This window comes from Phyllobates terribilis, unplaced genomic scaffold, assembly GCF_046119375.1.
Source record: "Phyllobates terribilis strain yellow unplaced genomic scaffold, ASM4611937v1 Scaffold_2__4_contigs__length_985480577, whole genome shotgun sequence".
NCBI classification, from domain to species: domain Eukaryota; kingdom Metazoa; phylum Chordata; class Amphibia; order Anura; family Dendrobatidae; genus Phyllobates; species Phyllobates terribilis.
This window is the reverse complement of record NW_027362762.1, coordinates 573,003,589-573,075,677: the sequence shown is the minus strand read 5'-3', so window position 1 is coordinate 573,075,677 and position 72,089 is coordinate 573,003,589.

Below are 72,089 nucleotides of genomic sequence, written 5' to 3'. Positions count from 1 at the left end.
ACATCTTCGTCGCCATGACGACCATTATGACATCATGACATCACCGTTGCCATGACGACCATTATGACATCATCGTCGCCATGACGACCATTATGACATCATTGTCGCCATGACAACCATTAAGACATCACCGTCGCCATGACGACCATTATGACATCATCATCGCCATGATGATCGTTATGACATTATCGTCGCCATGACGACCCTTATGACATCATCGTCCCCATGGCGATCATTATGACATCACCGTCGCCATGACAACCATTATGACATCAACGTCGCCATGACGACCATTATGAAATCATCATTGCCATGATGACCGTTATGACAATATCGTTGCCATGACGACCCTTATGACATCATCGTCACCATGGCGACGATTATGACATCATCATCGCCATGACAACCAATATGATATCATAGTTGCCATGATGACCATTAAGTCTACATCGTCGCCATGACAACCATTATGGCATCACCGTCGCCATGATGACCATCATGACATCATGACATCACCGTTGAAATGACGACCATTATGACATCACCGTTGCCATGACGACCATTATGACATCATCGTCGTCATGACGACCATTATGACATCATTGTCGCCATGACAATCATTATGACATCACAATCGCCATGACGACCATTATGACATCATCGTCGCCATGGCGACCATTATGACAATATCGTCACCATGACGACCCTTATAACATCATCGTCGCCATGGCAACCATTATGACATCATCATCGCCATGACAACCAATATGATATCATCGTCGCCATGATGAACATTATGACATCATCGTCGCCATGACAACCATTATGACATCATCGTCGCCATGGTGACCATTATGACATCACCGTCTCCATGACGACCATTATGACATCATCATATCATCATAGCCATTATGACCATTATTAAATCACAGTCGCCATGACAACCATTATGACATCTTCGTCGCCATGATGACCATTATGACATCATGACATCATCGTTGCCATGACGACCATTATGACATCAACGTTGCCATGACGACCATTATGACATCATCATTGCCATGATGACCGTTATGACAATATCGTTGCCATGACGACCCTTATAACATCATCGTCACCATGGCGACGATTATGACATCATCATCGCCATGACAACCAATATGATATCATAGTTGCCATGATGACCATTAAGTCTACATCGTCGCCATGACAACCATTATGGCATCACCGTCGCCATGATGACCATCATGACATCATGACATCACCGTTGAAATGACGACCATTATGACATCACCGTTGCCATGACGACCATTATGACATCATCGTCGTCATGACGACCATTATGACATCATTGTCGCCATGACAATCATTATGACATCACAATCGCCATGACGACCATTATGACATCATCGTCGCCATGGCGACCATTATGACAATATCGTCACCATGACGACCCTTATAACATCATCGTCGCCATGGCAACCATTATGACATCATCATCGCCATGACAACCAATATGATATCATCGTCGCCATGATGACCATTATGACATCATCGTCGCCATGACAACCATTATGACATCATCGTCGCCATGGTGACCATTATGACATCACCGTCTCCATGACGACCATTATGACATCATCATATCATCATAGCCATTATGACCATTATTAAATCACAGTCGCCATGACAACCATTATGACATCTTCGTCGCCATGATGACCATTATGACATCATGACATCATCGTTGCCATGACGACCATTATGACATCACCGTTGCCATGACGACCATTATGACATCACCATCGCCATGATGACTATTATGACATCAACGTTGCCATGACGACCATTATAACATCATCGTTGCCATGACGACCATTATGACATCACCTTTGCCATGACGACCATTATGACACCACCATTGCCATGACGAACATTATGACATCATCGCCATGAGGACCGTTATGACATTATCGTCGCCATGACGACCCTTATGACATCATCGTCGCCATGGCGACCATTATGACATCATCGTTACAATGACGACAATTATGACATCACCATCGCCATGACTACCATTATGACATCATCGTTGCCATGACGACCATTATGACATAATCGTCGCCTTGACAACCATTATGACATCACTATCGCCATGACGACCATTATGACATCAACGTTGCCATGACTACCATTATGACATCACCGTTGCCATGACGACCAATATGACATCATCGTCGTCATGACGACCATTATGACATCATTGTCGCCATGACAACCATTATGACATCACAATCGCCATGACGACCATTATGACATCATCGTCGCCATGGCGACCATTATGACATAATCATCGCCATGATGACCTTTATGACAATATCGTCACCATGACGACCCTTATAACATCATCGTCGCCATGGCAACCATTATGACATCATCATCGCCATGACAACAATATGATATCATCGTCGCCATGATGACCATTATGACATCATCGTCGCCATGACAACCATTATGACACCATCGTCGCCATGGTGACCATTATGACATCACCGTCTCCATGACGACCATTATGACATCATCATAGCCATTATGACCATTATTAAATCACAGTCGCCATGACAACCATTATGACATCTTCGTCGCCATGACGACCATTATGACATCATGACATCATCGTTGCCATGACGACCATTATGACATCACCGTTGCCATGACGACCATTATGACATCACCATCGCCATGATGACCATTATAACATCAACGTTGCCATGACGACCATTATGACATCATCGTTGCCATGGCGACCATTATGACATAATCGTCGCCATGACAACCATTATGACATCAACATCGCCATGACGACCATTATGACACCACCGTTGCCATGACGAACATTATGACATCATCGCCATGATGATCGTTATGACTTTATCGTCGCCATGACGACCCTTATGACATCATCGTCGCCATGTCGACCATTATGACATCATCCTAACAATGACGACCATTATGACAACACCATCGCCATGACGACCATTATGACATCATCGTTGCCATGACGACCATTATGACATAATCGTCGCCATGACATATATTATGACATCATTATCGCCATGACGACCATTATGACATCATCGTCGCCATGACGACCATTATGACATCATCATCGCCATGATGACCGTTATGGCATTACCGTCGCCATGACGACCCTTATGACATCATCGTCGCCAGGCCGACCATTATGACACCACCGTTGCCATGATGACCATTATGACATCATCGTCGCCATGACGACCATTATGACATCATCATCGCCATGAAGACCGTTATGACATTATCGTTGCCATGACGACCCTTATGACATCATCGTCACCATGGCGACGATTATGACATCATCATCGCCATGACAACCAATATGATATCATCGTTGCCATGATGACCATAATGTCATCATCGTCGCCATGACAACCATTATGGCATCATCGTTGCCATGGCGACCATTATGACATCATCGTCGCCATGATGACCATTATGACATTATGACATCACCATTGCCATGACGACCATTATGACATCACCGTTGCCATGACGACCATTATGACATCACCGTTGCCATGATGACCATTATGACATCATTGTCGCCATGACAACCATTATGACATCACAATCGCCATGACGACCATTATGACATCATCGTCGCCATGGCGACCATTATGACATCATCACCATGATGACCGTTATGACAATATCGTCACCATGACGACCCTTATGACATCATCGTCGCCATGGCAACCATTATGACATCATCGCCATGACAACCAATATGATATCATCGTCGCCATGATGACCATTATGACATCATCGTCGCCATGACAAACATTATGACATCATCGTCGCCATGGTGACCATATTGACATCTTCGTCGCCATGACGACCATTATGACATCATTACATTATCATTGCCATGATGACCATTATGACATCACTGTTGCCATGACGACCATTATGACATCACCATCGCCATGATGACCATTATCACATCAAAGTTGCCATGACGACCACTTTGACATCATCGTTGCCATGACGACCATTATGACATAATCGTCGCCATGACAACCATTATGACATCACCATCGCCATGACGACCATTATGACACCACCGTTGCCATGACGAACATTATGACATCATCGCCATGATGACCGTTATGACATTATCGTCGCCATGACGACCCTTATGACATCATCGTCGCCATGGCGACCATTATGACATCATCGTCACAATGACGACCATTATGACATCACCATCGCTATGACGACCGTTATGACATCATCGTTGCCATGACGACCATTATGACATAATCGTCGCCATGACAACCATTATGACATCACCATCGCCATGACGACAATTATGACATCATCGTCACCATGACGACCATTATGACATCATCATCGCCATGATGACCGTTATGACATTACCGTCGCCATGACGACCCTTATGCCTTCATCGTCGCCATGGTGTCCATTATGACACCACCGCTGCAATGATGACCATTATGACATCATCATCGCCATGATGACCATTATGTTATCATCGTCGCCATGACAACCATTATGACATCATTGTCGCCATGGCAACCATTATGACACCACCGTTGCTTTGATGACCATTATGACATCATCGTCGCCATGACGACCATTATGACATCATCATCGCCATGACGACCATTATGACATCATCATCACCATGATGACCAATATGACATTATCGTCGCCATGACGACCCTTTTGACATCATCATCGCCATGGCAACCATTATGACATCATCGTCGTCATGACAACCATTATGACATCATCGTCGCCATGGTGACCATTATGACATCACCGTCTCCATGACGACCATTATGACATCATCATAGCCATTATGACCATTATTAAATCACAGTCGCCATGACAACCATTATGACGTCTTCGTCGCCATGACGACCATTATGACATCATGACATCATCGTTGCCATGACGACCATTATGACATAATCGTCGCCATGACAACCATTATGACATCACCATCGCCATGACGACCATTATGACACCACCGTTGCCCTGACGGACATTATGACATCATCGCCATGATGACCGTTATGACATTATCGTCGCCATGATGACCCTTATGACATCATCGTCGCCATGGCGACCATTATGACATCATCGTCACAATGACGACCATTATGACATCACCATCGCCATGACGACCATTATGACATCATCGTTGCCATGACGACCATTATGACATAATCGTCGCCATGACAACCATTATGACATCATTATCGCCATGACGACCATTATGACATCACATTCGCCATGACGACCATTATGACATCATTGTCGCCATGGCAACCATTTTGACACCACCGTTGCCATGATGACCATTATGACATCATCGTCGCCATGACTACCATTATGACATCATCATCGCCATGACGACCATTATGACATTACCGTCGCCATGACGACCCTTATGACATCATCGTCGCCATGACTACGCTTATGACATCATCATCGCCATGACGACCATTATGACATCATCATCGCCATGATGACCGATATGACATTATCGTCGCCATGACGACCCTTTTGACATCATCATCGCCATGGCAACCATTATGACATAATCATCGCCATGACAACCAATGTGATATCATCGCCGCCATGATGACCATTATGACATCATCGTCGACATGACAACCATTATGACATCATCGTCGCCATGACGACCATTATGACATCACCGTCGCCATGACGACCATTATGACATCATCGTAGCCATTACGACCATTATTAAATCACAGTCGGTATGACAATCATTATGACATCTTCGTCGCCATGACGACCATTATGACATCATGACATCAACGTTGCCATGATGACCATTATGACATCATCGTCGCCATGACAACCATTATGAAGTCACAATCGCCATGACGACCATTATGACATCATCGTCACCATGGCGACCACTATGACATCACCGTCGCCATGACGAACATTATGACATCATTAGCGCAATGATGACCGTTATGACATTATCGTCGCCATGACGACCCTTATGACATCATCGTCCCCATGGCGACCATTATGACATCACCGTCGCCATGACAACCATTATGACATCACCGTCGCCATGACGACCATTATGACATCATCATCGCCATGATGACCGTTATGACAATATCGTTGCCATGACGACCCATATGACATCATAGTCACCATGGCGACGATTATGACATCATCATCGCCATGACATCCAATATGATATCATCGTTGCCATGATGACCATTAAGTCTTCATCGTCGCCATGACAACCATTATGGCATCATCGTCGCCATGATGACCATTATGACATCACCGTTGCCATGACGACCATTATGACATCACCGTTGCCATGACGACCATTATGACATCATAGTCGTCATGACGACCATTATGACATCACCGTTGCCATGACGGCCATTATGACATCACCGTCGCCATGACGAACATTATGACATCATCATCGCCATGATGAACATTATGACATCATCATCGCCATGACGACCATTATGACATCACCGTCGCCATGGCAACCATTATGACATCATCATCGCCATGGCAACCAATGTGATATCAATGCCGCCATGATGACCATTATGAAATCATCGTCGACATGACAATTATTATGACATCATCGTCGCCATGGCGACCATGATGACATCATCGTCGCCATGACGACCATTATGACATCATCGTAGCCATTACGACCATTATTAAATCACAGTCGCTGTGACAACCATTATGACATCATGACATCAACGTTGCCATGATGACCATTATGACATTACCGTTGCCATGACGACCATTATGACATCATCGTCGCCATGACGACCATTATGACATCATCGTCGCCATGACAACCATTATGACGTCACAATCGCCATGACGACCTTTATGACATCATCGTCACCATGGCGACCATTATGACATCATCGTCGCCATGACGACCATTATGACATCATCATCGACACGACAACCAATATGATATCATCGTCGCCATAATGACCATTATGTCATCATCGTCGCCATGACAACCATTATGAGATCATCGTCGCCATGGCGACCATTATGACATCAACGTCGCCATGGCGACCATTATGACATCACCGTCGCCATGACGACCATTATGACATCATCGTAGCCATTACGACCATTATTAAATCACAGTCGCCATGACAACCATTATGACATCTTCGTCGCCATGACGACCATTATGACATCATGACATCACCGTTGCCCTGACGACCATTATGACATCACCGTCGCCATGACGACCCTTATGACATCATCGTCGCCATGACGACCATTATGACATCATTATCGCCATGACAACCATTATGACATCACCGTCGCCATGACGACCATTATGACATCATCATCGCCATGATGACCGTTATGACATTATCGTCGTCATGACGACCCTTATGACATCATCGTCCCCATGGCGACCATTATGACATCACCGTCGACATGAGAACCATTATGACATCACCGTCGCCATGACGACCATTATGACATCATCATCGCCATGATGACGGTTATGACAATATCGTTGCCATGACGACCCTTATGACATCATCGTCACCATGTCGACGATTATGACATCATCATCGCCATGACAACCAATATGATATCATCGTTGCCATGATGACCATTAAGTCTTCATCGTCGCCATGACAACCATTATGGCATCATCGTCGCCATGATTACCATTATGACATCATGACATCACCGTTGCCATGACGACCATTATGACGTCACCGTTGCCATGACGACCATTATGACATCACCGTTGCCATGACGACCATTATGACATCATCGTCGTCATGACGACCATTATGACATCATTGTCGCCATGACAACCATTATGACATCACAATCGCCATGACGACCATTATGACATCATCGTCGCCATGGCGAACATTATGACATAATCATCGCCATGATGACCTTTATGACAATATCATCACCATGACGACTATTATGACATCATCGTCGCCATGGCAACCATTATGACATCATCATCGCCATGAAAACCAATATGATATCATCGTCGCCATGATGACCATTATGACATCATCGTCGCCATGACAACCATTATGACACCATCGTCGCCATGGTGACCATTATGACATCACCGTCTCCATGACGACCATTATGACATCATCATAGCCATTATGACCATTATTAAATCACAGTCGCCATGACAACCATTATGACATCTTCGTCGCCATGACGACCATTATGACATTATCGTTGCCATGACGACCATTATGACATCACCGTTGCCATGACGACCATTATGACATCACCATCGCCATGATGACCATTATGACATCAACGTTGCCATGACGACCATTATGACATCATCGTTGCCATGACGACCATTATGACATAATCGTCGCCATGACAACCATTATGACATCAACATCGCCATGACGACCATTATGACACCACCGTTGCCATGACGAACATTATGACATCATCGCCATGATGATCGTTATGACATTATCGTCGCCATGTCGACCATTATGACATCATCCTCACAATGACGACCATTATGACATCACCATCGCCATGGCGACCATTATGACATCATCGTTGCCATGACGACCATTATGACATAATCGTCGCCATGACAACCATTATGACATTATTATCGCCATGACGACCATTATGACATCATCGTCGCCATGACGACCATTATGACATCATCATCGCCATGATGACCGTTATGACATTACCGTCGCCATGACGACCCTTATGACATCATCGTCGCCATGACGACCATAATGACACCACCGTTGCCATGATGACCATTATGACATCATCGTCGCCATGACGACCATTATGACATCATCATCGCCATGATGACCATTATGTTATCATCGTCTCCATGACAACCATTATGAAATCATTGTCGCCATGGCAACCATTATGACACCACCGTTGCCATGACGACCATTATGACATCATCGTAGCCATTACGACCATTATTAAATCACAGTCGCCATGACAACCATTATGAAATCTTCGTCGCCATGACGACCATTATGACATCATGACATCAACGTTGCCATGACGACCATTATGACATCATCGTTGCCATGACGACCATTATGACATAATCGTCGCCATGACAACCATTTTGACATCAACATCGCCATGACGACCATTATGACACCACCGTTGCCATGACGAACATTATGACATCATCAGCGCAATGATGACCGTTATGACATTATCGTCGCCATGACGACCCTTATGACATCATCGTCCCCTTGGCGACCATTATGACATCACCGTCGCCATGACAACCATTATGACATCACCGTCGCCATGACGACCATTATGACATCATCATCGCCATGATGACCGTTATGACAATATCGTTGCCATGACGACCCATATGACATCATAGTCACCATGGCGACGATTATGACATCATCATCGCCATGACAACCAATATGATATCATCGTTGCCATGATGACCATTAAGTCTTCATCGTCGCCATGACAACCATTATGGCATCACCGTCGCCATGATGACCATCATGACATCATGACATCACCGTTGAAATGACGACCATTATGACATCACCGTTGCCATGACGACCATTATGACATCATCGTCGTCATGACGACCATTATGACATCATTGTCGCCATGACAATCATTATGACATCACAATCGCCATGACGACCATTATGACATCATCGTCGCCATGGCGACCATTATGACAATATCGTCACCATGACGACCCTTATGACATCATCGTCGCCATGGCAACCATTATGACATCATCATCGCCATGACAACCAATATGATATCATCGTCGCCATGATGACCATTATGACTTCATCGTCGCCATGACAACCATTATGACATCATCGTCGCCATGATGACAATTATGACATCACCGTCTCCATGACGACCATTATGACATCATCATATCATCATAGCCATTATGACCATTATTAAATCACAGTCGCCATGACAACCATTATGACATCTTCGTCGCCATGATGACCATTATGACATCATGACATCATCGTTGCCATGACGACCATTATGACATCACCGTTGCCATGATGACCATTATGACATCACCATCGCCATGATGACCATTATGACATCAACGTTGCCATGATGACCGTTATGACAATATCGTTGCCATGACAACCCTTATGACATCATCGTCACCATGGCGACGATAATGACATCATCATCGCCATGACAACCAATATGATATCATCGTTGCCATGATGAACATTAAGTCTTCATCGTCGCCATGACAACCATTATGGCATCACCGTCGCCATGATGACCATCATGACATCACCATTGAAATGACGACCATTATGACATCACCGTTGCCATGACGACCATTATGACATCATCGTCGTCATGACGACCATTATGACATCATTGTCGCCATGACAATCATTATGACATCACAATCGCCATGACGACCATTATGACATCATCGTCGCCATGGCGACCATTATGACAATATCGTCACCATGACGACCCTTATGACATCATCGTCGCCATGGCAACCATTATGACATCATCATCGCCATGACAACCAATATGATATCATCGTCGCCATGATGACCATTATGACATCATCGTCGCCATGACAACTATTATGACATCATCGTCGCCATGGTGACAATTATGACATCACCGTCTCCATGACGACCATTATGACATCATCATATCATCATAGCCATTATGACCATTATTAAATCACAGTCGCCATGACAACCATTATGACATCTTCGTCGCCATGATGACCATTATGACATCATGACATCATCGTTGCCATGACGACCATTATGACATCACCGTTGCCATGACGACCATTATGACATCACCATCGCCATGATGACCATTATGACATCAACGTTGCCATGACAACCATTATAACATCATCGTTGCCATGACGACCATTATGACATAATCGTCGCCATGACAACCATTATGACATCACCTTCGCCATGACGACCATTATGACACCACCGTTGCCATGACGACCATTATGACACCACCGTTGCCATGACGAACATTATGACATCATCGCCATGAGGACCGTTATGACATTATCGTCGCCATGACGACCCTTATGACATCATCGTTGCCATGGCGACCATTATGACATCATCGTTACAATGACGACAATTATGACATCACCATCGCCATGACTACCATTATGACATCATCGTTGCCATGACGACCATTATGACATAATCGTCGCCTTGACAACCATTATGACATCATTATCGCCATGACGACCATTATGACATCACCGTTGCCATGACGACCATTATGACATCACCGTTGCCATGACGACCATTATGACATCATCGTCGTCATGACGACCATTATGACATCATTGTCGCCATGACAACCATTATGACATCACAATCGCCATGACGACCATTATGACATCATCGTCGCCATGGCGACCATTATGACATCATCATCGCCATGATGACCGTTATGACAATATCGTCACCATGACGACCCTTATGACATCATTGTCGCCATGGCAACCATTATGACATCATCATCACCATGACAACCAATATGATATCATCGTCGCCATGATGACCATTATGACATCATCGTCGCCATGATGACCATTATGACATCATCGTCGCCATGACAACCATTATGACACCATCGTCGCCATAGTGACCTTTATCACATCACCGTCTCCATGACAACCATTATGACATCATCATAGCCATTATGACCATTATTAAATCACAGTCGCCATGACAACCATTATGACATCTTCGTCGCCATGACGACCATTATGACATCATGACATCATCGTTACCATGACGACCATTATGACATCACCGTTGCCATGACGACCATTATGACATCACCATCGCCATGATGACCATTATGACATCAACGTTGCCATGACGACCATTATGACATCATCGTTGCCATGACGACTATTATGACATAATCGTCGCCATGACAACCATTATGACATTATTATCGCCATGACGACCATTATGACATCATCGTCGCCATGACGACCATTATGACATCATCATCGCCATGATGACCGTTATGACATTACCGTCGCCATGACGACCATAATGACACCACCGTTGCCATGATGACCATTATGACATCATCGTCGCCATGACGACCATTATGACATCATCATCGCCATGATGACCATTATGTTATCATCGTCTCCATGACAACCATTATGAAATCATTGTCGCCATGGCAACCATTATGACACCACCGTTGCCATGATGACCATTATGACATCATCGTAGCCATTACGACCATTATTAAATCACAGTCGCCATGACAACCATTATGAAATCTTCGTCGCCATGACGACCATTATGACATCATGACATCAACGTTGCCATGACGACCATTATGACATCATCGTTGCCATGACGACCATTATGACATAATCGTCGCCATGACAACCATTTTGACATCAACATCGCCATGACGACCATTATGACACCACCGTTGCCATGACGAACATTATGACATCATCAGCGCAATGATGACCGTTATGACATTATCGTCGCCATGACGACCCTTATGACATCATCGTCCCCTTGGCGACCATTATGACATCACCGTCGCCATGACAACCATTATGACATCACCGTCGCCATGACGACCATTATGACATCATCATCGCCATGATGACCGTTATGACAATATCGTTGCCATGACGACCCATATGACATCATAGTCACCATGGCGACGATTATGACATCATCATCGCCATGACAACCAATATGATATCATCGTTGCCATGATGACCATTAAGTCTTCATCGTCGCCATGACAACCATTATGGCATCACCGTCGCCATGATGACCATCATGACATCATGACATCACCGTTGAAATGACGACCATTATGACATCACCGTTGCCATGACGACCATTATGACATCATCGTCGTCATGACGACCATTATGACATCATTGTCGCCATGACAATCATTATGACATCACAATCGCCATGACGACCATTATGACATCATCGTCGCCATGGCGACCATTATGACAATATCGTCACCATGACGACCCTTATGACATCATCGTCGCCATGGCAACCATTATGACATCATCATCGCCATGACAACCAATATATCATCGTCGCCATGATGACCATTATGACTTCATCGTCGCCATGACAACCATTATGACATCATCGTCGCCATGATGACAATTATGACATCACCGTCTCCATGACGACCATTATGACATCATCATATCATCATAGCCATTATGACCATTATTAAATCACAGTCGCCATGACAACCATTATGACATCTTCGTCGCCATGATGACCATTATGACATCATGACATCATCGTTGCCATGACGACCATTATGACATCACCGTTGCCATGACGACCATTATGACATCACCATCGCCATGGTGACCATTATGACATCAACGTTGCCATGATGACCGTTATGACAATATCGTTGCCATGACAACCCTTATGACATCATCGTCACCATGGCGACGATTATGACATCATCATCGCCATGACAACCAATATGATATCATCGTTGCCATGATGAACATTAAGTCTTCATCGTCGCCATGACAACCATTATGGCATCACCGTCGCCATGATGACCATCATGACATCACCATTGAAATGACGACCATTATGACATCACCGTTGCCATGACGACCATTATGACATCATCGTCGTCATGACGACCATTATGACATCATTGTCGCCATGACAATCATTATGACATCACAATCGCCATGACGACCATTATGACATCATCGTCGCCATGGCGACCATTATGACAATATCGTCACCATGACGACCCTTATGACATCATCGTCGCCATGGCAACCATTAGGACATCATCATCGCCATGACAACCAATATGATATCATCGTCGCCATGATGACCATTATGACATCATCGTCGCCATGACAACTATTATGACATCATCGTCGCCATGGTGACAATTATGACATCACCGTCTCCATGACGACCATTATGACATCATCATATCATCATAGCCATTATGACCATTATTAAATCACAGTCGCCATGACAACCATTATGACATCTTCGTCGCCATGATGACCATTATGACATCATGACATCATCGTTGCCATGACGACCATTATGACATCACCGTTGCCATGACGACCATTATGACATCACCATCGCCATGATGACCATTATGACATCAACGTTGCCATGACAACCATTATAACATCATCGTTGCCATGACGACCATTATGACATAATCGTCGCCATGACAACCATTATGACATCACCTTCGCCATGACGACCATTATGACACCACCGTTGCCATGACGAACATTATGACATCATCGCCATGAGGACCGTTATGACATTATCGTCGCCATGACGACCCTTATGACATCATCGTTGCCATGGCGACCATTATGACATCATCGTTACAATGACGACAATTATGACATCACCATCGCCATGACTACCATTATGACATCATCGTTGCCATGACGACCATTATGACATAATCGTCGCCTTGACAACCATTATGACATCATTATCGCCATGACGACCATTATGACATCACCGTTGCCATGACGACCATTATGACATCACCGTTGCCATGACGACCATTATGACATCATCGTCGTCATGACGACCATTATGACATCATTGTCGCCATGACAACCATTATGACATCACAATCGCCATGACGACCATTATGACATCATCGTCGCCATGGCGACCATTATGACATCATCATCGCCATGATGACCGTTATGACAATATCGTCACCATGACGACCCTTATGACATCATTGTCGCCATGGCAACCATTATGACATCATCATCACCATGACAACCAATATGATATCATCGTCGCCATGATGACCATTATGACATCATCGTCGCCATGATGACCATTATGACATCATCGTCGCCATGACAACCATTATGACACCATCGTCGCCATAGTGACCTTTATCACATCACCGTCTCCATGACAACCATTATGACATCATCATAGCCATTATGACCATTATTAAATCACAGTCGCCATGACAACCATTATGACATCTTCGTCGCCATGACGACCATTATGACATCATGACATCATCGTTGCCATGACGACCATTATGACATCACCGTTGCCATGACGACCATTATGACATCACCATCGCCATGATGACCATTATGACATCAACGTTGCCATGACGACCATTATGACATCATCGTTGCCATGACGACTATTATGACATAATCGTCGCCATGGCGACCATTATGACATAATCGTCACCATGACAACCATTATGACATCAACATCGCCATGATGACCATTATGACACCACCGTTGCCATGACGAACATTATGACATCATCGCCATGATGATCGTTATGACATTATTGTCGCCATGACGACCTTTATGACATCATCGTCGCCATGTCGACCATTATGACATCATCCTCACAATGACGACCATTATGACATCACCATCGCCATGACGACCATTATGACATCACCGTTGCCATGACGACCATTATGACATAATCGTCGCCATGACAACCATTATGACGTCATTATCGCCATGACGACCATTATGACATCATCGTCGCCATGACGACCATTTTGACATCATCATCGCCATGATGACCGTTATGACATTACCGTCGCCATGACGACCCTTATGACATCATCGTCGCCATGGCGACCATTATGACATCACCGTCGCCATGAAGACCATTATGACATCATCATCGCCATGATGACCATTATGTTATCATCGTCTCCATGACAACCATTATGACATCATTGTCGCCATGGCAACCATTATGACACCACCGTTGCCATGACGACCATTATGACATCATCGTAGCCATTACGACCATTATTAAATCACAGTCCCCATGACAACCATTATGACATCTTCGTCGCCATGACGACCATTATGACATCATGACATCACCGTTGCCATGACGACCATTATGACATCACCGTTGCCATGACGACCCTTATGACATCATCGTCGCCATGACGACCATTATGACATCATAGTCGCCATGACAACCATTAAGACATCACCGTCGCCATGACGACCATTATGACATCATCATTGCCATGATGACCGTTATGACAATATCGTTGCCATGACGACCCTTATGACATCATCGTCACCATGGCGACGATTATGACATCATCATCGCCATGACAACCAATATGATATCATCGTTGCCATGATGACCATTAAGTCTTCATCGTCGCCATGACAACCATTATGGCATCACCGTCGCCATGATGACCATCATGACATCATGACATCACCGTTGAAATGACGACCATTATGACATCACCGTTGCCATGACGACCATTATGACATCATCGTCGTCATGACGACCATTATGACATCATTGTCGCCATGACAACCATTATGACATCACAATCGCCATGACGACCATTATGACATCATCGTCGCCATGGCGACCATTATGACAATATCGTCACCATGAAGACCCTTATGACATCATCGTCGCCATGGCAACCATTATGACATCATCATCGCCATGACAACCAATATGATATCATCGTCGCCATGATGACCATTATGACATCATCGTCGCCATGACAACCATTATGACATCATCGTCGCCATGGCGACCATTATGACAATATCGTCACCATGAAGACCCTTATGACATCAACGTTGCCATGACGACCATTATAACATCATCGTTGCCATGACGACCATTATGACATAATCGTCGCCATGACAACCATTATGACATCACCTTCGCCATGACGACCATTATGACACCACCGTTGCCATGATGAACATTATGACATCATCGCCATGATGACCGTTATGACATTATCGTCGCTATGACGACCCTTATGACATCATCGTCACCATGGCGACCATTATGACATCATCGTCACAATGACGACAATTATGACATCACCATCGCCATAACGACCATTATGACATCATCGTTGCCATGACGACCATTATGACATAATCGTCGCATTGACAACCATTATGACACCACGGTTGCCATGATGACCATTATGACATCTTCGTCGCCATGACGACCATTATGACATCATCATCGCCATGATGACCATTATGTTATCATCGTCGCGATGACAAAAAATATGACATCATTGTCGCCATGGCAACCATTTTGACACCACCGTTGACCTGATGACCATTAAGACATCATCGTCGCCATGACGACCATTATGACATCATCATCGCCATGACGACCATTATGACATCATCATCGCCATGATGACCGATATGACATTATCGTCGCCATGACGACCCTTTTGACATCGTCATCGCCATGGCAACCATTATGACATCATCATCGCCATGACAACCAATGTGATATCATCGCCGCCATGATGACCATTATGACATCATCGTCGACATGACAACCATTATGACATCACCGTCGCCATGACGACCATTATGACATCATCGTAGCCATTACGACCATTATTAAATCACAGTCGCCATGACAACCATTATGACATCTTCGTCGCCATGACGACCATTATGACATCATGACATCAACGTTGCCATGATGACCATTATGACATTACCGTTGCCATGACGACCATTATGACATCATCGTCGCCATGACGACCATTATAACATCATCGTCGCCATGACAGCCATTATGACATCACCGTCGCAATGACGAACATTATGACATCATCATCGCCATGATGACCGTTATGACATTATCGTCGCCATGACGACCCTTAAGACATCATCGTCGCCATGGCGACCATTATGACATCATCATCGCCATGACAACCAATATGATATCATCGTCGCCATGATGACCATTATGTCATCATCGTCGCCATGACAACCATGATGACATCATCGGCGCCATGGCGACCATTATGACATCACCGTCGCCATGACAACCATTATTACATCATCGTAGCCATTACGACCATTATTAAATCATAGTCGCCATGACAACCATTATGACATCTTCGTCGCCATGATGACCATTATTACATCATGACATCACCGTTGCCATGACGACCATTATGACATCACCATTGCCATGATGACCATTATGACATCATCGTCGCCATGACGACCATTATGACATCATCATCGCCATGACAACCATTATGACATCACAATCGCCATGACGACCATTTTGACATCGTCGTCACCATGGCGACCATTATGACATCAGCGTCGCCATGACGACCATTATGAAATCATCATGACCATTATTAAATCACAGTCGCCATGACAACCATTATGACATCTTCGTCGCCATGACGACCATTATGACATCATGACATCATCTTTGCCATGAAGACCATTATGACATTACCGTTGCCATGATGACCATTATGACATCACCGTCGCCATGATGACCATTATGACATCAACGTTGCCATGACGACTATTATGACATCATCATTGCCATGACAACCATTATGACATCACCATCGCCATGACGACCATGATGACCATTATGACACCACCGTTGCCATGACGACCTTTATGACATCATCGTCGCCATGAAGACCATTATGACATCATCATCGCCATGACGACCATTATGACATCATCATCGCCATGATGACCATTTTGACATTATTGTCGCCATGACGACCCTTATGACATCATCGTCGCCATGGCAACCATTATGACATCATCATCGCTATGTTGACCATTATGACATCACCGTCTCCATGACGACCATTATGACATCATCATATCATCATAGCCATTATGACCATTATTAAATCACAGTCGCCATGACAACCATTATGACATCTTCGTCGCCATGATGACCATTATGACATCATGACATCATCGTTGCCATGACGACCATTATGACATCACCGTTGCCATGACGACCATTATGACATCACCATCGCCATGATGACCATTATGACATCAACGTTGCCATGACGACCATTATAACATCATCGTTGCCATGACGACCATTATGACATAATCGTCGCCATGACAACCATTATGACATCACCTTCGCCATGACGACCATTATGACACCACCGTTGCCATGACGAACATTATGACATCATCGCCATGATGACCGTTATGACATTATCGTCGCCATGACGACCCTTATGACATCATCGTCGCCATGGCGACCATTATGACATCATCGTTACAATGACGACAATTATGACATCACCATCGCCATGACGACCATTATGACATCATCGTTGCCATGACGACCATTATGACATAATCGTCGCCTTGACAACCATTATGACATCATTATCGCCATGACGACCATTATGACATCACCGTTGCCATGACGACCATTATGACATCATCGTCGTCATGACGACCATTATGACATCATTGTCGCCATGACAACCATTATGACATCACAATCGCCATGACGACCATTATGACATCATCGTCGCCATGGCGACTATTATGACATCATCATCGCCATGATGACCGTTATGACAATATCGTCACCATGACGACCCTTATGACATCATTGTCGCCATGGCAACCATTATGACATCACCATCGCCATGACAACCAATATGATATCATCGTCGCCATGATGACCATTATGACATCATTGTCGCCATGACAACCATTATGACACCATCGTCGCCATGGTGACCATTATTAAATCACAGTCGCCATGACGACCATTATGACATCACCATCGCCATGATGACCATTATGACATCAACGTTGCCATGACGACCATTATGACATCATCGTTGCCATGACGACCATTATGACATAATCGTCGCCATGACAACCATTATGACATCAACATCGCCATGACGACCATTATGACACCACCGTTGCCATGACGAACATTATGACATCATCGCCATGATGATCGTTATGACATTATCGTCGCCATGACGACCCTTATGACATCATAGTAGCCATGTCGACCATTATGACATCATCCTCACAATGACGACCATTATGACATCACCATCGCCATGACGACCATTATGACATCATCGTTGCCATGACGACCATTATGACATAATCGTCGCCATGACAACCATTGTGACATCATTATCGCCATGACGACCATTATGACATCATCGTCGCCATGACGACCATTATGACATCATCATCGCCATGATGACCGTTATGACATTACCGTCGCCATGACGACCCTTATGACATCATCGTCGCCATGGCGACCATTATGACACCACCGTTGCCATGATGACCATTATGACATCATCGTTGCCATGACGACCATTATGACATCATCATCGCCATGATGACCATTATGTTATCATCGTCTCCATGACAACCATTATGACATCATTGTCGCCATGGCAACCATTATGACACCACCGTTGCCATGACGACCATTATGACATCATCGTAGCCATTACGACCATTATTAAATCACAGTCGCCATGACAACCATTATGACATCTTCGTCGCAATGACGACCATTATGACATCATGACATCACCGTTGCCATGACGACCATTATGACATCACCGTTGCCATGACGACCCTTATGACATCATCGTCGCCATGACGACCATTATGACATCATTGTCGCCATGACAACCATTATGACATCACCGTTGCCATGACGACCATTATGACATCATCGTCGTCATGACGACCATTATGACATCATTGTCGCAATGACAACCATTATGACATCACAATCGCCATGACGACCATAATGACATCACCGTTGCCATGACGACCATTATGACATCACCGTTGCCATGACGACCCTTATGACCTCATCGTCGCCATGATGACCATTATGACATCATAGTTGCCATGACAATCATTATGACATCACCGTCGCCATGACGACCATTATGACATCATCATCGCCATGATGATCGTTATGACATTATCGTCGCCATGACGACCCTTATGACATCATCGTCCCCATGGCGATCATTATGACATCACCGTCGCCATGACAACCATTATGACATCACCGTCGCCATGAAGACCATTATGACATCATCATTGCCATGATGACCATTTAGTCTTCATCGTCGCCATGACAACCTTTATGGCATCACCGTCGCCATGTTGACCATCATAACATCATGACATCACCGTTGAAATGACGACCATTATGACATCACCGTTGCCATGACGACCATTATGACATCATCGTCGTCATGACGACCATTATGACATCATTGTCGCCATGACAACCATTATGACATCACAATCGCCATGACGACCATTATGACATCATCGTCGCCATGGCGACCATTATGACAATATCGTCACCATGAAGACCCTTATGACATCATCGTCGCCATGGCAACCATTATGACATCATCATCGCCATGACAACCAATATGATATCATCGCCGCCATGATGACCATTATGACATCATCGTCGCCATGACAACCATTATGACATCATCGTCGCCATGGTGACCATTATGACATCACCGTCTCCATGACGACCATTATGACATCATCATATCATCATAGCCATTATGACCATTATTAAATCACAGTCGCCATGACGACCATTATGACATCTTCGTCGCCATGACGACCATTATGACATCATGACATCATCGTTGCCATGACGACCATTATGACATCACCGTTGCCATGACGACCATTATGACATCACCATCGCCATGATGACCATTATGACATCAACGTTGCCATGACGACCATTATGACATCATCGTTGCCATGACGACCATTATGACATAATCGTCGCCATGACAACCATTATGACATCAACATCGCCATGACGACCATTATGACACCACCGTTGCCATGACGAACATTATGACATCATCGCCATGATGATCGTTATGACATTATCGTCGCCATGACGACCCTTATGACATCATCGTCGCCATGTCGACCATTATGACATCATCCTCACAATGACGACCATTATGACATCACCATCGCCATGACGACCATTATGACATGATCGTTGCCATGACGACCATTATGACATAATCGTCGCCATGACAACCATTGTGACATCATTATCGCCATGACGACCATTATGACATAATCGTCGCCATGACGACCATTATGACATCATCATCGCCATGATGACCGTTATGACATTACCGTCGCCATGACGACCCTTATGACATCATCGTCGCCATGGCGACCATTATGACACCACCGTTGCCATGATGACCATTATGACATCATCGTCGCCATGACGACCATTATGACATCATCATCGCCATGATGACCATTATGTTATCATCGTCTCCATGACAACCATTATGACATCATTGTCACCATGGCAACCATTATGACACCACCGTTGCCATGACGACCATTATGACATCACAGTAGCCATTACGACCATTATTAAATCACAGTCGCCATGACAACCATTATGACATCTTCGTCGCCATGATGACCATTATGACATCATGACATCACCGTTGCCATGACGACCATTATGACATCACCGTTGCCATGACGACCCTTATGACATCATCGTCGCCATGACGACCATTAAGACATCATTGTCGCCATGATAACCATTATGACATCACCGTCGCCATGACGACCATTATGACATCATCGTTGCCATGACGACCATTATGACATAATCGTCGCCTTGACAACCATTATGACATCATTATCGCCATGACGACCATTATGACATCACCGTTGCCATGATGACCATTATGACATCACCGTTGCCATGACGACCATTATGACATCATCGTCGTCATGACGACCATTATGACACCATCGTCGCCATGGTGACCATTATGACATCACCGTCTCCATGACGACCATTATGACATCATCATAGCCATTATGACCATTATTAAATCACAGTCGCCATGACAACCATTATGACATCTTCGTCGCCATGACGACCATTATGACATCAAGACATCATCGTTGCCATGACGAGCATTATGACATTACCGTTGCCATGACGACCATTATCACATCACCATCGCCATGATGACCATTATGACATCAACGTTGCCATGACGACCATTATGACATCATCGTTGCCATGACGACCATTATGACATAATCGTCGCCATGACAACCATTATGACATCAACATCACCATGACGACCATTATGACACCACCGTTGCCATGACGAACATTATGACATCATCGCCATGATGATCGTTATGACATTATCGTCGCCATGACGACCCTTATGACATCATCCTCACAATGACGACAATTATGACATCACCATCGCCATGGCGACCATTATGACATCATCGTTGCCATGACGACCATTATGACATAATCGTCGCCATGACAACCATTATGACATCATTATCGCCATGACGACCATTATGACATCATCGTCGCCATGACGACCATTATGACATCATCATCGCCATGATGACCGTTATGATATTACCGTCGCCATGACGACCCTTATGACATCATCGTCGCCATGGCGACCATTATGACACCACCGTTGCCATGATGACCATTATGACATCATCGTCACCATGACGACCATTATGACATCATTGTCGCCATGACAACCATTATGACATCACCGTCGCCATGACAACCATTATGGCATCACCGTCGCCATGATGACCATCATAACATCATGACATCACCGTTGAAATGACGACCATTATGACATCACCGTTGCCATGACGACCATTATGACATCATCGTCGTCATGACGACCATTATGACATCATTGTCGCCATGACAACCATTATGACATCACAATCGGCATGACGACCATTATGACATCATCGTCGCCATGGCGACCATTATGACAATATCGTCACCATGAAGACCCTTATGACATCATCGTCGCCATGGCAACCATTATGACATCATCATCGCCATGACAACCAATATGATATCATCGTCGCCATGATAACCATTATGACATCATCGTCGCCATGACAACCATTATGACATCATCGTCGCCATGGTGACCATTATGACATCACCGTCTCCATGACGACCATTATGACATCATCATATCATCATAGCCATTATGACCATTATTAAATCACAGTCGCCATGACGACCATTATGACATCTTCGTCGCCATGATGACCATTATGACATCATGACATCATCGTTGCCATGACGACCATTATGACATCACCGTTGCCATGACGACCATTATGACATCACCATCGCCATGATGACCATTATGACATCAACGTTGCCATGACGACCATTATAACATCATCGTTGCCATGACGACCATTATGACATAATCGTCGCCATGACAACCATTATGACATCACCTTCGCCATGACGACCATTATGACACCACCGTTGTCATGACGAACATTATGACATCATCGCCATGATGTCCGTTATGACATTATCGTCGCCATGACGACCCTTATGACATCATCGTCACCATGGCGACCATTATGACATCATCGTCACAATGACGACAATTATGACATCACCATCGCCATGACGACCATTATGACATCATCGTTGCCATGACGACCATTATGACATAATCGTCGCCTTGACAACCATTATGACATCATTATCGCCATGACGACCATTATGACATCATCGTCGCCATGACGACCATTATGACATCATCATCGCCATGATGACCATTATGACATTACCGTCGCCATGACGACCCTTATGACATCATCGTCGCTATGGCGACCATTATGACACCACGGTTGCCATGATGACCATTATGACATCTTCATCGCCATGACGACCATTATGACATCATCATCGCCATGATGACCATTATGTTATCATCGTCGCCATGACAAAAAATATGACATCATTGTCGCCATGGCAACCATTATGACACCACCGTTGCCATGATGACCATTAAGACATCATCGTTGCCATGACGACCATTATGACATCATCATCGCCATGACGACCATTATGACATCATCATCGCCATGATGACCGATATGACATTATCGTCGCCATGACGACCCTTTTGACATCGTCATCGCCATGGCAACCATTATGACATCATCATCGCCATGACAACCAATGTGATATCATCGCCGCCATGATGACCATTATGACATCATCGTCGACATGACAACCATTATGACATCATCGTCGCCATGGCGACCATTATGACATCACCTTCGCCATGACGACCATTATGACACCATCGTAGCCATTACGACCATTATTAAATCATAGTCGCCATGACAACCATTATGACATCTTTGTCGCCATGATGACCATTATTACATCATGACATCACCGTTGCCATGACGACCATTACGACATCACCATTGCCATGACGACCATTATGACATCATCGTCGTCATGACGACCATTATGACATCATCGTCGCCATGACAACCATTATGACATCACAATCGCCATGACGACCATTTTGACATCGTCGTCACCGTGGCGACCATTATGACATCACCGTCGCCATGACGACCATTATGAAATCATCATGACCATTATTAAATCACAGTCGCCATGACAACCATTATGACATCATGACATCATCTTTGCCATGATGACCATTATGACATTACCGTTGCCATGATGACCATTATGACATCACCGTCGCCATGATGACCATTATGACATCAACGTTGCCATGACGACCATTATGACATCATCATTGCCATGACGACCATTATGACATAATCGTCGCCATGACAACCATTATGACATCACCATCGCCATGACGACCATGATGACCATTATGACACCACCGTTGCCATGACGACCTTTATGACATCATCGTCGCCATGACGACCATTATAACATCATCATCGCCATGACGACAATTATGACATCATCATCGCCATGACAACCAATATGATATCATCGTCGCCATGATGACCATTATGACATCATCGTCGCCATGACAACCATTATGACATCATCGTCGCCATGGCGACCATTATGATATCACCGTCGCCATGACGACCATTATGACATCATCATCGCCATGATGACCGTTATGACATTACCGTCGCCATGACGACCCTTATGACATCATCATCGCCATGACAACCAATATGATATCATCGTCGCCATGATGACCATTATGATATCATCGTCGACATGACAACCATTATGATATCATCGTCGCCATGGCGACCATTATGACATCACCGTCGCCATGATGACCATTATGACATCATCGTAGCCATTACGACTATTATTAAATCTCAGTCGCCATGACAACCATTATGACATCTTAGTCGCCATGATGACCTTTATGACATCATGACATCAACGTTGCCATGATGACCATTATGACATTACCGTTGCCATGACGACCATTATGACATCATCGTCGCCATTACCACCATTATAACATCATCGTCGCCATGACAACCATTATGACATCACCGTCGCAATGACAAACATTATGACCTCATCATCGCCATGATGACCATTATGTCATCATCGTCGCCATGACAACCATTATGACATAATCGTCGCCATGGCGACTATTATGACAACAACGTCACCATGGCGACCATTATAACATCACCGTCGCCATGACGACCATTAGGACATCATCGTAGCCATTACGACCATTATTAAATCACAGTCGCCATGACAACCATTATGACATCTTCGTCGCCATGACGACCATTATGACATCATGACATCACCGTTGCCAAGACGACCATTATGACATCACCGTCGCCATGACCACCCTTATGACATCATCATCACCATGACGTCCATCATGACATCATTGTCGCCATGACAACCATTATGACATCACCGTCGCCATGACGACCATTATGACATCATCATCGCCATGATGACCGTTATGACATTATCGTCGCCATGACGACCCTTATGACTTCATCGTCACCATGACGACCATTATGACATCATTGTCGCCATGAAAACCATTATGACACCACCGTTGCCATGATGACCATTATGACATCATCGTCGCCATGACGACCATTATGACATCATCATCGCTATGACGACCATTATGACATCATCATCGCCATGATGACCGATATGACTTTATCGTCGCCATGACGACAATTTTGACATCATCATCGCCATGGCAACCATTATGACATCAACATCGCCATGACAACCAATTTGATATCATCGCCGCCATGATGACCATTATGACATCATCGTCGCCATGACGACCATTATGACATCATCGTCGCCATGGCGACCATTATGACATCACCGTCGCCATGACGACCATTATGACATCATCGTAGCCATTACGACCATTATTAAATCACAGTCGCCATGACAACCAGTATAACATCTTTGTCGCCATGACGACCATTATGACATCATGACATCAACGTTGCCATGATGACCATTATGACATTACCGTTGCCATGACGACCATTATGACATCATCGTCGCCATGACGACCATTATAGCATCATCGTCGCCATGACAACCATTATGACATCACCGTCGCAATGACGAACATTATGACATCATCATCGCCATGATGACCGTTATGACATTATCATCGCCATGACGACCCTTATGACATCATCGTCCCCATGGCGACCATTATGACATCATCATCACCACGACAACCAATATGATATCATCGTCGCCATGATGACCATTATGTCATCATCGTCGCCATGACGACCATTATGACATCATCGTCGCCATGGCTACCATTATGACATCAACGTCGCCATGGCGACCGTTATGACTTCACCGTCGCCATGACAACCATTATGACATCACCGTCGCCATGACTACCATTATGACATCATCATCGCCATGATGACCGTTATAACATTATCGTTGCCATGACGACCCTTATGACATCATCGTCACCATGGCGACGATTATGACATCATCATCGCCATGACAACCAATATGATATCATCGTTGCCATAATGACCATTATGTCATCATGGTCGCCATGACAACCATTATGGCATCATCGTCGCCATGGCGACCATTATGACATCATCGTCGCCATGATGGCCATTATAACATCATGACATCACCGTTGCCATGACGACCATTATGCCATCACCGCTGCCATGTCGACCATTATGACATCATCGTCGTCATGACGACCATTATGACATCATTGTCGCCATGACAACCATTATGACATCACAATCGCCATGCCGACCATTATGACATCATCGTCGCCATGGCGACCATTATGACATCATCATCGCCATGATGACCGTTATGACAATATCGTCACCATGATGACCCTTATGACATCATCGTCGCCATGGCAACCATTATGACATCATCATCGCCATGACAACCAATATGATATCATCGTCGCCATGATGACCATTATGACATCATCGTCGCCATGACAACCATTATGACATCATCGTCGCCATGGTGACCATTATGACATCACCGTCTCCATGACGACCATTATGACATCATCGTCGCCATGACAACCATTATGACATCATCGTCGCCATGGTGACCATTATGACATCACCGTCTCCATGACGACCATTATGACATCACCATAGCCATTATGACCATTATTAAATCACAGTCGCCATGACAACCATTATGACATCTTCATCACTATGACGACCATTATGACATCATCGTTGCCATGACGACCATTATGACATCGCCGTTGCCATGACGACCATTATGACATCACCATCGCCATGATGACCATTATGACATCAACATTGCCATGACGACCATTATGACATCATCGTTGCCATGACGACCATTATGACATAATCGTCGCCATGACAACCATTATGACATCACCATCGCCATGACGACCATTATGACACCACCGTTGCCATGACGAACATTATGACATCTTCGCCATGATGACCGTTATGACATTATCGTCGCCATGACTACCCTTATGACATCATCGTCGCCATGGCGACCATTATGACATCATCGTCACAGGGACGACCATTATGACATCACCATCGCCATGACGACCATTATGACATCATCGTTGCCATGACGACCATTATGACATAATAGTCGCCATGACAACCATTATGACATCATTATCGCCATGACGACCATTATGACATCATTGTCGCCATGACGACCATTATGACATCATCATCGCCATGATGACCGTTATGACATTACCGTCGCCATGACGACCCTTATGACATCATCGTCGCTATGGCGACCATTATGACACCACCGTCGCCATGACGACCATTATGACATCATCATCGCCATGATGACCATTATGTTATCATTGTCGCCATGACAACCATTATGACATCATCGTCGCCATGACGACCATTATGACATCATCATCGCCATGACGACCATTATGACATCATCATCGCCACGATGACCAATATGACATTATCGTCGCCATGACGACCATTATGACATCACCATCGGCATGACGACCATTATGAAATCATCATCGCCATTACGACCATTATTAAATCATAGTCGCCATGACAACCATTATGACATCTTCGACGCCATGATGAAAATTATTACATCATGACATCACCGTTGCCATGACGACCATTATGACATCACCATTGCCATGACGACCATTATGACATCATCGTCGCCATGACGACCATTATGACATCATCGTCGCCATGACAACCATTATGACATCACAATCGTCATGACGACCATTATGACATCATCGTGACCATGGTGACCATTATGACATCACCATCGCCATGATGACCATTATGACATCAACGTTGCCATGACGACCATTATGACATCATCGTTGCCATGACGACCATTATGACATAATTGTCGCCATGACAACCATTATGTCATCACCATCGCCATGATGACCATTATGACATCACCGTTGCCATGACCAACATTATGACATCATCGCCATGATGACCGTTATGACATTATCGTCGCCATGACGACCCTTATGACATCATCGTCGCCATGGTGACCATTATGACATCATCGTCACAATGACGACCATTATGACATCACCATCGCCATGATGACCATTATGACATCATCGTTGCATTGACGACCATTATGACATAATCGTCGCCATGACAACAATTATGACATCACCATCGCCATGACGACCATTATGACATCATCGTCGCCATGACGACCATTATGACATCATCATCGCCATGATGACCGATATGACATTATCGTCGCCATGACGACCCTTTTGACATCATCATCGCCATGGCAACCATTATGACATCAGTATCGCTATGACAACCAATATGATATCATCGCCGCCATGATGACCATTATGACATCATCGTCGACATGACAACCATTATTACATCATCGTCGCCATGGCGACCATTATAACATCACCGTCGCCATGACGACCATTATGACATCATCGTAGCCTTTACGACCATTATTAAATCACAGTCGCCATGACAAACATCATGACATCTTCGTCGCCATGACGACCATTATGACATCATGACATCAACGTTGCCATGATGACCATTATGACATCATGACATCAACGTTGCCATGATGACCATTATGACATTACCGTTGCCATGACGACCATTATGACATCATCGTCGCCATGACGACCATTATAACATCATCGTCGCCATGACGACCATTATGACATCACCGTCGCAATGACGAAAATTACGACATCATCATCGCCATGATGACCGTTATGACATTATCGTCGCCATGATGACCCTTAAGGCATCATCGTCGCCATGGCGACCATTATGACATCATCATCGCCATGACAACCAATATGATATCATCGTCGCCATGATGACCATTATGTCATCATCGTCGCCATGACAACCATTATGACATCATCGTCGCCATGGCAACCATTATGACATCAATGTCGCCATGGCGACCATTATGACATCACCGTCGCCATGACGACCATTATTAAATCATCATAGCCATTACGACCATTATTAAATCGATAGTCGCCATGACAACCATTATGACATCTTCGTCTCCATGATGACCATTATTACATCATGACATCACCATTGCCATGACGACCATTATGACATAACCATTGCCATGACGACCATTATGACATCATCGTCGCCATGACGACCATTATGACATCATCGTCGCCATGACAACCATTATGACCTCACAATCGCCATGACGACCATTATGACATCATCGTCACCATGGCGACCATTATGACATCACCGTCGCCATGACGAACATTATGACAGCATCATCGCCATGATGACCGTTATGACATCATCGTCGCCATGGCGACCATTATGACATCATCATCGACATGACAACCAATATGATATCATCGTCGCCATGATGACCATTATGTCATCATCGTCGCCATGACAACCATTATGATATAATCGTCGCCATGGCGACCATTATGACATCAACGTCGCCATGGCAACCATTATGACATCACCGTCGCCATGACGACCATTATGACATCATCGTCGCCATGACGACCATTATGACATCATCATCGCCATTTCGACCCTTATGACATCATCATCGCCATGACAACCAATATGATATCATCGCCGCCATGATGACTATTATGACATCATCGTCGACATGACAACCATTATGACATCATCGTCGCCATGGCTACCATTATGACATCACCGTCGCCATGATGATCATTATGACATGATCGTAGCCATTACGATCATTATTAAATCTCAGTCGCCATGACAACCATTATGACATCTTAGTCGCCATGATGACCATTATGACATCATGACATCAACGTTGCCATGATGACCATTATGACATTACCGTTGCCATGATGACCATTATGACATCATCGTCGCCATGACGACCATTATAACATCATCGTCGCCATTACAACAATTATGACATCACCGTCGCAATGACGAACATTATGACCTCATCATCGCCATGATGACCGTTATGACATTATCGTCGCCATGACGACCCTTAAGACATCATCGTCCCCATGGCGACCATTATGACATCATCATCGCCACGACAACCAATATGATATCATCGTCGCCATGATGACCATTATGTCATCATCGTCGCCATGACAACCATTATGACAAAATCGTCGCCATGGCGACCATTATGACATCATCGTCGCCATGGCAACCATTATGACATCACCGTCGCCATGACGACCATTATGACATCATCGTAGCCATTACGACCATTATTAAATCACAGTCTCCATGACAACCATTATGACATCTTCGTCGCCATGACGACCATTATGACATCATGACATCACCTTTGCCATGACGACCATTATGATATCACCGTCGCCATGATGACCCTTCTGACATCATCGTTGCCATGACGACCATTATGACATCATTGTCGCCATGACAACCATTATGACATCAGCGTCGCCATGACGACCATTATGACATCATCATCGCCATGATGACCGTTATGACATTATCGTCGCCATGACGACCCTTATGACATCATCGTCCCCATGGCGACCATTATGACATCATCATCGCCACGACAACCAATATGATATCATCGTCGCCATGATGACCATTATGTCATCATCGTCGCCATGACAACCATTATGACATCATCGTTGCCATGACGACCATTATGACATCACCGTCGCCATGGCGACCATTATGACATCAACGTCGCCATGACAACCATTATGACATCATCGTCGCCATGACGACCATTATGACATCATCATCGCCATGATGACCGATATGACATTATCGTTGCCATGACAACCATTATGGCATCACGGTCGCCATGATGACCATTATGACATCATGACATCACCGTTGCCATGACGACCATTATGACATCACCGTTGCCATGACGACCATTATGACATCACCGTTGCCATGACGACCATTATGACATCATCGTCACCATGACGACCATTATGACATCATTGTCGCCATGATGACCATTATGACATCACAATCGCCATGACGACCATTATGACATCATCGTCGCCATGGCGACCATTATGACATCATCATCGCCATGATGACCGTTATGACAATATCGTCACCATGACGACCCTTATGACATCATCGTCGCCATGGCAACCATTATGACATCATCATCGCCATGACAGACAACCAATATGATATCATCGTCGCCATGATGACCATTATGACATCATCGTCGCCATGACAAACATTATGACATCATCGTCGCCATGGTGACCATTATGACATCACCGTCTCCATGACGACCACTATGACATCATCATAGCCATTATGACCATTATTAAATCACAGTCGCCATGACAACCATTATGACATCTTCGTCGCCATGACGACCATTATGACATCATGACATCATCGTTGCCATGACGACCATTATGACATCTCAGTTGACATGAAGACCATTATGACATCAGCATCGCCATGATGACCATTATGACATCAACGTTGCCATGACGACCATTATGACATAATCGTTGCCATGATGACCATTATGACATCACCATCGCCATGATGACCATTATGACACCACCGTTGCCATGACGAACATTATGACATCATCGCCATGATGACCGTTATGACATTATCGTCGTCATGACGACCCTTATGACATCATCGTCACAATGACGACCAATATGACATCACCATCGCCATGACGACCATTATGACATCATCGTTGCCATGATGACCATTATGACATAATCGTCGCCATGACAACCATTATGACATCAACATCGCCATGACGACCATTATGACATCATCATCGCCATGACGACCATTATGACATCATCATCGCCATGATGACCGTTATGACATTACCGTCTCCATGACGACCCTTATGACATCATCGTCGCCATGGCGACCATTATGGCACCACCGTTGCCATAATGACCATTATAACATCATCGTCGCCATGACGACCATTATGACATCATCATCGCCATGACGACCATTATGACATCATCATCGCCATGATGACCGATATGACATTATCGTCGCCATGACGACCCTTTTGACATCATCATCGCCATGGCAACCATTATGATATCATCATCGCCATGACAACCAATGTGATATCATCGCCGCCATGATGACCATTATGACATCATCGTCGACATGACAACCATTATGACATCATCGTCGCCATGGCGACCATTATGACATCACCGTTGCCATGATGACCATTATGACATCACCATCGCCATAATGACCATTATGACATCAACGTTGCCATGACGACCATTATGACATAATCGTCGCCATGACAACCATTATAACATCACCATCGCCATGACGACCATTATGACATCATCGTCGACATGACAACCATTATGACATCATCGTTGCCATGACGACCATTATGACATAATCGTCGCCATGGCGACCATTATGACATCATCGTTGCCATGACGACCATTATGACATAATCGTCGCCATGACAACCATTATGACATCACCATTGCTATGACGACCATTATGACACCACCGTTGCCATGACGACCATTATGACATCATCGTTGCCATGACGACCATTAGGACATAATCGTCGCCATGACAACCATTATGACATCACCATTGCTATGACGACCATTATGACACCACCGTTGCCATGACGAACATTATGACATAATCGTCGCCATGGCGACCATTATGACATCATCGTTGCCATGACGACCATTATGACATAATCGTCGCCATGACAACCATTATAACATCACCATCGCCATGACGACCATTATAACATCATCGTCGCCATGGTGACCATTATGACATCATCGTTGCCATGACGAAAATTATGACATAATCGTCGCAATGACAACCATTATGACATCACCATTGCTATGACCACCATTATGACACCACCGTTGCCATGACGAATATTATGACATCATCGCCATGATGATCGTTATGACATTATCGTCGCCATGACGACCCTTATGACATCATCGTCGCCATGGCGACCAATATGACATCATCGTCACAATGACGACCATTATGACATCACCATCGCCATGACGACCATTATGACATCATCGTTGCCATGACGACCATTATGACATAATTGTCGCCATGACAACCATTATGACATCACCATCGCCATGATGACTATTATGACATCATCATCGCCATGATGACCGATATGACATTATCGTCGCCATGACGACACTTTTGACATCATCATCGCCATGGCAACCATTATGACATCATCATCGCCATGACAACCAATATGACATCATCGTCGCCATGGCAACCATTATGACATCATCGTCACAATGACGACCATTATGACATCACCATCGCCATGATGACCATTATGACATAATCGTCGCCATGACAACCATTATGACATCACCATCGCCATGACGACCATTATGACATCATCGACGCCATGATGACCATTATGACATCATCATCGCCATGATGACCGATATGACATTATCTTCACCATGACGACCCTTTTGACATCATCATCGCCATGACAACCAATATGATATCATCGCCGCCATGATGACCATTTTGACATCATCGTCGACATGACAACCATTATAACATCATCGTCGCCATGGCGACCATTATGACATCACCGTTGCCATGACGACCATTATGACATCACCATCGCCATGATGACCATTATGACATCAACGTTGCCATGACGACCATTATGACATAATCGTCGCCATGACAACCATTAGGACATCACCATCGCCATGACGACCATTATGACATCATCGTCGACATGACAACCATTATGACATCATCGTCGCCATGGCGACCATTATGACATAATCGTCGCCATGACAACCATTATGACATCACCATCGCCATGACGACCATTATGACACCACCGTTGCCATGACGAACATTATGACATCATCGCCATGATGACCGTTATGACATTATCGTCGCCATGACGACTCTTATGACATCATCGTCGCCATGGCGACCATTATGACATCATCGTCACAATGACGACCATTATCACATTACCATCGCCATGACGACCATTATGACATCATCGTTGCCATGACGACCATTATGACATAATCGTCGCCATGACAACCATTATGACATCACCATCGCCATGACGACCATTATGACATCATCGTAGCCATGACGACCACTATGACATCATCATCGCCATGATGACCGATATGACATTATCGTCGCCATGCTGACCCTTTTGACATCATCATCGCCATGGCAAACATTATGACATCATCATCGCCATGACAACCAATATGATATCATCGCCGCCATGATGACCATTATGACATCATCGTCGCCATGGCGACCTTTATGACATGATCGTCACAATGACGACCATTATGACATCACCATCGCCATGACGACCATTATGACATCATCGTTGCCATGACGACCATTATGACATAATCGTCGCCATGACAACCATTATGACATCACCATCGCCATGACGACCATTATGACATCATCGTCGCCATGACGACCATTATGACATCATCATCGCCGTGATGACCGATATGACATTATCTTCGCCATGAAGACCCTTTTGACATCATCATCGCCATGGCAACCATTATGACATCATCATCGCCATGACAACCAATATGATATCATTATGACCATTATGACCATTACGGACAAAGATCTGCGCTACAATTTAACGGCACATCCATCTATTACGTGGCGCAAATGTAGAACTTTGGGAGATCTTCTATCTAGGAGCCACTACATCCCTCCAGGAAATAAATTTATTTTTAAGAGTAAGAGTCCATCATGGGGAAGTCATTCTTGTGGTAGATGTTCAATTTGTAAATATGTTCCCAGGGTCACAGAATTTTGTGACTCTGGTAACAATTAGCAATATTAAATAGTGCATCACATCTCTTGTGAAACTGAGGCAGTTGTGTACTTTCTAACATGCCCTTGTAAGCTCATCTACATAGGAATGATCCGAGCGTTGTGGGCGTGCCCTTAGTCGCCCGGACAACGGGGAAGTGACGTGTTTCCTCTTCCTGTTCTGCCGGGTGGCGGGGGTATCGTCTGCACGCCGGAGCGGATGGGACGCCGCGACTGGAGGCGCACCTATTGGACGCCTTTGCCTATTATTTTATATAAATATACTCACCTGCCCTGTCTGGCTACGCCTCCTGACGAAGCCATTCAGGTGAAACGTGCGTCGAGGCGCGCTGTTTGTTTCCCGTTCTGCAGACCGTATACCTCTATACCTCAATATGACTCAAGGTAATGTGTGACCATATACTATGTGAACGTCTATGTGATTTTTGTATTTATCTGGTTCTATTAACCAGATTGGTCACACTCTTTACTTGCTTTAACCTAGTCATTGTACTGTTTTGTGTCCTTGTGTAGTCTGAGATCTGGGCATAAGCCCCAGGACTTGCACTTGGACACATTAGACGGATAGCTGTCTGCAGGAGGGAATGAGTCCTCCTTTCTCTTTGTTGGGGTTTGCTTTTGCTCACCCCCGATCGTACCTTTTACCTTAGTCATCTATAATCATATATATTTTCTATATTTATTTATTCTGGAATATTGTCTGTTATTTAATAAAATATTATTATATGTTTCATTCTATACAGTATTCCTTTGTTTTTGTATTAGTGTGAGCAGTGTCCTTCACGATATTTTGTGGATATTGGTTTCACTTCTCCATTCTTGGCCTTCTTTTTGGTTACATTTACTTTGGTTGGTTAGATTCTTTTATAGGTTTACATTATGACATCATCGTCGACATGACAACCATTATGACATCACCGTCGCCATGGCGACCATTATGACATCACCGTTGCCATGACGACCATTATGACATCATCATCGCCATGATGACCTATATGACATTATCGTCGCCATGACGACCAATTTGACATCATCATCGCCATGGCAACCATTATGACATCATCATCGCCATGACAACCAATATGATATCATCGCCGCCATGATGACCATTATGACATCATCGTCGCCATGGCGACCATTATGACATCATCGTCACAATGACGACCATTATGACATCACCATCGCCATGGCGACCATTATGACATCACCGTCGCCATGACGACCTTTATGACATCATCGTAGCCATTACGACCATTATTAAATCACAGTCGCCATGACAACCATTATGACATCTTCGTCGCCATGACGACCATTATGACATCATGATATCACCGTTGCCATGACGACCATTATGACATCAACGTCGCCATGACGACCCTTATGACATCATCGTTGCCATGACGACCATTATGACATCATTGTCGCCATGACAACAATTATGACATCACCGTCGCCATGACGACCATTATGACATCATCATCGCCATGATGACTCTTATGACATTATCGTCGCCATGACGACCCTTTTGAGATCATCGTCCCCATGGCGACCATTATGACATCATCATCGCCACGACAACCAATATGATATCATCGTTGCCATGATGACCATTATGTCATCATCGTCGCCATAACAACCATTATGACATCATCGTCGCCATGATGACCCTTATGACATTATCGTCGCCATGACAACCATTATGACATCACCGTCGCCATGACGACCATTATGACATCATCATCGCCATGACAACCAATATGATATCATCATTGCCATGATGACCATTATGTCATCATCGTCGCCATGACAACCATTATGGCATCATCGTCGCCATGATGACCATTATGACATCATGACATCACCGTTGCCATGACGACCATTATGACATCACCGTTGCCATGACGACCATTATGACATCATCGTCGCCATGACGACCATTATGACATCATTGTCGCCATGACAACCATTATGACATCACAATCGCCATGACGACCATTATGACATCATCGTCGCCATGGCGACCATTATGACATCATCATCGCCATGATGACCGTTATGACAATATCGTCACCATGACGACCATTATGACATCATCATCGCCATGATGACCGATATGACATTATCGTCGCCATGACGACCCTTTTGACATCATCATCGCCATGGCACCCATTATGACATCATCATCGCCATGACAACCAATATGATATCATCGCCGCCATGATGACCATTATGACATCATCGTCGCCATGGCAACCATTATGACATCATCGTCACAATGACGACCATTATGACATCACCATCGCCATGACGACCATTATGACATCATCATTGCCATGACGACCATTATGACATAATCGTCGCCATGACTACCATTATGACATCACCATCGCCATGACGACCATTATGACATCATCGTCGCCATGATGACCATTATGACATCATCATCGCCATGATGACCGATATGACATTATAGTCTCCATGACGACCCTTTTGACATCATCATCGCCATGACAACCAATATGATATCATCGCCGCCATGATGACCATTATGACATCATCGTCAACATGACAACCATAATGACATCATCATCGCCATGGCGACCATTATGACATCACCGTTGCCATGACGAACATTATGACATCACCATCGCCATGGTGACCATTATGACATCAACGTTGCCATGACGACCATTATGACATAATCGTCACCATGACAACCATTATGACATCACCATCGCCATGACGACCATTATGACATCATCGTCGACATGACAACCATTATGACATCATCGTCGCCATGGCGACCATTATGACATCACCGTTGCCATGACGACCATTATGACATCACCATCGCCATGATGATCATTATGACATCAACGTTGCCATGACGACCATTATGACATAACCGTTGCCATGACAACCATTATGACATCACCATCGCCATGACGACCATTATGACATCATCGTCGACATGACAACCATTATGACATCATCGTCGCCATGGCGACCATTATGACATCATCGTCGCCATGGCGACCATTATGACATCATCGTCACAATGACGACCATTATGACATCACCATCGCCATGACGACCATTATGACATCATCGTTGCCATGACGACCATTATGACATAATCGTCACCATGACAACCATTATGACATCACCGTCGCCATGACGACAATTATGACATCATCATCGCCATGATGACCGTTATGACATTATCGTCGCCATGACGACCATTATGACGTCATCATCGCCATGGCAACCAATATATCATCGTTGCCATGATGACCATTATGTCATCATCGTCGCCATGACAACCATTATGGCATCATTGTCGCCATGGCGACCATTATGACATCATCGTCGCCATGACGACCATTATGACATCATCATCGCCATGTCGACCCTTATGACATCATCATCGCCATGACAACCAATATGATATCATCGCCGCCATGATGACTATTATGACATCATCGTCGACATGGCAACCATTATGACATCATCGTCGCCATGGCTACCATTATGACATCACCGTCGCCATGATGATCATTATGACATCATCGTAGCCATTACGATCATTATTAAATCTCAGTCGCCATGACAACCATTATGACATCTTAGTCGCCATGATGACCATTATGACATCATGACATCAACGTTGCCATAATGACCATTATGACATTACCGTTGCCATGACGACCATTATGACATCATCGTCGCCATGACGACCATTATAACATCATCGTCGCCATGACAACAATTATGACATCACCGTCGCAATGACGAACATTATGACCTCATCATCGCCATGATGACCGTTATGACATTATCGTCGCCATGACGACCCTTAAGACATCATCGTCCCCATGGCGACCATTATGACATCATCATCGCCACGACAACCAATATGATATCATTGTCGCCATGATCACCGTTATGACATCATCGTCGCCATAGTCGACCATTATGACATCATCATCGACATGACAACAAATATGATATCATCGTCGCCATGATGACCATTATGTCATCATCGTCGCCATGACAACCATTATGACAAAATCGTCACCATGGCGACCATTATGACATCATCGTCGCCATGGCAACCATTATGACATCACCGTCGCCATGACGACCATTATGACATCATCGTAGCCATTACGACCATTATTAAATCACAGTCGCCATGACAACTATTATGACATCTTCGTCGCCATGACGACCATTGTGACATCATGACATCACCTTTGCCATGACGACCATTATGATATCACCGTCGCCATGATGACCCTTCTGACATCATCGTTGTCATGACGACCATTATGACATCATTGTCGCCATGACAACCATTATGACATCAGCGTCGCCATGACGACCATTATGACATCATCATCGCCATGATGACCGTTATGACATTATCGTCGCCATGACGACCCTTATGACATCATCGTCCCCATGGCGACCATTATGACATCATCATCGCCACGACAACCAATATGATATCATCGTCGCCATGATGACCATTATGTCATCATCGTCGCCATGACAACCATTATGACATCATCGTTGCCATGACGACCATTATGACATCAACGTCGCCATGGCGACCATTATAACATCAGCGTCGCCATGACAACCATTATGACATCATCGTCGCCATGACGACCATTATGACATCATCATCGCCATGATGACCGATATGACATTATCGTTGCCATGACAACCATTATGGCATCACCGTCGCCATGATGACCATTATGACATCATGGCATCACCGTTGCCATGACGACCATTATGACATCACCGTTGCCATGACGACCATTATGACATCATCGTCGCCATGATGACCATTATGACATCATTGTCGCCATGACGACCATTATGACATCACAATCGCCATGACGACCATTATGACATCATCGTCGCCATGGCGACCATTATGACATCATCATCGCCATGATGACCGTTATGACAATATCGTCACCATGACGACCCTTATGACATCATCGTCGCCATGGCAACCATTATGACATCATCATCGCCATGACAGACAACCAATATGATATCATCGTCGCCATGATGACCATTATGACATCATCGTCGCCATGACAAGCATTATGACATCATCGTCGCCATGGTGACCATTATGACATCACCGTCTCCATGACGACCACTATGACATCATCATAGCCATTATGACCATTATTAAATCACAGTCGCCATGACAACCATTATGACATCTTCGTCGCCATGACGACCATTATGACATCATGACATCATCGTTGCCATGACGACCATTATGACATCTCAGTTGCCATGAAGACCATTATGACATCAGCATCGCCATGATGACCATTATGACATCAACGTTGCCATGACGACCATTATGACATAATCGTTGCCATGATGACCATTATGACATCACCATCGCCATGACGACCATTATGACACCACCGTTGCCATGACGAACATTATGACATCATCGCCATGATGACTGTTATGACATTATCGTCGTCATGACGACCCTTATGACATCATCGTCACAATGACGACCATTATGACATCACCATCGCCATGACGACCATTATGACATCATCGTTGCCATGATGACCATTATGACATAATCGTCGCCATGACAACCATTATGACATCACCGTCGCCATGACGACCATTATGACATCATCATCGCCATGACGACCATTATGACATCATCATCGCCATGATGACCGTTATGACATTACCGTCTCCATGACGACCCTTATGACATCATCGTCGCCATGGCGACCATTATGACACCACCGTTGCCATAATGACCATTATAACATCATCGTCGCCATGACGACCATTATGACATCATCATCGCCATGACGACCATTATGACATCATCATCGCCATGATGACCGATATGACATTATCGTCGCCATGACGACCCTTTTGACATCATCATCGCCATGGCAACCATTATGACATCATCATCGCCATGACAACCAATGTGATATCATCGCCGCCATGATGACCATTATGACATCATCGTCGACATGACAACCATTATGACATCATCGTCGCCATGGCGACCATTATGACATCACCATTGCCATGATGACCATTATGACATCACCATCGCCATGATGACCATTATGACATCAACGTTGCCATGACGACCATTATGACATAATCGTCGCCATGACAACCATTATAACATCACCATCGCCATGACGACCATTATGACATCATCGTCGACATGACAACCATTATGACATCATCGTTGCCATGACGACCATTATGACATAATCGTCGCCATGGCGACCATTATGACATCTTCGTTGCCATGACGACCATTATGACAGAATCGTCGCCATGACAACCATTATGACATCACCATTGCTATGACGACCATTATGACACCACCGTTGCCATGACGACCATTATGACATCATCGTTGCCATGACGACCATTAGGACATAATCGTCGCCATGACAACCATTATGACACCACCGTTGCCATGACGAACATTATGACATAATCGTCGCCATGGCGACCATTATGACATCATCGTTGCCATGACGACCATTATGACATAATCGTCGCCATGACAACCATTATAACATCACCATCGCCATGACGACCATTATAACATCATCGTCGCCATGGTGACCATTATGACATCATCGTTGCCATGACGACCATTATGACATAATCGTCGCAATGACAACCATTATGACTTCACCATTGCTATGACGACCATTATGACACCACCGTTGCCATGACGAACATTATGACATCATCGCCATGATGACCGTTATGACATTATCGTCGCCATGACGACCCTTATGACATCATCGTCGCCATGGCGACCATTATGACATCATCGTCACAATGACGACCATTATGACATCACCATCGCCATGACGACCATTATGACATCATCGTTGCCATGACGACCATTATGACATAATTGTCGCCATGACAACCATTATGACATCACCATCGCCATGATGACCATTATGACATCATCATCGCCATGATGACCGATATGACATTATCGTCGCCATGACGACCCTTTTGACATCATCATCGCCATGGCAACCATTATGACATCATCATCGCCATGACAACCAATATGATATCATCGCCGCCATGATGACCATTATGACATCATCGTCGCCATGGCAACCATTATGACATCATCGTCACAATGACGACCATTATGACATCACCATCGCCATGACGACCATTATGACATAATCGTCGCCATGACAACCATTATGACATCCCCATCGCCATGACGACCATTATGACATCATCGACGCCATGATGACCATTATGACATCATCATCGCCATGATGACCGATATGACATTATCTTCGCCATGACGACCCTTTTGACATCATCATCGCCATGACAACCAATATGATATCATCGCCGCCATGATGACCATTTTGACATCATCGTCGACATGACAACCATTATGACATCATCGTCGCCATGGCGACCATTTTTACATCACCGTTGCCATGACGACCATTATGACATCACCATCGCCATGATGACCATTATGACATCAACGTTGCCATGACGACCATTATGACATAATCGTCGCCATGACAACCATTATGACATCACCATCGCCATGATGACCATTATGACATCATCGTCGACATGACAACCATTATGACATCATCGTCGCCATGGCGACCATTATGACATCACCGTTGCCATGACGACCATTATGACATCACCATCGCCATGATGACCATTATGACATCAACGTTGCCATGACGACCATTATGACATAATCGTCGCCATGACAACCATTAGGACATCACCATCGCCATGACGACCATTATGACATCATCGTCGACATGACAATCATTATGACATCATCATCGCCATGGCGACCATTATGACATCATCGCTGCCATGACGACCATTATGACATAATCGTCGCCATGACAACCATTATGACATCACCATCGCCATGACGACCATTATGACACCACCGTTGCCATGACGAACATTATGACATCATCGCCATGATGACCGTTATGACATTATCGTCGCCATGACGACTCTTATGACATCATCGTCGCCATGGCGACCATTATGACATCATCGTCACAATGACGACCATTATGACATTACCATCGACATGACGACCATTATGACATCATCGTTGCCATGACGACCATTATGACATAATCGTCGCCATGACAACCATTATGACATCACCATCGCCATGATGACCATTATGACATCATCGTAGCCATGACGACCATTATGACATCATCATCGCCATGATGACCAATATGACATTATCGTCGCCATGCCGACCCTTTTGACATCATCATCGCCATGGCAAACATTATGACATCATCATCGCCATGACAACCAATATGATATCATCGCCGCCATGATGACCATTATGACATCATCGTCGCCATAGCGACCTTTATGACATGATCGTCACAATGACGACCATTATGACATCACCATCGCCATGACGACCATTATGACATCATCGTTGCCGTGACGACCATTATGACATAATCGTCGCCATGACAACCATTATGACATCACCATCGCCATGACAACCATTATGACATCATCGTCGCCATGACAACCATTATGACATCATCATCGCCGTGATGACCGATATGACATTATCTTCGCCATGAAGACCCTTTTGACATCATCATCGCCATGGCAACCATTATGACATCATCATCGCCATGACAACCAATATGATATCATTATGACCATTATGACCATTACGGACAAAGATCTGCGCTACAATTTAACGGCACATCCATCTATTACGTGGCGCAAATGTAGGACTTTGGGAGATCTTCTATCTAGGAGCCACTACATCCCTCCAGGAAATAAATTTATTTTTAAGAGTAAGAGTCCATCATGGGGAAGTCATTCTTGTGGTAGATGTTCAATTTGTAAATATGTTCCCAGGGTCACAGAATTTTGTGACTCTGGTAACAATTAGCAATATTAAATAGTGCATCACATCTCTTGTGAAACTGATGCAGTTGTGTACTTTCTAACATGCCCTTGTAAACTCATCTACATAGGAATGATCCGAGCGTTGTGGGCGTGCCCTTAGTCGCCCGGACAACGGGGAAGTGACGTGTTTCCTCTTCCTGTTCTGCCGGGTGGTGGGGGTATCGTCTGCACGCCGGAGCGGATGGGACGCCGCGACTGGAGGCGCACCTATTGGACGCCTTTGCCTATTATTTTATATAAATATACTCACCTGCCCTGTCTGGCTACGCCTCCTGACGAAGCCATTCAGGTGAAACGTGCGTCGAGGCGCGCTGTTTGTTTCCCGTTCTGCAGACCGTATACCTCTATACCTCAATATGACTCAAGGTAATGTGTGACCATACACTATGTGAACGTCTATGTGATTTTTGTATTTATCTGGTTCTATTAACCAGATTGGTCACACTCTTTACTTGCTTTAACCTAGTCATTGTACTGTTTTGTGTCCTTGTGTAGTCTGAGATCTGGGCATAAGCCCCAGGACTTGCACTTGGACACATTAGACGGATAGCTGTCTGCAGGAGGGAATGAGTCCTCCTTTCTCTTTGTTGGGGTTTGCTTTTGCTCACCCCCGATCGTACCTTTTACCTTAGTCATCTATAATCATATATATTTTCTATATTTATTTATTCTGGAATATTGTCTGTTATTTAATAAAATATTATTATATGTTTCATTCTATACAGTATTCCTTTGTTTTTGTATTAGTGTGAGCAGTGTCCTTCACGATATTTTGTGGATATTGGTTTCACTTCTCCATTCTTGGCCTTCTTTTTGGTTACATTTACTTTGGTTGGTTAGCTTCTTTTATAGGTTTACATTATGACATCATCGTCGACATGACAAACATTATGACATCACCGTCGCCATGGCGACCATTATGACATCACCGTTGCCATGACGACCATTATGACATCATCATCGCCATGATGACCTATATGACATTATCGTCGCCATGACGACCAATTTGACATCATCATCGCCATGGCAACCATTATGACATCATCATCGCCATGACAACCAATATGATATCATCGCCGCCATGATGACCATTATGACATCATCGTCGCCATGGCGACCATTATGACATCATCGTCACAATGACGACCATTATGACATCATCGTCACAATGACGACCATTATGACATCATCGTTGCCATGACGACCATTATAACATAATCGTCGCCATGACAACCATTATGACATCACCATCGCCATGACGACCATGATGACATCATCGTCGCCATGGCGACCATTATGACATCATTACATCACCGTTGCCATGACGACCATTATGACATCACCATCGCCATGATGACCATTATGACATCAACGTTGCCATGACGACCATTATGACATCATCATTGCCATGACGACCATAATGACATAATCGTCGCCATGACAACCATTATGACATCACCATCGCCATGACGACCATTATGACACCACCGTCGCCATGACGACCCTTTTGACATCATCATCGACATGGCAACCATTATGACATCATCATCGCCATGGCAACCAATATGATATCATCGCCGCCATGATGACCATTATGACATCATCATCGCCATGATGACCGATATGACATTATCGTCGCCATGACGACCATTATGACATCATCATCGCCATGACGACCATTATGACATCATCGTTGCCATGACGTCCATTATGACATCATCATCGCCATGATGACCGATATGACATTATCGTCGCCATGACGACCCTTTTGACATCATCATCGCCATGGCAACCATTATGACATCATCATCGCCATGACAACCAATATGATATCATCGCCACCATGATGACCATTATGACATCATCGTCGCCATGGCGACCATTATGACATCATCGTCACAATGACGACCATTATGACATCACCATCGCCATGACGACCATTATGACATCATCATAGCCATGATGACCGATATGACATTATCGTCGCCATGACGACCCTTTTTACATCATCATCGCCATGGCAACCATTATGACATCATCATCGCCATGACAACCAATTTGATATCATCGCCGCCATGATGAAAATTATGACATCATCGTCGACATGACAACCATTTTGACATCATCGTCGCCATGGCGACCATTATGACATCACCGTTGCCATGACGACCATTATGACATCACCATCGCCATGATGACCATGATGAAATCAACGTTGCCATGACGACCATTATGACATCATCGTTGCCATGACGACCATTATGACATAATCGTCGCCATGACAACCACTATGACATCACCATCGCCATTAAGACCATTATGACACCACCGTTGCCATGACGAACATTATGACAACATCGCCATGATGACCGTTATGACATTATCGGCGCCATGACGACCCTTATGACATCATTGTCGCCATGGCGACCATTATGACATCATCGTCACAATGACGACCATTATGACATCACCATCGACATGACGACCATTATGACATCATCGTTGCCATGACGACCATTATGACATAATCGTCGCCATGACAACCATTATGACATCACCGTCGCCATGACGACAATTATGACATCATCATCATCGCCATGATGATCGTTATGACATTATCGTCGCCATGACGACCCCTATGACATAATTGTCGCCATGGCGACCATTATGACATCACCATCGCCATGACAACCAATATGATATCATCGTTGCCATGACAACCATTATGTCATCATCGTCGCCATGACAACCATTATGGCATCATTGTCGCCATGGCGACCATTATGACATCATCGTCGCCATGACGACCATTATGACATCATCATCGCCATGATGACCGTTATTACTTTACCGTCACCATGATGACCCTTATGACATCATCATCGCCATGACAACCAATATGATATCATCGCCGCCAGGATGACTATTATGACATCATCGTCGACATGACAACCATTATGACATCATCGTCACAATGACGACCATTATGACATCACCATCGACATGACGACCATTATGACATCATCGTTGCCATGAAGACCATTATGACATAATCGTCGCCATGACAACCATTATGACATCACCGTCGCCATGACGACAATTATGACATCATCATCATCGCCATGATGACCGTTATGACATTATCGTCGCCATGACGACCCCTATGACATAATTGTTGCCATGGCGACCATTATGACATCACCATCGCCATGACAACCAATATGATATCATCGTTGCCATGACAACCATTATGTCATCATCGTCGCCATGACAACCATTATGACATCACCGTTGCCATGATGACCATTTTGACATCATCGTAGCCATTACGACCATCATTAAATCGCAGTCGCCATGACAACCATTATGACATCTTAGTCGCCATGATGACCATTATGACATCAACGTTGCCATGATGACCATTATGACATTACCGTTGCCATGACGAACATTATGACATCATCGTCGCCATGACGACCATTATAACATCATCGTCGCCATGGCGACCATTATAACATCATCGTCGCCATGACAACCATTATGACATCACCGTCGCAATGACGAACATTATGACCTCATCATCGCCATGATGACCGTTATGACATTATCGTCGCCATGACGACCCTTAAGACATCATCGTCGCCATAGCGACCATTATGACATCATCATCGCCATGACAACCAATATGATATCATCTTCGCCATGATGACCATTATGTCATCATCGTCGCCATGACGACCATTATGACATCATCGTCGCCATGGCGACCATTATGACATCAACGTCGCCATAGCGACCATTATGACATCACCGTCGCCACGACGACCATTATTAAATCATCGTAGCCATTACGACCATTATTAAATCATAGTCGCCATGACAACCATTATGACATCTTCGTCGCCATGATGACCATTATCACATCATGACATCACCGTTGCCATGACGACCATTATGACATCACCATCGCCATGATGACCATTATGACATCAAAGTTGCCATGACGACCATTATGACATCATCGTTGCCATGACGACCATTATGACATAATTGTCGCCATGACAACCATTATGACATCACCATCGCCATGACGACCATTATGTCATCACCGTTGCCATGACGAACATTATGACATCATCGCCATGATGACCGTTATGACATTATCGTGGCCATGACGACCCTTATGACATCATCGTCGCCATGGCGAACATTATGACATTATCGTCACAATGACGACCATTATGACATCACCATCGCCATGACGACCATTATGACATCATCGTTGCCATGACGACCATTATGACATAATCGTCGCCATGACAACCATTATGACATCACCATCGCCATGACGACCATTATGACATCATCGTCGCCATGACGACCATTATGACATCATCATCGCCATGATGACCGATATGACATTATCGTCGCCATGACGACCCTTTTGACATCATCATCGCCATGGCAACCATTATGACATCATCATCACCATGACAACCAATATGATATCATCGCCGCCATGATGACCATTATGACATCATCGTCGACATGACAACCATTATTACATCATCGTCGCCATGGCGACCATTATGACATCACCGTCGCCATGACGACCATTATGACATCATCGTAGCCATTATGACCATTATTAAATCACAGTCGCCATGACAAACATTATGACATCTTCGTCGCCATGACGACCATTATGACATCATGACATCAACGTTGCCATGATGACCATTATGACATTACCGTTGCCATGACGACCATTATGACATCATCGTCGCCATGACGACCATTATAACATCATCGTCGCCATGACAACCATTATGACATCACCGTCGCAATGACGAACATTATGACATCATCATCGCCATGATGACCGTTATGACATTATCGTCGACATGACGACCCTTAAGACATCATCGTCACCATGGCGACCATTATGACATCATCATCGCCATGACAACCAATATGATATCATCGTCGCCATGATGACCATTATGTCATCATCGTCGCCATGACAACCATTATGACATCATCGTCGCCATCGCGACCATTATGACATCAACGTCGCCATGGCGACCATTATGACATCACCGTCGCCATGATGACCATTATTAAATCATCATAGCCATTACGACCATTATTAAATCATAGTCGCCATGACAACCATTATGACATCTTCGTCTCCATGATGACCATTATTACATCATGACATCACCGTTGCCATGACGACCATTATGACATCACCATTGCCATGACGACCATTATGACATCATCGTCGCCATGACGACCATTATGACATCATCATCGCCATGACAACCATTATGACCTCACAATCGCCATGACGACCATTATGACATCATCGTCACCATGGCGACCATTATGACATCACCGTCGCCATGACGACCATCATGACTTCACCGTTGCCATGATGACCATTATGACATCACAGTCGCCATCACGACCCTTATGACATCATCGTTGCCATGACGACCATTATGACATCATTGTCGCCATGACAACCATTATGACATCACCGTCGCCATGACGACCATTATGACATCATCATCGCCATGATGACCGTTATGACATTATCGTCGCCATGACGACCCTTATGACATCATCGTCCCCATGGCGACCATTATGACATCATCATCGCCACGACAAACAATATGATATCATCGTCGCCATGATGACCATTATGTCATCATCGTCGCCATGACAACCATTATGACATCATCGTCGCCATGGTGACCATTATGACATCAACGTCGCCATGGCGACCATTATGACATCAACGTCGCCATGACAACCATTATGACATCACCGTCGCCATGACAACCATTATGACATCATCATCGCCATGATGACCGTTATGACATTATCGTTGCCATGACGACCATTATGACATCATTGTCAATATGGCGACGATTATGACATCATCATCGCCATGACAACCAATATGATATCATCGTTGCCATGATTACCATTATGTCATCATCGTCGCCATGACAACCATTATGGCATCATCGTCGCCATGATGACCATTATGACATCATGACATCACCGTTGCCATGACGACCATTATGACATCACCGTTGCCATGACGACCATTATGACATCACCGTTGCCATGACGACCATTATGACATCGTCGCCATGACGACCATTATGACATCATTGTCGCCATGACAACCATTATGACATCACAATCGCCATGACGACCATTATGACATCATCGTCGACATGGCAACCATTATGACATCATCATCGCCATGACAACCAATATGATATCTTCGTCGCCATGATGACCATTATGACATCATCGTCGCCATGACAACCATTATGACATCATCGTCGCCATGGTGACCATTATGACATCACCGTCTCCATGACGACCATTATGACATCATCATAGCCATTATGACCATTATTAAATCACAGTCGCCATGACAACCATTATGACATCTTCGTCGCCATGACGACCATTATGACATCATGACATCATCGTTGCCATGACGACCATTATGACATCATCGCCATGATGACCGTTATGACATCATCGCCATGATGACCGTTACGACATTATCGTCGCCATGACGACCCTTATGACATCATCGTCACAATGACGACCATTATGACATCACCATCGCCATGACGACCATTATGACATCATCTTTGCCATGATGACCATTATGACATAATCGTCGCCATGACAACCATTATGACATCACCATCGCCATGACGACCATTATGACATCATCATCGCCATGACGACCATTATGACATCATCATCGCCATGATGACCATTATGACATCATCATCGCCATGATGACCATTATGTTATCATCGTCGCCATGACAACCATTATGACATCATTGTCGCCATGGCAAAGATTATGACACCACTGTTGCCATGATGACCATTATGACATCATCGTCGCCATGACGACCATTATGACATCATCATCGCCATGATGACCGTTATGACATCATCGTCACCATGGCGACCATTATGACATCATCATCGACATGACAACCAATATGATATCATCGTCGCCATGATGACCATTATGTCATCATCGTCGCCATGACAACCATCATGACATAATCGTCGCCATGGCGACCATTATGACATCAACGTCGCCATGGCGACCATTATGACATCACCGTCCCCATGACGACCCTTATGACATCATCGTTGCCATGACGACCATTATGACATCATTGTCGCCATGACAACCATTATGACATCACCGTCGCCATGACGACCATTATGACATCATCATCGCCATGATGACCGTTATGACATTATCGTCGCCATGACGACCCTTATGACATCATCGTCCCCATGGCGACCATTATGACATCATCATCGCCACGACAAACAATATGATATCATCGTCGCCATGATGACCGTTATGACATCAACGTCGCCATGGCGACCATTATGACATCAACGTCGCCATGACAACCATTATGACATCACCGTCGCCATGACGACCCTTATGACATCATCGTTGCCATGACGACCATTATGACATCATTGTCGCCATGACAACCATTATGACATCACCGTCGCCATGACGACCATTATGACATCATCATCGCCATGATGACCGTTATGACATTATCGTTGCCATGACGACCCTTCTGACATCATCGTCAATATGGCGACGATTATGACATCATCATCGCCATGACAACCAATATGATATCATCGTTGCCATGATTACCATTATGTCATCATCGTCGCCATGACAACCATTATGGCATCATCGTCGCCATGATGACCATTATGACATCATGACATCACCGTTGCCATGACGACCATTATGACATCACCGTTGCCATGACGACCATTATGACATCGTCACCATGATGACGATTATGACATCATTGTCGCCATGACAACCATTATGACATCACAATCGCCATGACGACCATTATGACATCATCGTCGCCATGGCGACCATTATGACATCATCATTGCCATGATGACCGTTATGACAATATCGTCACCATGACGACCCTTATGACATCATCGTCGCCATGGTAACCATTATGACATCATCATCGCCATGACAACCAATATAATATCATCGTCGCCATGATGACCATTATGACATCACCGTCTCCATGACGACCATTATGACATCATCATAGCCATTATGACCATTATTATATCACAGTCGCCATGACAACCATTATGACATCTTCGTCGCCATGACGACCATTATGACATCATGACATAATCGTTGCCATGACGACCATTATGACATCTCCGTTGCCATGACGACCATTATGACATAATCGCCATGATGACCGTTATGACATTATGGTCGCCATGACGACCCTTATGACATCATCGTCACAATGATGACCATTATGACATCACCATCGCCATGACGACCATTATGACATCATCTTTGCCATGATGACCATTATGACATAATCGTCGCCATGACAACCATTATGACATCACCATCGCCATGACGACCATTATGACATCATCATCGCCATGACGACCATTATGACATCATCATCGCCATGATGACCGTTATGACAATACCGTCTCCATGACGACCCTTATGACATCATCGTCGCCATGGCGACCATTATGACACCACCGTTGCCATGATGACCATTATAACATCATCGTCGCCATAACGACCATTATGACTTCATCATCGCCATGATGACCATTATGTTATCATCGTCGCCATGACAACCCTTATGACATCATTCTCTCCATGGCAAAGATTATGACACCACTGTTGCCATGATGACCATTATGACATCATCGTCGCCATGACGACCATTATGACATCATCATCGCCATGATGACCGTTATGACATCATCGTCGCCATGGCGACCATTATGACATCATCATCGACATGACAACCAATATGATATCATCGTCGCCATGATGACCATTATGTCATCATCGTCGCCATGACAACCATTATGACATAATCGTCGCCATGGCGACCATTATGACATCAACGTCGCCACGGCGACCATTATGACATCACCGTCGCCATGACGACCATTATGACATCATCGTAGCCATTACGGCCATTATTAAATCACAGTCGCCATGACAACCATTACGACATCTTCGTCGCCATGACGACCATTATGACATCATGACATCATGACATCAAAGTTGCCATGACGACCATTATGACATCACCGTCCCCATGACGACCCTTATGACATCATCGTTGCCATGACGACCATTATGACATCATTGTCGCCATGACAACCATTATGACATCACCGTCGCCATGACGACCATTATGACATCATCATCGCCATGATGACTGTTATGACATTATCGTCGCCATGACGACCCTTATGACATCATCGTCCCCATGGCGACCATTATGACATCATCATCGCCACGACAACCAATATCATATCATCGTCGCCATGATGACCATTATGTCATCATCGTCACCATGACAACCATTATGACATCATCGTCGCCATGGTGACCATTATGACATCAACGTCGCCATGGCGACCATTATGACATCAACGTCGCCATGACAACCATTATGACATCACCGTCTCCATGACAACCATTATGACATCATCATCGCCATGATGACCGTTATGACATTATCGTTGCCATGACGACCCTTATGACATCATCGTCAATATGGCGACGATTATGACATCATCATCGCCATGACAACCAATATGATATCATCGTTGCCATGATTACCATTTTGTCATCATCGTCGCCATGACAACCATTATGGTATCATCGTCGCCATGATTACCATTATGACATCATGACATCACCGTTGCCATGACGACCATTATGACATCACCGTTGCCATGACGACCATTATGACATCACCGTTGCCATGACGACCATTATGACATTGTCGCCATGACGACCATTATGACATCATTGTCGCCATGACAACCATTATGACATCACAATCGCCATGACGACCAATATGATATCATCGTCGCCATGATGACCATTATTACATCATCGTCGCCATGACAACCATTATGACATCATCGTAACCATGGTGACCATTATGACATCACCGTCTCCATGACGACCATTATGACATCATCAAAGCCATTATGACCATTATTAAATCACAGTCGCCATGACAACCATGATAACATCTTCGTCGCCATGACGACCATTATGACATCATGACATCATCGTTGCCATGACGACCATTATGACATCTCCGTTGCCATGACGACCATTATGACATCATCGCCATGATGACCGTTATGACATCATCGCCATGATGACCGTTATGACATTATCGTCGCCATGACGACCCTTATGACATCATCGTCACAATGACGACCATTATAACATCACCATCGCCATGACGACCATTATGACATTATCTTTGCCATGATGACCATTATGACATAATCGTCGCCATGACAACCATTATGACATCACCATCGCTATGACGACAATTATGACATCATCATCGCCATGACGACCATTATGACATCATCATCGCCATGACAACCATTATGACATCATTGTCGCCATGGCAAAGATTATGACACCACTGTTGCCATGATGACCATTATGACATCATCGTCGCCATGACGACCATTATGACATCATCATCGCCATGATGACCATTATGTTATCATCGTCGCCATGACAACCATTATGACATCATTGTCGCCATGGCAAAGATTATGACACCACTGTTGCCATGATGACCATTATGACATCATCGTCGCCATGACGACCATTATGACATCATCATCGCCATGACGACCATTATGACATAATCGTCGCCATGGCGACCATTATGACATCAACGTCGCCATGGCGACCATTATGACATCACCGTCGCCATGACGACCATTATGACATCATCGTGGCCATTACGACCATTATTAAATCACAGTCGCCATGACAACCATTATGACATCTTCGTCGCCATGACGACCCTTATGACATCGTCGTTGCCATGACGACCATTATGACATCATTGTCGCCATGACAACCATTATGACATCACCGTCGTCATGACGACCATTATGACATCATCATCGCCATGATGACCGTTATGACATTATCGTCGCCATGACGACCCTTATGACATCATCGTCCCCATGGCGACCATTATGACATCATCATCGCCACGACAACCAATATGATATCATCGTCGCCATGATGACCATTATGTCATCATCGTCGCCATTACAACCATTATGACATCATCGTCGCCATGGCGACCATTATGACATCAACGTCGCCATGGCGACCATTATGACATCAACGTCGCCATTACAACCATTATGACATCATCGTCGCCATGGCGACCATTATGACATCAACGTCGCCATGGCGACCATTATGACATCAACGTCGCCATGACAACCATTATGACATCACCGTCGCCATGACAACCATTATGACATCATCATCGCCTTGATGACCGTTATGACATTATCGTTGCCATGACGACCCTTATGACATCATCGTCACCATGGCGACGATTATGGCATCATCATCGCCATGACAACCAATATGATATCATCGTTGCCATGATGACCATTATGTCATCATCGTCGCCATGACAACCATTATGGCATCATCGTCGCCATGATGACCATTATGACATCATGACATCACCGTTGCCATGACGACCATTATGACATCACCGTTGCCATGACGACCATTATGACATCACCGTTGCCATGACGACCATTATGACATCGTCACCATGACGACGATTATGACATCATTGTCGCCATGACAACCATTATGACATCACAATCGCCATGACGACCATTATGACATCATCGTCGCCATGGCGACCATTATGACATCATCATTGCCATGATGACCGTTATGACAATATCGTCACCATGACGACCCTTATGACATCATCGTCGCCATGGCAACCATTATGACATCATCATCGCCATGACAACCAATATAATATTATCGTCGCCATGATGACCATTATGACATCATCGTCGCCATGACAACCATTATGACATCATCGTCGCCATGGTGACCATTATGACATCACCGTCTCCATGATGACCATTATGACATCATCATAGCCATTATGACCATTATTATATCACAGTCGCCATGACAACCATTATGACATCTTCGTCGCCATGACGACCATTATGACATCATGACATCATCGTTGCCATGACGACCATTATGACATCTCCGTTGCCATGACGACCATTATGACATCATCGCCATGATGACCGTTATGACATTATGGTCGCCATGACGACCCTTATGACATCATCGTCACAATGACGACCATTATGACATCACCATCGCCATGACGACCATTATGACATCATCTTTGCCATGATGACCATTATGACATAATCGTCGCCATGACAACCATTATGACATCACCATCGCCATGACGACCATTATGACATCATCATCGCCATGACGACCATTATGACATCATCATCGCCATGATGACCGTTATGACATTACCGTCTCCATGACGACCCTTATGACATCATCGTCGCCATGGCGACCATTATGACACCACCGTTGCCATGATGACCATTATAACATCATCGTCGCCATGACGACCATTATGACATCACCGTCGCCATGACGACCATTATGACATCATCGTAGCCATTACGACCATTATTAAATCACAGTCGCCAGGACAACCATTACGACATCTTCGTCGCCATGACGACCATTATGACATCATGACATCACCGTTGCCATGACGAACATTATGACATCACAGTCGCCATGACGACCCTTATGACATCATCGTTGCCATGACGACCATTATGACATCATTGTCGCCATGACAACCATTATGACATCAACGTCGCCATGGCGACCATTATGACATCATCATCGCCACGACAACCAATATGATATCATCGTCGCCATGATGACCATTATGTCATCATCGTCGCCATGACAACCATTATGATATCATCGTCGCCATGGTGACCATTATGACATCAACGTCGCCATGGCGACCATTATGACATCAACGTCGCCATGACAACCATTATGACATCACCGTCGCCATGACAACCATTATGACATCATCATCGTCATGATGAAAGTTATGACATTATCGTTGCCATGACGACCCTTATGACATCATCGTCAATATGGCAACGATTATGACATCATCATCGCCATGACAACCAATATGATATCATCGTTGCCATGATTACCATTATGTCATCATCGTCGCCATGACAACCATTATGGCATCATCGTCGCCATGATGACCATTATAACATCATGACATCACCGTTGCCATGACGACCATTATGACATCACCGTTGCCATGACGACCATTATTACATCACCGTTGCCATGACGACCATTATGACATCGTCGCCATGACGACCATTATGACATCATTGTCGCCATGACAACCATTATGACATCACAATCGCCATGACGACCATTATGACATCATCGTCGACATGGCAACCATTATGACATCATCATCGCCATGACAACCAATATGATATCATCGTCGCCATGATGACCATTATGACATCATCGTCGCCATGACAACCATTATGACATCATCGTCGCCATGGTGACCATTATGACATCACCGTCTCCATGACGACCATTATGACATCATCATAGCCATTATGACCATTATTAAATCACAGTCGCCATGACAACCATTATGACATCTTCGTCGTCATGACGACCATTATGACATCATGACATCATCGTTGCCATGACGACCATTATGACATCTCCGTTGCCATGACGGCCATTATGACATCATCGCCATGATGACCGTTATGACATCATCGCCATGATGACCGTTATGACATTATCGTCGCCATGACGACCCTTATGACATCATCGTCACAATGACGACCATTATGACATCACCATCGCCATGACGACCATTATGACATCATCTTTGCCATGATGACCATTATGACATAATCATCGCCATGACAACCATTATGACATCACCATCGCCATGACGACCATTATGACATCATCATCGCCATGACGACCATTATGACATCATCATCGCCATGATGACCGTTATGACATTACCGTCTCCATGACGACCCTTATGACATCATCGTCGCCATGGCGACCATTATGACACCACCGTTGCCATGATGACCATTATAACATCATCGTCGCCATGACGACCATTGTGACATCATCATCGCCATGATGACCATTATGCTATCATCGTCGCCATGACAACCATTATGACATCATTGTCGCCATGGCAAAGATTATGACACCCCTGTTGCCATGATGACCATTATGACATCATCGTCGCCATGACGACCATTATGACATCATCATCGCCATGATGACCGTTATGACATCATCGTCGCCATGGCGACCATTATGACATCATCATCGACATGACAACCAATATGATATCATCGTCGCCATGATGACCATTATGTCATCATCGTCGCCATGACAACCATTATGACATAATCGTCGCCATGGCGACCATTATGACATCAACGTCGCCATGGCGACCATTATGACATCACCGTCGCCATGACGACCATTATGACATCATCGTAGCCATTACGACCATTATTAAATCACAGTCGCCATGACAACCATTACGACATCTTCGTCGCCATGACGACCATTATGACATCATGACATCACCGTTGCCATGACGACCATTATGACATCACCGTCGCCATGACGACCCTTATGACATCATCGTTGCCATGACGACCATTATGACATCATTGTCGCCATGACAACCATTATGACATCACCGTCGCCATGACGACCATTATGACATCATCATCGCCATGATGACCGTTATGACATTATCGTCGCCATGACGACCCTTATGACATCATCGTCCCCATGGCGACCATTATGACATCATCATCGCCACGACAACCAATATGATATCATCGTCGCCATGATGACCATTATGTCATCATCGTAGCCATGACAACCATTATGACATCATCGTCGCCATGATGACCGTTATGACAATATCGTCACCATGACGACCCTTATGACATCATCGTCGCCATGGCAACCATTATGACATCATCATCGCCATGACAACCAATATGATATCATCGTCGCCATGATGACCTTTATGACATCATCGTCGCCATGATGACCATTATGACATCATCGTCGCCATGGTGACCATTATGACATCACCGTCTCAATGACGACCATTATGACATCATCATAGCCATTATGACCATTATTAAATCACAGTCGCCATGACAACCATTATGCCATCTTCGTCGCCATGACGACCATTATGACATCATGACATCATCGTTGCCATGACGACCATTATGACATCTCCGTTGCCATGACGACCATTATGACATCATCGCCATGATGACCGTTATGACATCATCGCCATGATGACCGTTATGACATCATCGCCATGATGACCGTTATGACATTATCGTCGCCATGACGACCCTTATGACATCATCGTCACAATGACGACCATTATGACATCACCATCGCCATGACGACCATTATGACATCATCATCGACATGACAACCAATATGATATCATCGTCGCCATGATGACCATTATGTCATCATCGTCGCCATGACAACCATTATGACATAATCGTCGCCATGGCGACCATTATGACATCAACGTCGCCACGGCGACCATTATGACATCACCGTCGCCATGACGACCATTATGACATCATCGTAGCCATTACGGCCATTATTAAATCACAGTCGCCATGACAACCATTACGACATCTTCGTCGCCATGACGACCATTATGACATCATGACATCATGACATCAAAGTTGCCATGACGACCATTATGACATCACCGTCCCCATGACGACCCTTATGACATCATCGTTGCCATGACGACCATTATGACATCATTGTCGCCATGACAACCATTATGACATCACCGTCGCCATGATGACCATTATGACATCATCATCGCCATGATGACTGTTATGACATTATCGTCGCCATGACGACCCTTATGACATCATCGTCCCCATGGCGACCATTATGACATCATCATCGCCACGACAACCAATATCATATCATCGTCGCCATGATGACCATTATGTCATCATCGTCGCCATGACAACCATTATGACATCATCGTCGCCATGGTGACCATTATGACATCAACGTCGCCATGGCGACCATTATGACATCAACGTCGCCATGACAACCATTATGACATCACCGTCGCCATGACAACCATTATGACATCATCATCGCCATGATGACCGTTATGACATTATCGTTGCCATGACGACCCTTATGACATCATCGTCAATATGGCGACGATTATGACATCATCATCGCCATGACAACCAATATGATATCATCGTTGCCATGATTACCATTTTGTCATCATCGTCGCCATGACAACCATTATGGTATCATCGTCGCCATGATTACCATTATGACATCATGACATCACCGTTGCCATGACGACCATTATGACATCACCGTTGCCATGACGACCATTATGACATCACCGTTGCCATGACGACCATTATGACATTGTCGCCATGACGACCATTATGACATCATTGTCGCCATGACAACCATTATGACATCACAATCGCCATGACGACCAATATGATATCATCGTCGCCATGATGACCATTATTACATCATCGTCGCCATGACAACCATTATGACATCATCGTAACCATGGTGACCATTATGACATCACCGTCTCCATGACGACCATTATGACATCATCAAAGCCATTATGACCATTATTAAATCACAGTCGCCATGACAACCATGATGACATCTTCGTCGCCATGACGACCATTATGACATCATGACATCATCGTTGCCATGACGACCATTATGACATCTCCGTTGCCATGACGACCATTATGACATCATCGCCATGATGACCGTTATGACATCATCGCCATGATGACCGTTATGACATTATCGTCGCCATGACGACCCTTATGACATCATCGTCACAATGACGACCATTATAACATCACCATCGCCATGACGACCATTATGACATTATCTTTGCCATGATGACCATTATGACATAATCGTCGCCATGACAACCATTATGACATCACCATCGCTATGACGACAATTATGACATCATCATCGCCATGACGACCATTATGACATCATCATCGCCATGATGACCGTTATGACATTACCGTCTCCATGACGACCCTTATGACATCATCGTCGCCATGGCGACCATTATGACACCACCGTTGCCATGATGACCATTATAACATCATCGTCGCCATGACGACCATTATGACATCATCATCGCCATGATGACCATTATGTTATCATCGTCGCCATGACAACCATTATGACATCATTGTCGCCATGGCAAAGATTATGACACCACTGTTGCCATGATGACCATTATGACATCATCGTCGCCATGACGACCATTATGACATCATCATCGCCATGACGACCATTATGACATAATCGTCGCCATGGCGACCATTATGACATCAACGTCGCCATGGCGACCATTATGACATCACCGTCGCCATGACGACCATTATGACATCATCGTGGCCATTACGACCATTATTAAATCACAGTCGCCATGACAACCATTATGACATCTTCGTCGCCATGACGACCCTTATGACATCGTCGTTGCCATGACGACCATTATGACATCATTGTCGCCATGACAACCATTATGACATCACCGTCGTCATGACGACCATTATGACATCATCATCGCCATGATGACCGTTATGACATTATCGTCGCCATGACGACCCTTATGACATCATCGTCCCCATGGCGACCATTATGACATCATCATCGCCACGACAACCAATATGATATCATCGTCGCCATGATGACCATTATGTCATCATCGTCGCCATTACAACCATTATGACATCATCGTCGCCATGGCGACCATTATGACATCAACGTCGCCATGGCGACCATTATGACATCAACGTCGCCATGACAACCATTATGACATCACCGTCGCCATGACAACCATTATGACATCATCATCGCCTTGATGACCGTTATGACATTATCGTTGCCATGACGACCCTTATGACATCATCGTCACCATGGCGACGATTATGGCATCATCATCGCCATGACAACCAATATGATATCATCGTTGCCATGATGACCATTATGTCATCATCGTCGCCATGACAACCATTATGGCACCATCGTCGCCATGATGACCATTATGACATCATGACATCACCGTTGCCATGACGACCATTATGACATCACCGTTGCCATGACGACCATTATGACATCACCGTTGCCATGACGACCATTATGACATCGTCACCATGACGACGATTATGACATCATTGTCGCCATGACAACCATTATGACATCACAATCGCCATGACGACCATTATGACATCATCGTCGCCATGGCGACCATTATGACATCATCATTGCCATGATGACCGTTATGACAATATTGTCACCATGACGACCCTTATGACATCATCGTCGCCATGGCAACCATTATGACATCATCATCGCCATGACAACCAATATAATATCATCGTCGCCATGATGACCATTATGACATCATCGTCGCCATGACAACCATTATGACATCATCGTCGCCATGGTGACCATTATGACATCACCGTCTCCATGATGACCATTATGACATCATCATAGCCATTATGACCATTATTATATCACAGTCGCCATGACAACCATTATGACATCTTCGTCGCCATGACGACCATTATGACATCATGACATCATCGTTGCCATGACGACCATTATGACATCTCCGTTGCCATGACGACCATTATGACATCATCGCCATGATGACCGTTATGACATTATGGTCGCCATGACGACCCTTATGACATCATCGTCACAATGACGACCATTATGACATCACCATCGCCATGACGACCATTATGACATCATCTTTGCCATGATGACCATTATGACATAATCGTCGCCATGACAACCATTATGACATCACCATCGCCATGACGACCATTATGACATCATCATCGCCATGACGACCATTATGACATCATCATCGCCATGATGACCGTTATGACATTAACGTCTCCATGACGACCCTTATGACATCATCGTCGCCATGGCGACCATTATGACACCACCGTTGCCATGATGACCATTATAACATCATCGTCGCCATGACGACCATTATGACATCACCGTCGCCATGACGACCATTATGACATCATCGTAGCCATTACGACCATTATTAAATCACAGTCGCCAGGACAACCATTACGACATCTTCGTCGCCATGACGACCATTATGACATCATGACATCACCGTTGCCATGACGAACATTATGACATCACAGTCGCCATGACGACCCTTATGACATCATCGTTGCCATGACGACCATTATGACATCATTGTCGCCATGACAACCATTATGACATCACCGTCGCCATGACGACCATTATGACATCATCATCGCCATGATGACCGTTATGACATTATCGTCGCCATGACGACCCTTATGACATCATCGTCCCCATGGCGACCATTATGACATCATCATCGCCACGACAACCAATATGATATCATCGTCGCCATGATGACCATTATGTCATCATCGTCGCCATGACAACCATTATGATATCATCGTCGCCATGGTGACCATTATGACATCAACGTCGCCATGGCGACCATTATGACATCAACGTCGCCATGACAACCATTATGACATCACCGTCGCCATGACAACCATTATGACATCATCATCGTCATGATGAAAGTTATGACATTATCGTTGCCATGACGACCCTTATGACATCATCGTCAATATGGCAACGATTATGACATCATCATCGCCATGACAACCAATATGATATCATCGTTGCCATGATTACCATTATGTCATCATCGTCGCCATGACAACCATTATGGCATCATCGTCGCCATGATGACCATTATAACATCATGACATCACCGTTGCCATGACGACCATTATGACATCACCGTTGCCATGACGAATATTATGACATCACCGTTGCCATGACGACCATTATGACATCGTCGCCATGACGACCATTATGACATCATTGTCGCCATGACAACCATTATGACATCACAATCGCCATGACGACCATTATGACATCATCGTCGACATGGCAACCATTATGACATCATCATCGCCATGACAACCAATATAATATCATCGTCGCCATGATGACCATTATGACATCATCGTCGCCATGACAACCATTATGACATCATCGTCGCCATGGTGACCATTATGACATCACCGTCTCCATGACGACCATTATGACATCATCATAGCCATTATGACCATTATTAAATCACAGTCGCCATGACAACCATTATGACATCTTCGTCGTCATGACGACCATTATGACATCATGACATCATCGTTGCCATGACGACCATTATGACATCTCCGTTGCCATGACGGCCATTATGACATCATCGCCATGATGACCGTTATGACATCATCGCCATGATGACCGTTATGACATTATCGTCGCCATGACGACCCTTATGACATCATCGTCACAATGACGACCATTATGACATCACCATCGCCATGACGACCATTATGACATCATCTTTGCCATGATGACCATTATGACATAATCGTCGCCATGACAACCATTATGACATCACCATCGCCATGACGACCATTATGACATCATCATCGCCATGACGACCATTATGACATCATCATCGCCATGATGACCGTTATGACATTACCGTCTCCATGACGACCCTTATGACATCATCGTCGCCATGGCGACCATTATGACACCACCGTTGCCATGATGACCATTATAACATCATCGTCGCCATGACGACCATTGTGACATCATCATCGCCATGATGACCATTATGCTATCATCGTCGCCATGACAACCATTATGACATCATTGTCGCCATGGCAAAGATTATGACACCCCTGTTGCCATGATGACCATTATGACATCATCGTCGCCATGACGACCATTATGACATCATCATCGCCATGATGACCGTTATGACATCATCGTCGCCATGGCGACCATTATGACATCATCATCGACATGACAACCAATATGATATCATCGTCGCCATGATGACCATTATGTCATCATCGTCGCCATGACAACCATTATGACATAATCGTCGCCATGGCGACCATTATGACATCAACGTCGCCATGGCGACCATTATGACATCACCGTCGCCATGACGACCATTATGACATCATCGTAGCCATTACGACCATTATTAAATCACAGTCGCCATGACAACCATTACGACATCTTCGTCGCCATGACGACCATTATGACATCATGACATCACCGTTGCCATGACGACCATTATGACATCACCGTCGCCATGACGACCCTTATGACATCATCGTTGCCATGACGACCATTATGACATCATTGTCGCCATGACAACCATTATGACATCACCGTCGCCATGACGACCATTATGACATCATCATCGCCATGATGACCGTTATGACATTATCGTCGCCATGACGACCCTTATGACATCATCGTCCCCATGGCGACCATTATGACATCATCATCGCCACGACAACCAATATGATATCATCGTCGCCATGATGACCATTATGTCATCATCGTAGCCATGACAACCATTATGACATCATCGTCGCCATGATGACCGTTATGACAATATCGTCACCATGACGACCCTTATGACATCATCGTCGCCATGGCAACCATTATGACATCATCATCGCCATGACAACCAATATGATATCATCGTCGCCATGATGACCTTTATGACATCATCGTCGCCATGATGACCATTATGACATCATCGTCGCCATGGTGACCATTATGACATCACCGTCTCAATGACGACCATTATGACATCATCATAGCCATTATGACCATTATTAAATCACAGTCGCCATGACAACCATTATGCCATCTTCGTCGCCATGACGACCATTATGACATCATGACATCATCGTTGCCATGACGACCATTATGACATCTCCGTTGCCATGACGACCATTATGACATCATCGCCATGATGACCGTTATGACATCATCGCCATGATGACCGTTATGACATCATCGCCATGATGACCGTTATGACATTATCGTCGCCATGACGACCCTTATGACATCATCGTCACAATGACGACCATTATGACATCACCATCGCCATGACGACCATTATGACATCATCTTTGCCATGATGACCATTATGACATAATCGTCGCCATGACAACCATTATGACATCACCATCGCCATGACGACCATTATGACATCATCATCGCCATGACGACCATTATGACATCATCATCGCCATGATGACCGTTATGACATTACCGTCTCCATGACGACCCTTATGACATCATCGTCGCCATTGCGACCATTATGACACCACCATTGCCATGATGACCATTATAACATCATCGTCGCCATGACGACCATTATGACATCATCATCGCCATGATGACCATTATGTTATCATCGTCGCCATGACAACCATTATGACATCATTGTCGCCATGGCAAAGATTATGACACCACTGTTGCCATGATGACCATTATGACATCATCGTCGCCATGACGACCATTATGACATCATCATCGCCATGACGACAATTATGACATCATCATCGCCATGATGACCGATATGACATTATCGTCGCCATGACGACCCTTTTGACATCATCATCGACATGGCAACCATTATGACATCATCGTCGCCATGACAATCAATGTGATATCATCGCCACCATGATGACCATTATGACATCATCGTCGACATGACAACCATTATGACATAATCGTCGCCATGACAACCATTATGACATCACCATCGCCATGACGACCATTATGACATCATCGTCGACATGACAACCATTACGACATCATCGTCGCCATGGCGACCATTATGACATCACAGTTGCCATGACGACCATTATGACATCACCATCGCCATGATGACCATTATGACATCACCATCGCCATGATGACCATTATGACATCAACGTTGCCATGACGACCATTATGACATCACCATCGCCATGACGACCATTATGACACCATCGTCGACATGACAACTATTATGACATCATCGTCGCCATGGCGACCATTATGACATCATCGTTGCCATGACGACCATTATGACATAATCGTCGCCATGACGACCATTATGACATAATCGTCTCCATGACAACCATTATGACATCACCATCGCCATGACGACCATTATGACATCATCGTCGCCATGATGACCATTATGACATCATCATCGCCATGATGACCGATATGACATTATCGTCGCCATGACGACCCTTTTGACATCATCATCGCCATGACAACCAATATGATATCATCGCCGCCATGATGACCATTATGACATCATCGTCGACATGACAACCATTATGACATCATCGTCGCCATGGCGACCATTATGACATCACCGTTGCATTGACGACCATTATGACGTCACCATCGCCATGATGACCATTATGACATCAACGTTGCCATGACGACCATTATGACATAATCGTCGCCATGACAACCATTATGACATCATCATCGCCATGACGACCATTATGACATCATCGTCGACATGACAACCTTTATGACATCATCGTCGCCATGGCGACCATTATGACATCACCCTTGCCATGATGACCATTATGACATCACCATCGCCATGATGACCATTATGACATCAACGTTGCCATGACGACCATTATGACATAATCGTCGCCATGACAACCATTATGACATCACCATCGCCATGACGACCATTATGACATCATCGTCGACATGACAACCATTATGACATAATCGTCGCCATGACAACCATTATGACATCACCATCGCCATGACGACCATGATGACATCATCGTCGCCATAACAACCATTATGGCATCATCATCGCCATGATGACCGATATGACATTATCATCGCCATGACGACCCTTTTGACATCATCATCGCCATGGCAACCATTATGACATCATCATCGCCATGACAACCAATTTGATATCATCGCTGCCATGGCGACCATTATGACATCCCCGTTGCCATGACGACCATTTTGACATCATCATCGCCATGATGACCATTATGACATCAACGTTGCCATGACGACCATTATGACATCATCGTCGCCATGACAACCACTATGACATCACCATCGCCATGACGACCATTATGACACCACCGTTGCCATGACGAACATTATGACATCATCACCATGATGACCGTTATGACATTATCGGCGCCATGACGACCCTTATGACATCATCGTCGCCATGGCGACCATTATGACATCATCGTCACAATGACGACCATTGTGACATCACCATCGACATGACGACCATTATGACATCATCGTTGCCATGACGACCATTATGACATAATCGTCGCCATGACAACCATTATGACATCACCATCGCCATGACGACCATTATGACATCATCGCTGCCATGACGACCATTATGACATAATCGTCGCCATGACGACCATTATGACATAATCGTCGCCATGACAAACATTATGACATCACCATCGCCATGACGACCATTATGACATCATCGTCGCCATGACGACCATTATGACATCATCATCGCCATGATGACCGATATGACATTATCGTCGCCATGAAGACCGTTTTGACATCATCATCGCCATGGCAACCATTATGACATCATCATCGCCATGACAACCAATATGATATCATCGCTGCCATGATGACCATTATGACATCATCGTCGACATGACAACCATTATGACATCATCGTCGCCATGGCGACCATTATGACATCAATGTTGCCATGAGGACCATTATGACATCATCATCGCCATGATGACCTATATGACATTATCGTCGCCATGACGACCAATTTGACATCATCATCGCCATGGCAACCATTATGACATCATCATCGCCATGACAACCAATATGATATCATCGCCGCCATGATGACCATTATGACATCATCGTCGCCATGGCAACCATTATGACATCATCGTCACAATGACGACCATTATGACATCACCATCGCCATGACGACCATTATTATATCATCGTTGCCATGACTAAAATTATGACATAATCGTCGCCATGACAACCATTATGACATCACCATCGCCATGACGACCATTATGACATCATCGTCGCCATGACGACCATTATGACATCATCATCGCCATGATGACCAATATGACATTATCGTCGCCATGACGACCCTTTTGTCATCATCATCGCCATGGCAACCATTATGACATCATCATCGCCATGACAACCAATATGATATCATCGCCGCCATGATGACCATTATGACATCATCATCGACATGACAACCATTATGACATCATCGTCGCCATGGCGACCATTATGACATCATGACATCACCGTTGCCATGACGACCATTATGACATCACCATCGCCATGATGACCATTATGACATCAACGTTGCCATGATAACCATTATGACATCATCATTGCTATGACGACCATAATGACATAATCGTCACCATGACAACCGTTATGACATCACCATCGCCATGACGACCATTATGACACCACCGTCGCCATGACGACCTTTTTGACATCATCATCGCCATGGCAACCATTATGACATCATCATCGCCATGACAACCAATATGATATCATCGCCGCCTTGATGACCATTATGACATCATCATCGCCATGATGACGGTTATGACATTATCGTCGCCATGACGACCCTTATGACATCATCGTCGCCATGACGACCCTTATGACATCATCGTCGCCATGGCGACCATTATGACATCATCGTCACAATGACAACCATTATGACATCACCATCGCCATGACGACCATTATGACATCATCGTTGCCATGACGAACATTATGACATAATCGTCGCCATGACAACCATTATGATATCACCATCGCCATGACGACCATTATGACATCATCGTCGCCATGACGACCATTATGACATCATCATCGCCATGATGACCGATATGACATTATCGTCGCCATGACGACCCTTTTGACATCATCATCGCCATGGCAACCATTATGACATTATCATCGCCATGACAACCAATATGATATCATCGCCGCCATGATGACCATTATGACATCATCGTCGCCATGGTGACCATTATGACATCATCGTCACAATGACGACAATTATGACATCACCATCGCCATGACGACCATTATGACATCATCGTTGCCATGACGACCATTATGACATAATCGTCGCCATGACAACCATTATGACATCACCATCGCCAT